This window comes from Saccostrea echinata, unplaced genomic scaffold (assembly GCF_033153115.1).
Source record: "Saccostrea echinata isolate AGI-Se365-2 ecotype Australia unplaced genomic scaffold, CSIRO_AGI_Sech_v1 ptg000020l, whole genome shotgun sequence".
NCBI classification, from domain to species: Eukaryota; Metazoa; Mollusca; class Bivalvia; order Ostreida; family Ostreidae; genus Saccostrea; species Saccostrea echinata.
This window is the reverse complement of record NW_026889769.1, coordinates 4,266,214-4,338,302: the sequence shown is the minus strand read 5'-3', so window position 1 is coordinate 4,338,302 and position 72,089 is coordinate 4,266,214. Positions and strand designations below refer to the sequence as shown.

The 72,089-nt window shown below is 33.1% G+C and overlaps 2 protein-coding genes and 2 long non-coding RNA genes across 7 annotated transcripts in view; 3 read left to right on the top strand and 1 right to left on the bottom strand.

Moving 5' to 3' along the window:
• Positions 1–21,162: 21,162 nt before the first annotated feature.
• On the top strand, positions 21,163–22,960 carry LOC133190092 (uncharacterized). The gene is made up of 3 exons (XR_009721566.1): positions 21,163–21,211; positions 22,706–22,792; positions 22,912–22,960. It is a non-coding gene; the product is annotated as an uncharacterized LOC133190092 (long non-coding RNA).
• A 237-nt stretch (positions 22,961–23,197) lies between these two features.
• LOC133189961 (uncharacterized) lies at positions 23,198–30,558 on the top strand. Of its 2 annotated transcripts, none has more exons than XR_009721540.1 (4): positions 23,198–23,316; positions 25,612–26,056; positions 26,430–26,571; positions 26,895–30,558. It is a non-coding gene; the product is annotated as an uncharacterized LOC133189961 (long non-coding RNA). The 2 variants fall into 2 exon arrangements; XR_009721541.1 differs by lacking the exon at positions 23,198–23,316 and adding an exon at positions 24,082–24,091.
• A 1,181-nt stretch (positions 30,559–31,739) lies between these two features.
• Positions 31,740–59,197, top strand: LOC133189960 (leucine-rich repeat-containing G-protein coupled receptor 5-like). 2 transcript variants are annotated; one of them, XM_061325409.1, is made up of 20 exons: positions 31,740–32,276; positions 41,595–41,666; positions 42,378–42,449; positions 42,932–43,003; positions 44,402–44,545; positions 45,651–45,722; positions 48,926–48,997; positions 49,115–49,183; positions 49,415–49,558; positions 50,251–50,391; positions 50,569–50,634; positions 50,776–50,919; positions 52,178–52,249; positions 52,455–52,641; positions 53,174–53,273; positions 55,412–55,564; positions 56,293–56,526; positions 56,640–56,819; positions 57,084–57,209; positions 57,507–59,197. In XM_061325409.1, the coding sequence occupies exons 1-20, from the start codon at positions 32,101–32,103 to the stop codon at positions 59,036–59,038; spliced, it is 3,828 nt and encodes a 1,275-aa protein (XP_061181393.1). In that variant the 5' UTR covers positions 31,740–32,100; the 3' UTR covers positions 59,039–59,197. The 2 variants fall into 2 exon arrangements, with proteins under 2 accessions (XP_061181393.1, XP_061181392.1); XM_061325408.1 differs by having other exon boundaries at positions 53,162–53,273.
• Positions 59,198–68,247: 9,050 nt separating this feature from the next.
• LOC133189959 (E3 ubiquitin-protein ligase TRIM33-like) overlaps positions 68,248–72,089 on the bottom strand; it is a 15,339-nt gene continuing 11,497 nt past the window's right edge. For both annotated transcript variants that reach the window (XM_061325406.1, XM_061325407.1), the window contains exons 8-9: positions 69,301–69,453; positions 68,248–69,128 (exon numbers count right to left, since the gene is read on the bottom strand). In XM_061325406.1, coding sequence (XP_061181390.1) covers positions 68,913–69,128; positions 69,301–69,453 — 369 coding nt within the window. In that variant the 3' untranslated portion in view covers positions 68,248–68,912. The remainder of the gene's footprint in view (positions 69,129–69,300; positions 69,454–72,089) is intronic.

Below are 72,089 nucleotides of genomic sequence, written 5' to 3'. Positions count from 1 at the left end.
TTTACCGTTAATTCGCATTAGCAATTCTGGAACAACCTACCCAGATATTTACAGCTTACATTTTTGTGTATTTCTTTTATCCGATTTCCAAATTTATAATATATCCAAATTCATATTTTTAAAATTGCCCTTCCATATTATCTTTCTTTAATTTCTTTTTATCATGTATAGTTAAGCTATTTTGAGAGAATAAGACAATGTACGATTTACTGCTTGTCGTAATTAATTAGCGATAATTAATTCGTTCAATTATGTAAATCGCACTTCACCAGAGTTCACCCAATAGACCGGACGCAATTCATAGCGCTCCGGATTTCTTTGTTCACGACTGTTTATTTACTTGAAATTAAACGTGTAACACTGTAAATATTTAGTGTTTGGTAGTTTAGTAGTAGTGCTAGTTGTTTTTGTTTCTCTATTTCCTTTGTTTTTATGACTTCTTAACTTTTTCTTTGTCCTGAGGAAGGGACAGGTCGTCCCGAAAATTTGACAATTATTATTGTTCGTGTCGTTGGTCATTTTTAGTGCTTTGTATATATATATATTTCTTTTTGGCTAAAAAGTTATTTTATGGGGGTCATTTTCTTTTACATAGGGTATGCAGATTTTAAGAATTACTGTATGCTATTTTTTCTACAGGTAAGGGTCATTTTTCGAGATCGAATAATGACTGGGGGTCATTTTTCGACGTGAAAAAATGACCAGGATTCATTTTTTTTTCCGACGTCGAAAAATGTTCCCCGATCAAAATTCTTCGGGAATCATTAATAGTCGTAACACCGAATTAAACAGGATAATATTGACAGAAATTTAAGAAGAAATTCTTCAAAATCATTTGTCAGTGTTTAAGGATATCCGAGTCAGTGTTTAAGGATATCCGATCCTCAGCCACGAAGAATAACGCTTAAATTTATTATTTTATTTCTAAAGTCTCAAAATGAAGCATGAAATTGAGATCTTTTCGCACAACAATTTTCATTTTATGCATCTCAGTATGATTCAAGGTTCTGTGAAGTCTTCGAAACGGTGTTTTAAAAAGTTGACATTTTTACCCCATAAATTTTCTTTAAGCTAGCATTAGTTATCAATGCTTATTAGCAAGATATGAAATTAGACGTGATCTGTGATGTCTAGTAATGATAACACAAGCATTTTATTAACAATTAATTTAATATTAAATAGAAGAACTAAAATACTGTATAAAAAAGATGCAATAGTCTCCAAATGCCTGGATACGTACATTTTTTTTTATCTTAAAATATGTTGATCATATTTCAATTAGAAAATGCATAGCTGGTGTTTTTATTCACATTTCCTGAAAATATATTTGAGATTAACTTTGATGATGAACTTTGAAGAAATACCATGGGTAAATTCACGTTATTCTGTGAAATGAGAGTCATTTTTGTGAGCATTTTCAATGACTTAAAAGCTGATATTATATCGACGATGTTTATCAATTAGCAATAGTTATTTTTAATCTCATGTCGACTCGATATATCCGAGTGAACTTGAAATAAAAGACACCACAGAGTCTGCCACATCTGTTTCATATTTAGATGTTTTACTGACTATAGAAAATATATACGGTAAACGGCCAATTAACAACTAAACTGTATGACAAAGGAGATGACTAGCTTTTCCATCGTCAACTTTCCTCAGTTATGTAGTAATATTCCACTATCACCTGCTTATGGTGTTTATGTCTCCGAACTTATTCGCTACTCAAGAGCTTGCACTGAGTACGATCAATTTTAAAGCGAAGCAGGCTACTCACTGATAAGTTGATGTTACAGGGATTTCAACAGCCTCGTTTAAAATCAGCATTTCGTAAATTTTATGGTCGTTATAAAGACCTTGTTAGCAAATATAGTCTGTCATTGGGTCGTGTTTTGGCTGACTTGTTTCATATCAATTGTTAGGCATTTAATTTGTACTGAATTGACTACGGATAGTTCCGTCTACCTGATCAATACATAGGGCTCACAGCGGGTGTGACCGGTCAACAGGGGATGCTTTTCCTTCCAGGTACCTGATCCAAACTCTGGAATTTCCAGGGGTCTGTGTTTTATGCCCTCTTCACATATTTGTACTGTTAAGGGTTTTTCGAGATTGATCGATTACTGTTCTTTATCTTGACCTTTTACTTGTACATTCTGTTACTGTTATGATATACGTAATGTATTTCATTATTTTATGGAAAAAATGTTTCCCAAGAGATATTTTTTAAAAAAAGTATCAAGTTTTATAAGCTAACAAAATCAATGTAGAAATATGAAAGTCTTTGTCAAAATTTATTCAAAAAATAATTTAAAACTATTTGTGCTTCCTGAACCCTCTTTGCCTGATTATATGATTGTATATTTTTTAAGTACATGTACTTGTCTTTTTTGACATTAACTTGTTTTCTGTGTTTTTATATTTTAGGCGATTGATCAGTGGATATTCAGGTGTGGGATTTGGATGCCTCAGAATAACTGATTAAATTGAAGATATTGTCTGACTAACACACCCCGCTCTATTTAAATTTAAGACTTTATTTTACATTAGGTAAGGGAAAAGCATTTCTTTATTTATCTTGGCTAATTTGTACTAAATATAGCTTTTCTTTTACCACACAATATTACAAGAGTAAGCCATTGTTTTTTTTCGGGACTGGGGGCAAAATTCTCAACAAGCTCATCTTTTGGTGAAAAGAAAACATTAAAATTTTCTTTAAAATCTTTGATCACCTTCTCCACAACAACAAATGTAAAGATGAATTCGATTTCCATATTTAGCTATTCACGCCATGTCGTTTTCAATGCACGAAGGACTTGAAATAAAATTTATCGTAAAAACAACCCAATCCCATTTTACTCATAAACATGACACGTTCTACACTAGATGTGAGAGACAACAGAGCTTAAAATAGAAAGGCGTCCATTATACTGTATAAAATTAAGTGAGCAATATTCTGGGATTTCCATTCCAATACACTTAGCGTTCCAATGATAAAAACTCGTAGTCTGATTTTTTTTTTACAAGGATGTTTTCTTTCTTCGACGCATAATGTGATGTTTCATTCAGTTTTAATTTTCATTCAATTAATTTAGTTTACAAGTGATGCATAATAGCATATTTACAGAAAGCATATTACGCGTATTTCTGTCTATAAATGACAGGAATAGGGACACGCAATATAGTTATGAACATATCACATTTTCTTTAAAATAACTGTTTCAATATGTTTTTCCCAATTTACTTCCTCGTTGCCTCATGAAAAGAAAATTAAACATTTTTATACAAAATATTCTTTTAAATATTAACTATTACACTTTTTTTTCATGAATACATTTCAGGCCTGCAATCCTACATGTAAGTAATTGAAGACTTAAAGCCCAAAGTTCAACGCAAACCTTGTCAATCTACTCAGCTAGATTTTGAACTATTTGTCTTTGAATCTTTCTTATTTATAAAAAATATATAACTAACTACCAAAGTAACGTGTTTTTATTACACATAACATGTTGGTTATACCTTTATGAAAAAATATAAACACTACACAGTAATCAATGTGCTCAAACAGGCAAAGAAACGAAAATCTAGATTCACTACACTAAAAAAAAAGCAAGTAAAAAGATTTTAGAAAACTTGAATAAAATTTAAAAATCATCATTCATTTGCTGACATGTTTCAAGTGCAGTGCAGTAAAAATTACATTTTGAATATGTGTTCTTTTATTAAAGAACGCAAATCTTCTGTCTCATCTGTAAGAAAGATGGGGAAAATTCACCGGATTTTATCGAATAAAACACAATAATAATTAAACATTGAGGAACTCTGCCACTGTATTCATGCTGTATCTGCAAGAGTGATTGTGCGTCTTTTATAACAAGTATGATGGCTCTATTGTATAGAGATGGGACATTCCTTTCTTTGTTCTTTTTTTAACATTAGGCAAGGTAACGAGAGAGAGAGAGAGAGAGAGAGAGAGAGAGAGAGAGAGAGAGAGAGAGAGAATTCTAGAACATTAATGCAAAGTTTCAAGCGCGAAGGATCGAGAAGAGCAACACGCACGCTCCCTTCGTTTGTCCTCGTATTAATTTTTTTTCCGAACACAATCTTGACATTTTTACATATCTTTTTATTTTTATTTAAATGAAACAAGAATTGTTATAGTTATAGAGGACAAATATTCTGAGAGTATCGCATATGCAAAGGTACTGAGTCCCCTGCCGTATTCTAGATACTCTTGAAATTAAGACAGACAAAATACATTAATGTGCATCCTGCCTGGCGGATTGATGAGAGATGGACTGACAGAAGGACAGAGAGTGGTGGATGGACTAACAGACGTACAGTATAATGGATGGATTGACAGATGGACAATGTTCAATAGACAGACAGACGGACGGAGTGGTAGATGGATTGACAAGGGATTGAGTGGTGGATGGACTGACAGAGTGGTGGATGGACTAACAGACGGACAGAGTAATGGATGGATTGATAGATGGACAGTGTTGAATTGACAAACAGACGGACAAAGTGTTGGATGGACTGAGAGACGGACAGAGTAGTGGATTGACTGACAGATGGACATAGTAATGGATGGATTTAAAGACAGACGGAATGTTAGATGGACAGACAGACGGACAGGATGATCGATGAATTTACAGACGGACGGATGGATGGATTGACAGAGGGACAGAAAGCGTACCCAAGTGTAGGTTCCTCCGCCAGGACTATAAACGGCAAACGGCAAATCTAGCTCCTCTTAAAATGAAGGAAAAGAATTAATGGAACAAGGTAATTAATGTATATTGGGTAATACAGTGTACTTGCTCACACAATCAATGAAAGCAAAGCTAAGCAAAGAAAGTGATAAATTTCGAGAGTGAGTTTATATACATGATTATTCCTCAGAAGTGCTGAAAGTCTGTCCTAAGCAAAATCGATGACAGCTAAAATTAGGAAAGCAGTATATTAGAGTAGTCTGGTTAGATAATAAACCTAGTTCGTCAAGACTAAGACAGAACATATTGCTTTTTCTTGATTTTTTTATTACTTAGAAACATAACACCAGTCCATAGAAAGATTTAATGCACAATCACTGAATTAATTAACACATGTGAGGAAATATGATACATAACAGTAAAAGAAAACGAAGAAACAAAAAAAATTAAAATAAAATACAATATATTTAGATAGAAGGAGGAAATTTCAAAAGCTCCGATTTCCAGCAAGTTCAAAAACATTTGGACTCTGTGAGACCGAAGAAATCAGAGAGTGTACGTGTGACAGTTCAACTGTCAAGTTCATGAATTCATACTGACAATATACAGCAGTAATATTAAGAGAATTATCGAGTTGAAATGAAATGTGAAGATAACAAACATTAATCAAACTCAAAAAGTCCATTTAAACAATACAACTTAGGAGGAGAGCAAACACGGACCTCTAAACACATCAGAGGTGGGATTAGGTGTCATGAGGGAGTAAGCACATCCTCTGTCGACCGGTCACACCCTCCGTGTGCTCCTTATCATGAGCGGGCAAACGGAAAATCCGTGACCAATTCAGTAAAAATAATGGCCGTACAATTTGTTTTAAAAACGTCAGTCAACACTCGGCTTAACGATAGATTATATATTATTCTGACAAAGGCCATTGTAACGACCATAAAATTTGTGAAATGTTGACTTTAAATAAAGCTGTTCATATTCTTGTTTCATAAACTTATTTGTCAATAGCTTGCCTCGTTTTAGAAATTGTTCATACGTGGAGCATACTCTTGTGTATGGAATCATCTGAAGACATAAACTCCATATACAGGTGATAATAATTTATAGCTTATCAATTGAGATTATTTTATCTTTAAAGTGCTGCACTTGACCTACATTGAAGACATATCAACATTACTTATGGTTAAATTTCCTGTAAATATAAACACGCCATACAATTCAATAGCACATAGTCGAGGTCGTCATTCCGCAATAAATTTGCATATGTTAACGAAACATGTAGATAGAGTTTTTACTCATGTAATTTTAAACGCCTATCTCCTTTGAAGTAATAGCCTTCTTTATTCTTGTTTTGCACATTTATAATTATAATTACTGGTACTGGTGATAATTATGTAAAATCTAAAATTTGATTCCTTGCAATAAAATGGGTGCAGTATTTCCGGTGTCGTATAGTGAGACTTCCTCCATGGGGAGACTACTCCCGGAATACTGGCTAAATAGTGAGACTTCTCCCGGGGTAGTGACAGTCTCATTATATAACCAGTCAACCGGGGGGAAGTCTCACTATATAGCCAGTCTTCCCCCCTTTCATAGCGAAAATTCCCCCTCAAATATAGTTTCGTTAATTATTTTTTTATGTACTAGCATTTCAGTGTTTGAATAAAAGTTCTCTGTCGTATGAATGAATAATTCAATTATCTTTATAGCGTTTTGGCAGTTTGTTAGCCATAAATGATTTGGGAATTACATGTATTTATTAGTGAGAGAATTGCTTGAAAGAACACGATGTGTTTGTGAAACACTGATGCCCACGTACGGCAACTTATAGCAAAGGTTAAACTTTCTCAAATGCAAATCAAATATGTTGGTACCCAAAGTAAGGTCTTGTCTCGAGGTATAAACCTGTGAAATATGAAAGCCCTAGCAGCAACCATTGAATCGATATGGAAAAGGTTAATTTTTTTTTTCAAAAGTATGTCAAACATCAAGGTCAAGGTCAAATGGTCAAAATTAATGGTGCCCAAGGAAAGGCCTTCTCCCAAGAAATACACAGGTGAAATATGAAAGCCGAAGCACCAATCATTTAAAAGTTATGACCAAGAGAAGATCGAACTCCAAGGTCAGGGTCAAAGGCTAAAAAATTTTAATGTCCAAAGAAAGGTCTTGTAAAAAGGGTTACATATGTGAAATATGAAAGCCCTAGCACCAACCGTTCAAAAGTTATGGCCAAGGTTAAAGTTTTTCAAAAGTAGGTCAAACTCCTAGGTCAAGGTCAAAAGGTCAAATATGGTGGTACCCAAAGAAAGGTCTTGTCACAGGAATACACATATGAAATATGAAAGCCATAGCTTTTACCAATCAAAAGTTATGGGCAAGGTTAAAGTTTTTGCGGGCAAACAAACACAGACAGGGCAAAAACTATATACCCCCGAATCTTCGATACGGGGGGCATAATAAAAATGTACGTATACGTACAACATTGTTACAAGTATAAATTTTTACTAAATTGTATTATTATTGCATTCTCCATGCAGATTAACATAGGTAAACCCCATGTATTTATTTTGATAAGAATCGTTTCGGAAAAATTCAATAATTTGAAACTGATTCTATTATGATATTAATCGCGTTAATATCGGACTTCAAGGGGGTAAATAAAAAAGTACTGTAAATAATTTATATATGACTGTTCCTAATGTAAATATGTATGCATCGTCGATGTAAATAAAATTCAAACCCAACACGGATGGGGGAAGCCTCACTATGGTAATTTAGGGAGGAAGGCTCATTATATAGCCCCCTCCCTCCCCCCCCCCCCCCCACGGGAGAAGTCTCACTACATAGCCAGACTTCAGTGGGGGTCTCACTATGGGGGAAGTCTCACTATATGACATCGGTTTGGGGAAGTCACCAATTTTGACGTCATGTTTGTCCTACGTCATAAGATTACATTGATAACTGTCCATTTTTGGTTAAATTCTATATATATATATATATATATATATATATATATATATATATATATATATATATATATATATATATATATATATATATATATATATATATATATATATATATATATATACGGGATGCACTGATGTAGTTGATTTGGATTCGGATAGAGGGAGAGCACCACTTATGTAGATTAAAAGTAAGTAGGGAAAATTATTCAAATGCCAGTCTTTGCCTCTAAAAATCCCTTACATATTTATTATTACCCACTTACCAATCCCAATATTTCCAGGACAAGGGAGACTTCGTAACTTGACCATCAATATGGTTTGTCTTTATTTAAATTTTGTAACTTTATTCTCGACTTCAGCCTTCTTTTTTTGTTTATTGTCATTTATTAGAAAATAGTTGTAGTTGTACTGACTACACTCCGAAACGTTACAGTACATATTCATAGAATAAAGCTCAAGGTCAAGATCTAGTAAATGAAAAAAAGGTTTTCTGAGAGACTGTAAGCAATATTGATACATTTCCTTTGTCTGAGATGGAGAAAACTCTCATGTTTATACCTGATTTTCTTCATTTTTCATTGAAAAGTCTAAGAGCAGTATAAAAAAATGTTTTTCCGTTGAGTTTCCCTATAAATTATGTACCCATTACACCTTAATTTATTGAGCTATAACTTTAATGGACTATTTAAGGAATTAATTTCTCAAATTTGAGACATCTGTAGGCAATTTTCATTTATTAGATCTTGACCCTTGAGATGGTGATATATTGTATTTCTATCTGGCAAGTACTGTAGGACTGTAATGAGACCAAATATTCCTACTTTAATTTTCGGAGCCATATGATTTACTAGTTCTTACTCCCAACTACATGCATACTCCTGAAAATCAAACCACCCTGCCATATCCTACTTCGTTGCATAAATACCTTATGAAGGTGGAGAATTTGATTTGATTTAGAATACAATATATATATATATATAACTACTATAAGTCCTCGCTCCTTAACCGGCATTTTGTCACTCTATGTTAAATATTTCCTAAAAACTGAGTTTTGCAAATCATATTGTCAGTCAAAACTTGGAAAAATATTGTGCAATTATTTTCTGTGAAGAGTATGAACGGGTGCTATTCTACCAACATTTTTAAGATAAGTGTTACGAATTGTACTCGTTTAATCGAATTCGACATTTAGGGCCTATAGAAATTCGATATAACGAATTGTCAAATTCTCGTTTGAACTAATTTTATTCCTTAAAACAAATTTTTGAATTCGTTCTAACAAATTCAACAAGTTGTTAATAATAGATTGAATTTGTTATATAACGAAATCAAAGGACAAATTAGGTTAAGGTCCCTCTCTGGCCCCTTGTTTAAGATGTATCTCAGAATGATGTAACCGTTCATCATTAAAACATGTTGTCAACCCTGAGTATTGATTCTAGTTTATGAGATACATAAAGGTCTCAGGAAGGTCACGAAATATAATATTGTCCGAATTTTCTATTTTTTGTATAAAAATCAGAGAGATTGGCAAGCTTGTGCTCAATGTTTCCCGAAGTGAAGAAATGTCTCAAATTTGATGCAATTATATCAGAATTGAGGAAATTAGGTAAAATGTCCTATTTTGGCACCGTCTTGTAGACTCCATGTACGCTTTAAATCAAAATTAATGCTGGTTTTAAAACAAACATCATTTAAAGTTCTTAACTGCAAAGTATCACAATTTCACATGCAACTCTGTTTTGTTTTTTTTTCTTATATCAAATAAGGGGCCAACTTCGGTCGTTACATATGTACCATATCTTGTCTTTTGATATAACGAATTCGGTTTGAAAATTTGTTATATCGAATTCAAAAAAAAATTGATAGGTCCTAAATGGGCTTCCGTACAAGGGTATAGAATAAAAAAAATACATGTATGTAACCAGTACAAAAAGTATTAGTGATAATATTTGGAATAAATCAGAAAATTGTTTTGAAAAGAAGCTTTACCAAATAATTCATACTAGTTTTAAATGGAAACGATTGTGATATTAAAGTTTGATAGGAGAATACCATGTATCAGACACAAAATTTTCATAACAGAAAATGTATATCTTTAGGATATTAGACACTATAAAAATATTATCTTACATGTGTTAAATCTTGCAGTAAAATATTTTATCAAAAATCTTGACAAAATTGTACTGCAGGAAGTTCGTTAGACTCTTATTTGAGTGAATGAGAGATGCTAGCTAGTGTCGCCAAGGTTCTGGTTTCAGTATTCAGCTTCCTGGCGTGATAATAATCTTTAGATTTCGTAAATTGAATTGATCAAATTGTTCTGTGAAATCGTGCATTTATTTATAGCTAATTGACTAATTTTTTTTTAATTATTGTGGATCCGTTTAATAACTGCTAACTAAGTAAGTGAATTGTATGAAACATGAATAGTATGTCACACTAAGTTTTACAAATTTCCAACCACTGAAAAGAAAAAAAATCACCAGTATTGATAAATACTTGTTGAATGATAGGATTATCTTCGTACTCCTTGGAAAAAGTTTTATGCATAGTAATGAAATATGGACATATAGAATTATAATCAAGCTCAAAAGCTCAAAAGTCCATTGAAACATTACAAATCGGGAGCAGACCAAAGCATACCTCTAAAATATCAGAGGTGGGATCAGGTGCCATGGAGGGGTAAGCATTCCCTGTCGATCGGTCACACACACCCTCCATGTGCTAATTGTCATGACTGGGCAAATGAAAAAAAAATCGTAGAAAATCCAGTGTTTAAAGAATGGGCTAACAAAGAGTATGAAAAAGTCAGTGATAGATTGTATTTGTTGACTAGGTCATTGTATTGACCATAGAACTTGCAAACTTATGACCTTAAACGAGACTATTTATACTTATTTATCAGTAGCTTGAATCGTTCTAGAAATTGTTCGTACGTGGAACATGCTCTTGAATATCGAATTAACTGGGAGATATAAACCCCATATGCAGGTGATGAGGGTATATTGCTACACAATTAAGGGATGTTGATGATAGAAAAGCTGATCATATCATATCATAAAGTTTTGTTGCTGGGTTAATTAACATCTTTTTGTAGTAAAATATCCAAATAAGAAACAGATGTGGCAGACTCTGTGGTATCTTTTATTTCAAGTTCACTGGGATATATCGAGTCGACATATGAATGGAAGTAACTATGATAGTTGTTAATACTCGTCGATATATCTAAATGTCGAGTTGAAGGCCACAGCAAGTGTCTTCTTTTTATCATGTATAAGTTTTTGAATAAATTCTGCTTGATGTCAATACAAAAAAAGTCTGCTAATAACGAGGTGCACTTGGTACCCATGGGATTTCCGACAGATTGATGGAAGACCTGATTATATATATATATATATATATATATATATATATATATATATATATATATATATATATATATATATATATATATATATATATATATAATCACGGTCTTATAAAACTAATTAGAACACCACAAAGGCGGAACCTTCGGCGGAAATGAATAAGCTTGAGATCAGACAGAACTCACCTAATCAAGACATGACAAACGTGGTCAAGAATACATCGCGCGTTTCCGTAAGTTGACGTATTACTTGGGTAATTTATGGCTTTCTTGAAATAGGTACCGGGGTTATTTGCCGCTCTGAGATGTGTTTATTGTATACTAAACAGGAAAAAAGATCGACATCGGAGTTTAATCAAAAAGATACATTAATTGCGCAGTCGCAGCCAAATTCGACTTTACTAACGAATCTTAAAATGTACATCTAGAACAAAATTAATTTCACGGCTAAAATCATGGCATTAACTCAAAAACACAAGGACATATAAAATAATTTTTTGACCACTTATGTCATTTATCTTATCAAAATGAGATATAACGCCGTAAATATTGACTTTAACAGACAGTAAGTCTCAAACGTTATACTCTATGTTATAAAAAACAAACAAAAAATATACCTTGTACAATTAGGGTAGAAATATATGTCATTTTATTAAATTAGGGAGAATATCTCCAGCTATTTTTTATAACTATTAATACGTTGATGCCAAATAAAATCATAGAATAAACTTAAGTATAAATCTTGATATACTCTTTAATTAAAAATATAGCACATGTGCAAGAAAAATTTTAAATGAAATCATATTTCTTAATCTCTTCAAATACGAATATCAGAAAAAATGTCATGTTCAGCATTCCTTTAAGATTGGGGCATGTAACTTTGGCCCTTGAGATTTGACCTTAGATGAAGTTCACCACAATTAATTCATTTAAATTGCAATAACAACTATTTTCTGATGAATCTATATCGTTTTGTGTTTTGTGACTTAAAAGGTATTGACTGAACCTAAACACTGTGATTATTATATTTTCTGTTTTGAAAAGGACTTGATTTCACCCCAGCCAAGCAGATGTTAAAGTTTAAGCTATGAATTTTTATAGATAAACCGAATGACTAAATCAATGATTTAAAATGGTAGTTAAAGATTTTTGATATAAAATCCCTATATTATATAATAGAGCATGGGCGTAGATGAATTGCTTCCTTTGATGATATAATTATATAATTTTTATCATCAGAGTACAGATTTGTTCTTAAAATATTAACAGAAGTGAAAGGAGAAACTTCAGGAGTACTGTAGAAGAACATATGCGAGAAGTGGTGTTAATCAGAAGTGAATACTAAAAAAAACTCCAAGGAACCTGAAAATTTGAAATCACAAAATTTACCAAAATCAATGGCATCAAAACGTACGACTTTTTAACACTTTATACAACAATTCCCCATGGAAAATTAAAAACCAGACTTTTTAAAATGATAGACAACTGCTTTTTCAATAAAAATGGAAATTGTATACCTTGTCATTGGTCATCTGCAATCTCATTTTGTTTTTAAAAAATCTGATTCTATGTACAAGTTGATATTAAACATGCTTGAGTTTCTCATTGAAAATATCTATATAAGAAGTTTTGGAGACCAGTTTTTCCAACAATATGTTGGAATTCCCATGGGTACTAATTGTGCCCCATTATTTGCAGGCCTATTCTTATGAAGCAGAATTTATTTAAAACAAAAACTTATACATGAAAAGTTTCTGTGGCCTTCAATTTGAAATTCTGATATATATATTATCAATTCCAGTTTCATTCCTATGTTGATTCGATATATCTCATTAAACTCAAATAAGAAGACACCACAGAGTCTGACACAACTGCTTCATATTTGGACGTTTAACTAGATAAAGACATCGACAGAAAAATGACAACTAAACTTAATGATAAACGTGATGACTTCAACTTTTCTATCATCAACATCCCTTATTTATGTAGAAATATACCATTATCACCAGCATATGGAGTTTATATCTCCCAGTTGATTCGATACGCAAGGTCTACGTACGAACAATTTATAAAACGAGACAGTCTATTGAAAATCAGTCGATGATATAAGGATATCAATAATCTTGTTTAAAGTCAACATTTTGCAAATTCTATGGACTATACAATACTGTTTGCAAATACAAGTTGTCGTTGCGTCAAATTTTGACTGACGCCTTTATACAAATTGTTATTCCAATATTTTCACACTGAATTGTCAACAGATTATACCAGATCATGACAAGGAGCACACGGCGATTGTGACCGGTCTACAGGGGATGCTTACTCCTCTATGGCACCTGACCTTCTCTGTTTTCAGAGGTCCACATTGGCTTTTCTCACTATTTGTATCGTTTAAACGGACTTTTGAGAATGATCACTGGACTTTTACTTCACATTTCATTTAGCAAAAAAATCATATCAAAGGATTTTATTGCTATTCATGAATGATATATTATCATGAAATATATGGAGATAACGAACAGTATTCAAGCTCAAAAGTCCATTAAACAATACAAAATAGGAGCAGAGCAAACACGGACCTCCAAAACATCAGAGGTGGGATCAGGTGCCATGGAGGAGTGAGCATCCCCTGCCGACCGGTCACACCCGTCGTGTGCTCCTTGTCATGATCGGGAAATAACGGAAAAATCCGTCGACAATTCAGTGTGTAAATAATGGCCTAACAATTAGTGTGAAAAATGTCAGTCAGCATTTGACTCAATGATAAATTGTATTTGCTGACAAGGTCATTGTATCGACCATAGAACTTACGAAATGATGACTTTAAACGAGATTGCTTATATTCTTGTTTCATCAACTTGTTTGTCAATAATTTACCTCGTTTTAGAAATTGTACATACGTAGAGCATGCTCTTGCGTATCGAATCAACTGAGAGATATAAACCCCGTATGCAGGTGATGAAGGTATATTGCTGCATAAGTAAGGGAAGTTGACGACTGAAAAGTCAAAGTCATCACGTTTATCATAAAGCTTGGTTGTTAGATAACCATTAATGTCTTTTTCAAGAAAAATATCCAAATATGAAACAGATGTGTCAGACTCTGTGGTATCTTTTTTTTTCAAGCTCACTGGGATATATCGAGTCGACATATGAATGTAAGTAACTATTGATAATTGTTAATACTCGTCGATATATCTAAATGTCGAGTTGAAAGCCACAGCAAGTGTTTTCTTCTTTTCACGTACAAGATTTTGGACAAATTCTGCTTCATATGAATACAAGAAAAGGTCTGCTAATAACGGGGCGCAATTGGTTCCCATTGGAATTCCAATAGATTGTTGGAAGACCTGGTCTCCAAAAACCACATAGATATTGTCAATCAGAAACTCAAGCATCTTGTTAATGCCAACTTCAGAGTACTTGTATACGTGTATTTCTTAACAAAATAATTTTGCAAATGACCAATGACAAGGTAAGTAAATTTGCGAGTTCAATTTTTATTGAAAAAGCAGCTGTCAATAATGTTAAAAAGCCTGGACTTTAATTTATTGTGTAGAATGGTTGTGTATAAAGTTGAAAAGTCGTAAGTTTTTCAGCTGTTGATATTGGTAAAATCTTGTGATTTCAAATTTTCGAAAAGTTCCTTGGAATTTTTAAGTATCCACATCGGATTTACACCACTTCTCGAATATATTGTTGCATACCCTTGAAGTTTCTCCTTCACTACTGTTAATATCTTAGTGAGGAATAAAGAAAGAGGCTTGGTTGAACATTTACTGGAATCCGCTATGTATCTTTGTTTGTAAGGATTTTTATGAAGTTTTGGAATCCAATATAGATATGGTAATTCAAATTCATTTTAGTTGTTTGGAATATTAAAAATATTCAAAACTGACATATGGTTGTTGAAGAATTTGTTTTGTATCATTGCAGTATCGTGAATTCATGTGATTCATGAATATATCATTGATGGATACTATTGCTTCTACGTACTCTTCATTATTATCAGTTGTGGATTCTATATCATTAGTGTGAAAAGGGACGATTTTTTCTTTTGAATTGACAACTTTTATTTTCTTGTCCATTTGATGATTATTTTTTAAGGATTTTTGTTTGGAAGCAAATTCATTGCATTGTAAATTCCGAAAAATATGACAATTTAAACTCTTAATTTATTTTCTAATAAGAGGAAGCCAAAAAAGTAAAGATAATATACTGATTCGAATTTGGATGTGAATCTGAAATCTGTCACAAGACTTCTCTGATCTTTAACTCTCATAAAAAGGTGAAGATAACGACGTATTGATGAAGTAAACATAGTAATCCCTGACCAAAATTAGCATAAAAACAATGGCTTAACAATTGGTAAGGAACGTGTAAATCAAAACTGGACCCAAGGATAGATTACATTTGCAAATAAGGTCATTATAACGACCATAAAATTTGCGAAATGCTGACTTCAAACGAAACTGTTGAAAGCCTTACTAAAGCGTTCTGTCGTTTGATTGATTGCATATTATTTGTAGCAATTTTCCTATAAAACTAATAACTGTGAACAGCGTAACAACGTAGCCTAAGTTTGCAAGAAGAAAGTATTGCATCGATTTTCAATTTAAAAATGTTAAAGAAAACCTTTTGCAAATCATAATTTCCAGTGCCTTGAGCAGATAATGTGTCTGAACCAGTGTAAATTTCACCTCTAAAAGTTTAAAAGAGACAATAAAAACATTTTATAACAATAAGCTTGTTGTGACTGTTTCATTTTCAGTGAGTTCGCTTTCACTCTCCTTTTTAAAACATGATTGATTTAATTTTGTGACATTCAAAGAAAATAATTTTTCCATATGTTTATGGCGAAATTAACTAGAGACAAAAATTGCCTATCACACAGTATCCGCCATTCCAAGTTTTTTCGCTGTTTAGCGTCCACCTATTAATCAAAAACCTACCAACCAATTCAATAAAAACACACAAGCCAAAAAAATTAAATACATACTTTATAGTCAAAAAGATTTTTTTTTTATTTCAATATGCTATTTTTTCCTTGTTTTAATATGGAACAAAATAATCACAACATAATTCCATTCCAATATAAAGCATTATATATATATATTTTTTTAATTTCTGTTGATATGTCATTTCCATCACTGAAAGGTTACACGATCCCGTTTTCATCATAATTTAATACTGAACTATTCTCAAAAGCCGTTGTAATTACCTATCAAATTTCATCATGATTCATTAAAACATAAGATACATATATACCGTCAGTGTTATTATCACTAATTTTTTTAAATATACATGTATATTCCAATCTCCGTGGCATAATCTAGCTGACATAGCAGGAATAAGAAACCTATAATAGAGCTTCGATTAATTGAACATTTGTTTTCTCCTTCGGCAAGCTGTGTACATTCTTAATTTATATTTTCCACTGTGGCGCTAGTTAAAATGATCTAATCAATGGCAGATCATGATATATAAGGTCACGTTGAAATCGATTCGTCGCAAACATTTCTGCAGTTTATTTGTAATTGCTGTGATCTTCTTAAAATTTTGCCAAAGAAAGTAAAATGTTCCCTGAAGGTTCGATGATGCAAATCAAAACTTTTCTGTGTTATGTGTAGAATATTACAGAATCAGGGTCTTGGCGTTGGCGCTATAAATCTATAGTTGCATTAAAAACTCGTCAAAAATATCTTTATAAGTGATACCAACAACGTCATAAACAATGAAAAAATAAAAAGTATTCCGAAAAAGTAATCCCTCTGTGCGGTCAAAAAGATGAAATAGTGGAATAAAGCGGTGTGGATGTCACTGTTTGTATCGATGTTATCACGGAACTAACGCCAATTATTGGCAACTGTCTGGATAGGCTACAAGTGCATGTTCTGTGCATTCTGAAATTCCGGGATATATGTGGTACTATTGACAGAGACCGGCAGAAAACGTGCTAAAGACAATTGCTCCTGACAGGCGAGTGAGATAGCCATGGAAAACGATGTATTTTTTCTAGCTGGAAGACAGTTGTTCTGAATTGTTAATATTCTTAAAATCCCTATCGGTTTTTAGAGGTATGTGATGCTAACAGTTCGCTCCTATCGGTTTTCACTATTTGCCGTGACATTTACGTGACTACTACATATATGCAATTGCTTCGTCAAAGAGAATGGAAAAGTTGATCGCGTTGTGCTATGGAACGCCATAGCTGCCTGAAGGTCATTTTCATTTTATATGAGGTGGTATAACCTTTATGTGAAGTGGTTAAGTCATTATATATAGTGGTAAAATCATTATATTCAATGAAAACTTTATTATATGCAGTGGTTTTATCTTTATATACAGTGATAAAATCATTATATACAGTGATAAAATCATTATATTCATTGATGACTTTATTATATGCAGTGGTTTTATCATTATATTCAGTGGCAATGTCATTATATGTAGTGGTTAAATAATGTAATGAAGTGATAGTACCGTTACATTATGCTGTAAAATCATTATATGCAGTGGTTTTTCCATTATATACATTACTGATATCTTTCTGTGATGTGATAAATTCAATATATACAGTACAAACATAATTTGTGTGATAAAGCAATCATTACATTGTATGAAACCCGCTGCATGTGGAGTGCCAAGTTAATTTCATTCAGTGCGACACCTTTACATGAAGTGAAAGATCTATTATGTGCAGTACTAAGATCATTATATTATATAGTAAAATTATTATATATATTCCTAAAATCATACTTTGCAGTGGTAACATCTTTATATGAGGTGGTTAATTAATTATATGATGTTGTTAATTTGTTATATGATGTGGTCAATTCTTTTTATGCATTAGTCGTTTCATGTTATGCAGTGGTAACTTCTTTATCATCATCTAAACTGGTCCTTTTATTTAAAAAAAATGCGCGGAGTTCCAGTTTAAAGAGTGTTTGAAAATAGGAAACCCGGGCCGTGGCAAATTAAAAGCCGGGACTATTCGAGATTTTTCAAATTTTTGATTTAAAATTTTCAGACTCTTTTTTTAGGCTAATGTGTTTTCGCTGTAAAAATTGTATTTAAACACTTGGTATTTTAGATTTTCTTGACGATTTTTGGTTTCAAGTAAAATTGGTAGGCAGTTTCAATTTTCTGATTTAATATTTTATCCATTGTGCTATAAGTACTTAGTATTTTAGATTTTTTTTTGACGATTGTTGATTTCCATGTTGGTAAAATGGGTAGACCGGGTTGGCGATATTTTATGTGTGTGTGGTTTTTTTGTTTTTTTTTTTGTTTTTTGTTTTTTTTTTTTTTTGACATATTTGATAAAAATCTAATAAACTTAAAAATTATTCCGATGTTAAACACTGTATTTTAACTAAAAAAAACTTTTTCTTTTTGATAGTTATTTCTTTATTTGAAAATGCTATTTTTATGCAAAATACACATTTTCATTAAAAAAGGGATTATTAAACCAGATCCGATCATCCGGGAAGAACCTGGTGCAAAACACCATAAATCATTTCTAATTTCATAATATGCAAATGTGCACTGGTACATGTATCTATTTGTTAGTGGATGGAAAGAAACTGGATTACGTTAAATATGTAATTTGTTTAATACTTTTTTCGGGGTGGGGGCCGGGGGTGGGGGTGTTAAATTACTAATATCAACTATTTATAAGACTGTTTCTAAGACTTCAGAAAACCTTAAAAGTTAAATCACATTGAAATGCTTAAAATAAAAATTGCTGCATGAAAACATTTCATTTTCAAGTTTCATCTTTGCCGTCGCCAACGTGGCACGGTGATTAGAGTGTCTGCTCTAAGAGACGCGGAATAAGGAGTCAATCCTTACGTCACGGGTTCGAATCCGACAGTGGGACGTTGAGACCGCTCCTTCGTAAGAGACCGCATAAAGCCATAAACCGAGGTCCCGTTCCACAGTAGGTGTTGGCACGAAAAAAATCCCTCACTGCTCAATGGCCGTAAGTGTCGAGTATAGGACAAAATTTGCAGCTCTCCACTGGCAAATTGTGGCGTCTCCATATGAGTGAAAAATTCTCGAGAGGGACGTTAAACAGCAAACAAACAACCAAATTAAAATCATTTTAGCCTTTTTGAATAAAATGATAAAATTAAGAGTTATCCTTCAAGGCTGAGGATCGGATATCCTAAAACCAAGCAACTTACGCGTGATTAAAGTTTGACACAAGGCTTTGCATTAATAGTCCTATAATTACATGTATATGTGATAATTCTTTAATTAATTCATATTTTATCAAATGGCATGTAGATAATGAATAAGTATTTCGGATTTTTTATGTTTGACTTCCGGGAGATCAAATCCGATTTTAATGAACCATTGGCGTCGGAAGGAAATTGATAGTGGGGTGGCTAATTGAAATAGAAAAAAAAATCAAACCTGAAAAAAAAACTTGACAAGCAAAAAATTGTTCTTTCTCCAAACCCGAAAATCCTATTTCGGGGGTGTGGGTGGATGGGGGGGGGGGGGGATTGGTCGAACATCTTTCAGTACCAAATTCTTTTAAACACTACCAATTACCCTTCTTTCACTACAATGAATCGTGCCTGTAGAAAGTGGGGAGGGGGGGGGGGGAGGCTAGACCTACGCCCGAATTTTCAATGCCTATATTATGTCTACCTTTGTAAAAAAAAAAAAGAGGGGGGCAATAGCCCCCCCCCCCCCCCGGTTCCGACGCCTATGTGAACCGGTTTTTCTTAAACGTGTCATTTCACTCAAAAAATGCCTTTCAAAGAATGAATAATTTTTAACATCAGAATAATTTAAAAGCTTATAAGCTTTCTGTCAAATATGGCAAAAAAAAAAACAAAAAAAAAACAAACAAACAAAGAACAACAAACAAACAAACAAAACACGTAAAATGTCTGCTTGATTGCCTACCCGATTTACCAACCTCACGGGCGGATTCAGAGAGGGCCTATGCCCCCCCCCCCCCTTGTGTCCAAAATATACATAAGATTTAATAATCAATTGTTTTTTGGTTTGGCTGTGGGCTACCTACCCCGACCAAAAACTTGTCGGGCCCCCCTTTTCAAGATTCCTGGATCCACCACTGAACTTGGAAATCAACAATCGCCAAGAAAAACTAAATTACTAAGTATTTTAAAATTAAATGCAATTTTTACAGCGAATACACATTAACCTATAAAAATGAGTCTTAAAATTTCAGCACAGTTGATAAAATCAGGAAGCTGTATAATAGAATCAGAAATTAGAAAAATCTCGAATAGTCCCGGCTTTTAATTTGCCACGGCCCGGGTTTCCTATTTTCAAACACTCTTTAAACTGGAACTCCGCGCATTTTTTTTAAATAAAAGGACCAGTTTAGATGATGATAAAGAAGTTACCACTGCATAACATGAAACGTCTAATGCATATAAAGATTTGAGCACATCATATAACAAATTAACAACATCATAATATGTTGACGGTGCGACCGTTGGAGCGAGCGCAGCATCAATTCTTAAAGATTCTAAAATTTAGGCTTAATTTAAAGTTAATTACCTTGTGTAAATCACTGGTAAATAAGGAAACATTTCCTTTGTAAAGTAAGTTCTTAGAAAGAATAAACAAAGTCGTTGGAAGCCAATGGAAAAACGTTTGGGGACTAAGCTCCAATTTTAAATGCCTATATTACGATGTTTGCTCCCCCCCCCCCCCGAATCTGACGTATATGATTCAACTACTTAAATTTAATTTTGTTGTAGGACCTTTTTAAAAATATTGGCTCATTAAACATGTTAAATAACCACCGATTTTTTTTACCTGTTACGCCAGTCTTTTCAAGCTTTGTCAACAACAATTTGAGACCACATCTTCCTATCTGACCACATACATCATGGACTATATAAGAAAAGAGAAATAAATTTCTTGGTATTTATGTCTCTGATATTGAAATTGACGCCACTGATCGGGCGAATCCAGCAGACTTTAATTTTTAGACTTAAATTACCTGTCGTAGTAGGGAGAGATATCGATCCTAGAGCGAAATAGTCATGGGGCGAAACGGCCTGTCACCGCCGAAGGAAAGCACGCGCTGTCCAGTCCTGAGGAAGACGAAACATCAACATGTGATAGACGCCATGATTTGAAATAACCGTAAGCATGGTAAGCATTGGTTTTACAAAATGAAAGCATGAAAAGAACTTACCTTGTATTTCAGATATGCTGTTAATGACTGGGACAATGCAAATAAATTTTCTGCGGACGAGATCGGGTGATAAGTATAGAGTAACGCTAGTTCGGGGACCTTTAACTATTGTAGTAAAGTGTATGATATATATATATATATATATATATATATATATATATATATATATCTGTGTGTGTGTGTGTGTTTAAAAAAAAACATGATTAAGTTGAATTTAAAGTAACTAGACATTCTACATTTTTTTCGTGAAATAACTACAAAGGCTTGACAAGGTGTAGGATTAATACTAGTATTAATACAAAGATGCTGTACAGTTAGACTGGCATGTCTCCCACCATTCAGCATCAGTAAACTTGTAAAAAAGAAGAAGAAGAAGGATGATGGACAAGGAGAAATGATATGGTGAATCTAAAAATTTTACAGTGGGTAGCACAGTTGAAGTTTTTATCTTTGTCAAAACAAAAATAATAACTGGGGGATGGGGTAGTAACTGGTGTTAGTTTCATGCTTTATGGATCAAGATTTCTTTTGAACAACCCTGACATTATGAACTTCACTCTTGAAAATACATGTGGACCAATTTGAGAGTTTATATTTATTTGCCTTTGAAACCTGAAGGCGAGGAGAATAGGAAATAGACAGTTGTGACACAATCTCTTGATTGAGCTATGCATGAAGTAGAATATTAAAATTCATTGCACAATTATTACCACTTATGGGATGAGGACCCAAGACCTGACACAAAAGGTAACTTTACATGACCAAGCCTTGTTCCATTTCTAGTAAATGTAAAGTTTCATGACATATATGCATGTAACTATCTATCCTCTTTTACCTCAACAGACATTGCATTTTTCCTAATGGGTAAGATTTTAAAAATATAACTGTTATACATTAAGTTTAATTTTAATGAAATTTTGATCAACAGAGCATTATTTATTTTTTAATACATTTTTTATAATGACTGGGTCATTATCTTCCATGCGCAATGATTACTAAGTCATCATTGCTGTAAACAGTACTTTTTGCGGTCATAATTGAGTTTTACCATTGTTTGAGTTACTGTTCATCACCTTCTGTGCTATGACTATAATCACTCTCATCAATGTAGTAATTAGATTTGCAAGACGTTATTTATTAAAACTTTATGACTCCCTTTCAAAATAGTAAAACTGAAAACGAAACACCGAGGTACTATCGATCGTCATGTCTGATGGTCCATTGTCTGTTAATGTATTGTATCTAAACTGCAATAAAATTGGGTAAAAAATGACAAATTTTTAACCATAAATAATAAAAAAAATAGCTTAATCAAGAGATTGTGTTGAGTCTGAAAGACAATTGGATATATTCATTTTCTTTTAAAATCCCAAGTGTCATCTATTTCCTCATCCTCCTCCACCTCTTCCTCCGAAGTTGCACACAGATTATTTTTTTCAATATCATTGTAGATGGTGGAACATATCCTTGAGAACCATTTATCTGAAAGCAAACTGTCTGGATGAACGCCATCATAAAAATGATTGTAAATAAACTTGGTACGTTTTTTCCTGTTTTTACCATTCCTGCCTCTTTTCTTGACTGAAATTTTAGACACATCCTTGTCAAGCCTTATAGTACTAACATTGTTTTGTTCATTTAGTTTACAAATTTCTAGGTTGATTTCCCTAATGTCATGTTCAAGAGAATTTTGCTGGAAGTTGGAGTCGTCAAAAGCATATTGACTTATTTGCAGGTAACCTTTTTTGAATTGAAAATCTTTAAAGTTATGAATTGAAACAGGAGGAATGGTGGCAAATTGAACAGAAGTGTTGGATGATGGGAGGGTTTGAAATGAATTTTGAATGTTTTTGATTATAGATGAAATGCTTTCTGAAGAATGATGATATGAAATTTCAGTTCCATGTTGATGATGATTTTTTTTTGTTAAATTGCAGATTCCAGCCATGAAAACTATGCGGCATGGTGAGGTGTCAGGCATGCTTTTGTGAATTGATATAACTTCGTTCTTTAACCTTTCAATAGTGCCTCCTGGTCTGCATATAACGGATATTTTCCAGTGGTAAGGAAAAGGATTATTTTTCTGTACAAAAGATTGTAATCCTCTACCCCGGGAGTCACTGGCTATAATAATGTTCATTATCTAAAGTAAAAACGGATATTCAGATACCTCTACATAATTACATAATTAAGAAAGAAATGAATGTGTAATAAATTACTCAATGTGTTAAGTAAGTTCAGTAAAATACCTGGCACATATTTTGAGAATACATAAAAATATATGGACTTTTGCATGTATGTAATACAGTGCAAGTCTGAGACATGAAATTGCTTTTTTCATTTGTAACCCTTTACGTAAGATTTAACTGAGGAGGAGTGCACAGTTAGAGACTAGTATGTCTCACACCGTTCTCTTATTTAATTAAAAAATTGGTACCCTGGACCTGTAGACCATAACATTTCACATGCAGAGAGAGATAGAGGCCGTCATTCATTGTTAATAAGTTTAACCTCCAGCAAATGATATGAAAATAAGAGAATTAAAAAATGAACCATACAATTACTAAGACACTTTTTAATGAATTGGAAATCAGACTGTATAAAACATTTCCTTAAAATGTTTTTTTTAAAAATGTCTCAAGGGTATAGTGAATGCTGTCGATGGAAACTAAAAAGCCTTTGGTGTTGATTTTTCAGATAACAGACAGAGGAAAATGTATTTAATGTCATATGGCAGTAAACAAGGAATCTGGCATGGTCCTATGTATATATACACACACACACACACACACACACACACATATATATATATATATATATATATATATAGCAAATAGGTAAGAAATAGAGTTGACATACAAAAAGATACCATTAAGAACTCAATGTACTTCCCTAAAAGAAATGATTTTAGTGGTGAGTCCGAGTAGAAATAAAACGAATGTAGTATGCAGTAAGCAGAAATTTGTGGCCTCCATTTAGATTTTATCCCAGATGGCACATTATTATCATTGCATTAAATAGAAAGAATCTTGGCATGGTATTACACAATCTCTTTATAACCAAGTACAAAAAAACGTGATAACTATAAATTTACATCAAACAGTTAGAGACTGATATGTCCCCCACCATTCTATGTAAATAAAAAGGTAATTTGAACAGATGAAGAGGTCAGTTGGAGAGAGGGGGATTAAATAGATAAGTTTTTAGGTTTCAAGTGTTGACAAGGAGAGCATTATCCCTTTACAGAAACAGAAAAAAAAAATCTGACATGCATTGCACAGAAGTTAAGTTGAACCTTATATATGCTTTTACTAAGGTGAAGAACCATATGATTACCATCGAAAATTACATCAAACAGTTAGAGACTGATGTGTCCCCCACCGTTATATGTAAATAAAAAGGTAATTTGAACAGATGAGGAGATCAAGGGGATTGGGGGGTAAATGGATAAAAAAAATGGACATATTTCAGAAGGTAATGAAGAGAAGCATTATTCCTCTGTAGTGCTTGATGAATGAAGATCATGTATCAATTTTTTCAATTCTGTATCCTCTTTTAAATGCTGAAAATTTACAATTGTTTGTTTGGCAAAAATCTCAATTCTTTTAATCTCCCTTTCTCTGGCTGCTGTAGTTGGTGTGTTGACTTTGTGACATATTCTGTCTGCGTTAGCAAGAAAAGAAGGATGCCAAGCAAAATCGGGGTCAGATTTATTTTTTCCAGTAGATTTAGCACGTGACAAGGCTACAAACAGAGCACCAGGATTTCGAGATTCAAAAGCCCTTGTTCCAGGATGAATTACAATATATCTATTTACCTCCCCCTCCCCAATTGTCATACCTTGGCACCGATGAATTGTTGTTGCCCATCCCAGTCGTAAAGGAATTTGCTTACGTTTACAGAAACGACACCTACAATCTATTTTTCTTTCTACCGCAAATATTGGTATAACTTTAGGTTTAGTGGGTATGAAGGGTGGACCACTGTAATTTGGTACTTCAACCATAACAACATCAGGAAGTGCAGGGGGTTTTCTACCATTTAAATACAGAATATCTTCAACAGTGCCAACTGCACCATTAAAGAGTCCAAATTTTACACACAAATTAACTGAAATCATAACTTTCGAATTTTTGGAAATATATACAGTGTTAAGAAGACCACCAGCATTTTCACTTCCACCAGTCTTAGAATGCTGACCTTTTGATATGGAAATAATTTTTGCTACTGGGAATTTTTTATTTACATCATATAATTTTGTTGCATTATGATTCCATTCTTCATCATGAGTAGGGAAAACAAAGAGTCCTTTTTCTGATATTCGTTCCAATAATCCTTCACCATGTGTTATTTTCAGGTTGTTCCACTGAAACTGCTGCAACCACTGGGCCTGACAAGGAGTTGCCTTGTACTCCCGAAGACACAAAAGGACATCTTTTAGTTCTTTTTCATGCTCTCCTTGACGAATGATTTTCTTTAAAACAACAGCAGTTTTGAATTCTTGCCAAACTAAAACACCATGCATTGAAGCTGGGGATTTACCTTTTGAATAATATACAGGAGCATCTAAGACTGGTGGAAGTTGTACATCGTCTCCAAAAAAAACTACCACAGGAATACCACCCCAGGTCTGGTCAGAAATACCTGTGCCACACCTGCAATGAAAATCCATCCATCCAAGTGTAGTTGATCCTACTAAAGATCGTTCATCAACAAGAATGGCATGAATTCCAGAGCAGTTAGCTTGGAGGTCCTCCCCTAATGAACCATCTGGTGCCTTCATTTCTCCTCCTCTCTGAAGGGTAGGTATTTTTAGAAAACTATGAAGAGTAACTCCTGAAATCAAATTAGCACTATTGCCCGTAGGACACAATACTTGAACTGCTTTATTAGAATTAAAAAATAAACGAATTGCTCTGACAAGACATTTAATTAGAAAAGATTTTCCAGACCCTGCAGAACCAGAAACAACCATTCTAAGTGGCTTGTAATTTTCAGATTTATTTGAGAAGGTTAAAAGTGTTTTCATGACTATATTGAATGCCAATAACTGGTCCTCATTCATACTGTCCAAGTTGACTTGAGGTATTTTTAGACTTTCATTTTCTTCAATAGATTTTGTAAGACTATTCCACCACTCTTCACCAAGGTCATCTGGATAATTTTCTGATGAAGCACTCCAATCATGGTCAGGACCTCCATCATCAAAAGTAAAATTCTGATGTAAATCATCAAAGTTTGGATTTGGACGAAGAACTTCCATCCATTCTGGTTGGACCATGTTGTCATTCGAACAGTCTTCTTCTTGTGAGAAATTGTAAGATTTTTTTTCTTTAGCCTGCTTAACATCTGCTTTAATGAAATTAGGACAATTCTCTGATTCTAAAAAGAGTGCAAACTTTTCTATCCAAGTTGTTTCATTGTCTTTTATGTCTGAAAAACTTCTCCAATTTGGAAAATGTAAAATAAGACTTGTTCTGCAGTAAGCTTCCTCTAAAGGCCAAGAAGCTTGTGTTGGTCCATTTATTACAGGAACTTTTCCATTTTTTGAAATAAATTGATAGAGAGATGAATGATCATTCTCATGTCTAGAAAGATATTTATCAATGATAGTATTTTTTGTTAATGTGTTCATTCCAGATTGCTGGAGTACTCTACAACCTGATAAACTCACATATTGAAAAGAGTGACTAGAACGGAACAGGGGTATTGAGGATAGCTCAAAACAGGCTTCCACAGAAGAAATGTCTCTCTTAACAGTATTCATAAGAAGTTTTGTACAGAGTGATTTTGGTGTTTCACCTGAGGATTCATCAGAATTGTTTACCATGTCAGAAAAAAGATCAGAAAGAGCACCAGTTGGTTCGTTACCTTTGCAGGCATACCCTGTTATATATTTTTCAGTGGCAAGAATTTCTTCAACAGATGGATTAGATGGATCGCTTTTAGAAAGAATTAAAGAAATGTCACCATTGGCTCTCCAGCCTTGTGTATGAAATTTGGAATGTTGCACAAGAACTGGATGATCTCTTTCCATCTCGAGTCGCAGAGATCCATTCCTGTCTTTAACTAAAGCGGGGGAAGATCGCAGCTGTTTTGGAAATTCCATTCTACAATTTTTTTCAGATGCATTGAATTTAGAAGGTTTCAGGCAATAATCTGAACAACGGTGTAAATTAAAACGGTTAGATAAAAGTAAATGATCCTCTAGTAGTGATTCTTGGGAATAACTGACATCCATCAAAAGTTTGAATAGGGGATTATTTTCATCTGGAGGAGGAGGAGCAGTACCCTCTGGTGGAGGCCACAAATTTTTATTTGAGATACCGTTTTCATCCTTACCAGCAGGATGATTAGCTGTGAGACCAAAATTTTCACTAGCCCACTGAGATAGTTTTTCAGCACATTCTTCATCTGAAAGACCAGCTGAGATGGCATTGTGCAAAAGATTATGAGGCTCTCGATCTGATCTCCAGCAAAGACCATGCCAGTGAACCATACCTCTTGACTTAGCAAACTCTTGTCTGTACCAATATGAGTCAACACCAAAGACAGGACCCATTACATTTCTAAAATATGATTGTGTTCTCAGGTCGAAATATTGAGCAACTACATGTGCATGGTCTTGAAGAGTTTTAAAAAGAATATTTTTGTCTGTCAGATCTACTGATGAGCCAGTTGTTTGAGAGACATACATAGATAATAATCTCTTGAGAGGTTTGAAGTGAAACTCTGCACAACTACCTGTAGTAAAAAATGATGGTAGACCCATTCCCTCATTTATTTTATATTGCACTAATGATCTTAATTCTTTTGCCCTCTGTCCCCAGTATTGAGTTGTGCCCCTTAGATTTCCTGCAAAATACAGAATTTTTTCATTCACTGATGTGTCATTATTTTCAACAAGTTTTTTCAGATCACTGATTGTGAAGTGGTTGTCTCCAAGTTTTTGTTTTATTATGTATTTGCTCTTTTCAAGGGCATTTTTGCGCATGATCATATTGTGAACTACAAATTTGAAATACGGATGTTTGGCAAACCTGCCATCATCATACCATAATAAATGTTCAGCCCAGTCAGTCATAGATGTGATAGAAATAGGTCTGTTAATGTATAAGTCACCAGAGCCATAAGGAAAGAGGGCAGGAAAGGCAAGAGTAAAAAAATGCTGAGTAGTAAATTCTGATACAGGAATATTTCCTCTGGTGGGCCAAGGAATAGATATTGTCCCCTGTCTGTTGATAGAAACTTCCCCATTATTTTCCCCAATGATCTCTTGCACAATTTTTTGTACTTGTTCCTTAACACGTATATTTGAATCAGGTAGTTGTGCAGCAGAGTGTGAGGTACCTTCAGAAACACCAATATCAATTTGTTCAGCTGATGGGCCTTTATCATTTTTGTGAGGGGTGTTCTCTTTAAATTGTAGAGTAGTTATATCTGATAACTCTCCATCCTCGGGGAGTTTTTGTAATCTCTCAGAACTTATAATTATGTCTGTATAAGCAGGGTTATTATTTTTGAGCCATTTTAAAGCTTTTTCAATTTTGAAACGACGGACTCTAAATTCTCTGCATGTATCATTTTTGCCTTGTTTTTTAACTTTTATAATTTGAATTTCTTGAGGGAGTCGAGGAAAAATTCTGGCAGGCTCATTTATTTCTTGAGGAAAAGTTACACAATGACCTGAGGAAGCAATGCCACCATGATTTAGCATATGGACATTAATGCAAGGGGAGAGTCTACTGATGAGTTGTTGCTCAATAATTGTAAGATCTTGCAATTCCTGGGGTAATTTTCCTGGGTCCATGTTGTTTGAAGATGAAAATAATTTAATCTTATTTTTGTCAGTTTTACATCGTGTGCAGATGTCGTTTGATGACATTCTTGTTTCAAGTCTTCTTTCTTTACAAATAGTACAAAATTGAAAGCTATATGACATTTGTTGCAGTTCAAAGGCTCTGATGGAGTCCATGGCATTATCATATTTTGTATTGTCACAAAGAGGGGGAGGTGGGGGAAGATCTGACTCATTTAATTTATATTTTTGTATGATGCTTTTAATTTGTTTTTGTAGTTTTGATCGGCGTGATTTGTATTTTACATAAGTTTCATTTTCTGCAGGCATTTCATATTTAATACCATATTTTCTACAAAGTTCCTGAAGCCTTTTCTCATGTTCAGGTGCATGTTTAATTTTTTTTGCTGAAGTGGAATACAAGTATGGTCTGAATTGTCGTTTTCTAGATGGATTAGAATTTTTTTGGACTACTGTTGGGCTCTTTAAATGCAAGTTTTCATGATTTTGACTTGTACATGTAGACTGTGCATATGAATGTTCAAGGAATAGATGTTGCTCTGAGTGGCATAAGCTGCTATTGTAATGTTCGACATTTGCATAATTATGCTCAGAAGGAATATTGTTTACAACACTGTCAAGGTTTTGTTGCTTTGTTTGCTTGCATGTGTCTGTTTCTTGTTGTAAATGGGCTTCAAAATTTTGGACATTTGCATAATTGTGTTCAGAAGGAATGTTATTTTTAATACATCCATGGTTTTGATGGCTGGTTGGTTTGGATGAATTTGTTTCTTGTGCAGATGTTAAATGAGATTGCACAGTTTCAAAATTTTGGAGAGATTTTTTATTTGACTTGCTTGATTGTGTTTCAGATAGAGCAGGTGTCAAGTACTGAAAATGTTGATTTTTTAGTAACAAATTAATTGGTGGATTATCTGTATGAGCAGAAGGTTGAAAGGTTGTGAGCATATGAGATGTCATATTTTTTGCATTTTTACACTCAAGCCAAACATTGATTTGACGTTTAAGTAATAAAGCTGCAACTTCAACTTCACAAGAAGAAGCGTAATCATTCCCAAGAATCATTTGTTGAAAGTATGACAATGAAGAATGCTGTTGGATTTCAAGATTATTTTGAAAATTTTCCCAATTTTTCAGTATGTGATTACAAATTTCTTGCCTGTAAGTACTGGTCATGATTAAATTGTCATGTAATGCAAGACTCAAGCAATGAAAAAAGCAATTTCCGTCCCCAGGAACATTATGCACATGAAATTTTTGGTCAGAGATGACAGTGCCAACTCTTCTAGGATTCTTTGCACTTTGATTCATTCTGATACCTGATTATTTGCCGATACTTGACACTTTACCAATGCTTATGTGAAAATTGTAATGTTTAAATCTTGATTAAACAATATGTTACTCTATACTTATCACCTTTTCTTATTTTTCCCCACTTTTCACAAAGGTTTGTTTACTTGCAGCAGTTTGCAGGAACCAGGCTAGCAGACGATATATTTGTAAAAGAAAACCTCGGTCACTTTCCATAAATAAAAACAGAAATTATCGAGGTGTATTGAATGACAAATAAAATTGAAAATTAAACAAAGGAAGCTCTAGTTAATTTTGTATTTTTTTTTTATTTATTACTTGACAAAATTGAGCGTGTTCATGTGTTGTAAATAATTATTTTCAATAATCCCACGAGTTCTCGTTTGATGTACGAGAACCCCAGTGGAAAGCCTTGATGATGACGTCACAGGTCCATTGCATTTTTGTTCGAGGGTACACAGGTTTATATTGAGAAAGATAACTTTGACATGGGCTTACTCACGTGCAATGTTAATTAACACGGTGAGTTTTTTTTTCTCTTTGTGTGTGCATGATCATTTGTTATTCTCGCGAGAACGTAGCTTTAAGAAGCGATGCATTGTGGGTCAGAATTACTGCGGAAAAAAATTCTGTTGAATGAATGTGCAGTAGTCCGAATTTTCTCTTCGCCCAGGCGTTGTCGTTAGAGCTCGCAGTGACGAGCGGCGCTTCGCGCCGCTCGCTGCGCTCGCTATAATTAATTAACCACCTCATATAAAGATGTTACCACTGCAAAGTATGATTTTAGGAATATATATAATAATTTTACTATATAATATAATGATCTTAGTACTGCACATAATAGATTTTTCACTTCATGTAAAGGTGTCGCACTGAATGAAATTAACTTGGCACTCCACATGCAGCGGGTTTCATACAATGTAATGATTGCTTTATCACACAAATTATGTTTGTACTGTATATATTGAATTTATCACATCACAGAAAGATATCAGTAATGTATATAATGGAAAAACCACTGCATATAATGATTTTACAGCATAATGTAACGGTACTATCACTTCATTACATTATTTAACCACTACATATAATGACATTGCCACTGAATATAATGATAAAACCACTGCATATAATAAAGTCATCAATGAATATAATGATTTTATCACTGTATATAATGATTTTATCTCTGTATATAAAGATAAAACCACTGCATATAATAAAGTTTTCATTGAATATAATGATTTTACCACTATATATAATGACTTAACAACTTCACATAAAGGTTATACCACCTCATATAAAATGAAAATGACCTTCAGGCAGCTATGGCGTTCCATATTGTGCCATTATTCTTTTGTAGATCACCAAGGTGCTGGTAGGATATTATTTGTGACCCCTAACTACTCTAAACTCCCTGTTTTCGTCAACTTCTAAACAGATAAAATGTCCGGCTGTTCTGTATTGGGAATTTTTATCTTTTCCGATGTTCAACACAAGACTTGCAAATCGAGTTCTCTGTATTTGAGGAGCAGATAAAACACAGATAAAGTTTGTGTTATCTCTATGCCGAGTGCAATACTGGGTAAATGTTTGTCTGTACCCGATTAGATCCAGATTTCCCGTTTGTTGTGGTCCTGTCTGTCCCCATTTGCTGCCCAGATTTACCAGATTAAACCACTACATGGAAATAGTACGAACGTAGCTCCTAGATTCACCATGCATCTTTGCATCCTTGAGTTGCTAATTATTTTAACTGTTGTACTGTTGTCTGGAGTCAAAACACAATCGGTCTGTCCCCCACAATGCTTTTGTTCCTACCCGGAAACCGTAGAGTGCTCCGGAAGGAATTTGACCACCATTCCGAATATGATGGCTACTGATATTAAAAAGCTGTAAGTATTTCATTTATATAAATCGCTATTTGGAAAAATAGCAATTATTGATAGAATTAACAAAAAAATGTATAAGTAACATATACTGTAGTTCTAAAACGATACTGACAGAATTATTAATTGTTTACAGATACTTCTGGTGCAATGCATAAATGTTAAAGTAACGAAAACACATTTAAACATCTGCTCGATTTAACTTTTCTTTAGCTCTTTTTTGCAAAGCATTTGTAGAAGGTATGCAGATATGCAATAGCCCTTTACGATGAACTGAATGTAACAATAGGTTTCTCAGAAAAGCAAGTATCCTCTGGGTAACCTCGAACACTCTTTTTAAACAACTTATTTTTATTTGTATGGATGGTTGATACGTTGATCACCTTGCTATTGTTGTCAATGTCTAGTTATACTCAGCCGAATCTCTGCTTATGTCTCTTATAGTCGTAAACCACAAACAGTGCTTATTGTGATAACCTTGCATTCAAAGGTTAACGCAACATTTAGCAAACCAAAAAAAAAATTATGATATATTTCTAAAATATAATAAAACTTCCACTACTTTATGAATATCATGAAGAATATAGAAGCATTCTATGATAGACAAAATCTATTAATATTATGCGGAACAAAAAGTGTAAGTAATATTTTATCATTGTCTTTAAAAATACCTTAAAGGAACATGTAATTCCAAACGTTTAGTTATGTCTTATATTTCTTGAAAATACAATCTTTTAATAATAATGTTTAAAATAAAATTTGAACCTAGAGAAAAGAATTTGAGGCACATTTCCATAATAAAATTAAGTTTAATTTGTCCATTTGCAATTGTGATTTCTTGCAGGGGTTAACGAAGTCTATTGAGCACATATTTATCGGACCTACTATGATGAATGGTTAAACAATTTCCTCTGTTCTCAGACTGAATACTAGTATATTTCTATGTGTACAGTTGAAGTGTAATGCTGAGTGTAATACTTAAACACAATTTTGGTCAATTACACAGTTAGAAAGACTGTAAACAATAACTAACAATTGCAGTATTCAGTGTAAAGTGCATAATTACATCAAGATTATAAGGAATATCGGTGGAGGACACCAATTAACCCCTGGAGCACATTAAAGCCCGTCTGTTTTAACGTCTTAATTGTATCGGAATCGTATTTTTGCGCGCCAAATACCTCCAGTAATTGATTGTGATGAAAGATCATAGATCTGTTTACTTATAGATAGGCCATGTTTCTTGAATTGGGCCTTGTCGATATTTCTGACATGCACTATGCCGATTTATTTATTGATGCTTGGCTGTCAATAACAACAAAAAATACACCAACAGTATTGATCTGTTAGTATAATGACTATACATTTTATTTTATTGATTTATTGAAATTCATATTACAGGATTAAAAAAAAGTATTACGCAGCCTTGTCCAAATTCATTGTTATATCAAAATCCTACAGAAAAAAAAATCATTGTAGATACAGCATCTATTTTTATAAAACAGGAATAAATAAAAAGCTGTCAATAATTGAGCCATTACGGTATAGATCATAGAGAAAGATATAGTGCATAAAAAATCAATATAAAGGAACTTACTGCGAATTTTAGATTACCGTGAATTTTCACCATCGAGATGGAGGATTATGTCAACATTCCATGGCTCATTAATACGTGTTACATCCAGCAGAACCGACATAGCGCTAGTTTCATTGCTCTTTATCTAGTCACAGTGATCGGAAAAATAGGGTATGGTGACAAACGACGCACTGATTACACTCTTTGCTTGAACTGTTTAAGTACGACTTGTCCTTTTTCAGCTATTTTACACTGAGAAAACTCTTTTTGTAAATCATGCTAAATGTCTGATGAAAGTACAAAGAATTTTTTTTTTGATTCCGGGAATCTTTTAGGAATATCTTTCATTGAAGATCAGAAGTACTTTGTGACTTTAAATATACACGTATCAACAGTAATCAAGCGAGAGATTACAATGTTAAATATGCATTTCAATGCCAGACAGCCTAACTTTAGTAGAAGTCAAATTAGTAGATATTTTACAACTTTCATGTGTATAAATACCAAAATGAAAGCCGTACAAAAGTCCATCAACATAACTATACAACATAACCACAGTAACTATACAACATAAAAACATAAACTATACAATATAATAACAGTAACTATACAAAATAAAAAACGTAACTAAACAAGATAACAAAAGTAACTATAAATCACAACCACAGTATAACTAAACAACATAACAAAAGTTACAATGCAACAAAACAACAGTAACTATACAACGTTAAAACAACTGTACAACAAATGAAACTATACAACATGATAACTGAAACTATACAACATAACTGCAGTAACTATGCAGTAACTAACAGTGCAAGATAAAATCCAGAACAATACAGTGTACTATTCTTAACTACACAATCCACGAATTTAAGATGTACATTCCACCACAGTCAATAAACATACAGAGTGCCATCACCGAAAACTTAATCCAATATCTCTATACTTACTAATCCGCCTTCTGCAACTAATAATCCACTTGTTACTTTACAACCAATGATTTGTAACTTTGCCATCAGTCCTCCGTACCTATACAACCCATCGTCAGTAAATCTATACGATCAGTCATATGCGCAATATACAATAAAGTCTCAGTAACTGTACACTCCAACATCGGTAACTTCATATTTACAACTCACTATTATTGACTCCCCCAGTCTGTAACTACTAAGTATAAGTTTCTTCCTTAGTTACTTTGTATTCTATCACAACAGTTACGGTCCACCATCTATGTAATACGTTTGAAAACCAGCAAAAATTTACTATACTCTCCACTCAAAGATATAGTAAGTTGGACAGATTAAATTAAATCTTTCCTAAATTAATTTAAAAGAAAATGTCTTCATTAGTTACTTTGTATTCTATCGCAACACGGTACACCATCTATGTAATACTTTTAAAAACAAGCAACAATTTACTAAACTTTCCATCCTTGCTGGTAGTACAAAGTTCATTGCTAAAATGGAGGATTAATGAAATGTTAGCTTAATATTTTCACAGTGTTTGAACTTATTTGAACTTATGAAAAACATTGGGCTATTTTGTAATGTTTATTGATTTGTATTGCAAAAAAGCTCTTGGGAGTCAGACTGGAATTACGTGAACGACTGCTAAGCTTTTTAAGATTTCCTTAATTTAAGATATTTATAGGTTTCTCTTATATTTCATCTGCTATTATTTGTCAACGATTGTTTTATAACACCATATCACATGACGTCATATCCGGGTGTGTAGAGTAGATTTCCGGGATGAAAGAAATGTTATTAAGGTTACATTGTTCGTAGAAATGTTCATAAAAGCGCAATATCGATGACACGATTCTATTAGAAGGTTTAATATTTAAGATTTCAAATCCCAAACTGGTATTTAGACTATGATATGAACTGGCATAAAAGAGCTGGATCCTGAACAAGTGTGTTTTTTTATGTCACTTAATCATGACTGTATTATATGGGGAATAAAAAAAAGAAGAAAAGAAAAACATATAAAAACATTCGAAAAAAACTAGTACGGAACTAATATGGCATTCATCAGAGATGATTCACTGAAATCCACAGTTAGTGTAGAACTTCATGTCTGTGATATTAATTATTGATACACGATTCAAAGAAAAAAACGTATTTCAAAGAAACAGCTAGCTGCAGTTGAACTTTTACATTTCTGCTTCGCAGATCTTTGCATTATCTGTCCTAATGCAGGAAAACTTCTGATTAACGTAAATTTCTTTCTTTACACGCATTGTCGATCGCAATTTCAACTCTCTCTCTCTCTCTCTCTCTCTCTCTCTCTCTCTATATATATTGAATTAAGGTAGTTTGGTTGTTAATTTTGATAACACTATATTTTGTAATTCCATGAAATATGAAGATAACGAACAATATTCAATCTCGAAAGTCCAATGAAACGATACAAATTTGGAGCAGAGCAAACACGGACCTCAAAAGTTAGAGGTGGGATCAGGTGCCATGGAGGAGTGAGCATCCCCTGCTGACCGGTCACACCCGCCGTGTGGTCCTTGTCATGATCGGGAAACAAAAACCGGAAAAATCCGTAGTCAGTTCAATGTATAAATAATGGCCTAAAAATTATTATGAAAAACATCAGTCAGCATTTGACTCAATGATAGGTTGTATGTGCTGACAAGGTCATTGTATCGACCGAAAAGATTTCAAACGAGACTGTTGATATCCTTGTTTCGTCAACTTGTTTGTCAATAGCTTGCCTCGTTTTAGAAATTGTTCATACGTAGAGCATGCTCTTGCGTATCGAATCAACTGAGAGACATAAACCCCATATGCAAGTGATAAGGGTATAATGCTACATAAGTAAGGGAAGTTGACTTTTGAAAAGTTGAAGTCATCACGTTTATCATAAAGCTTGGTTGTTAGGTTACCATTAACGTCTTTTTCTAGTAAAATATCTAAATATGAAACAGATGTGTCAGAATCTGTGTTATCTTTTATTTCAAGCTCACTGGGATATATCGAGTCGACATATGAATGAAAGTAACTATTGTTAATTGATAATACGTAGTCGATATATCTAAATGTCGAGTTGAAGGCCACAGCAAGTGTTTTCTTCTTCTCGTAGAAGTTTTTGAATAAATTCTGCATACAAAAATAGGTCTGCTAATAAGGGGGCGCAATTGGTACCCATGGGAATTCCAACAGATTGTTGGAAGATCTGATCTCCAAAATCTGATCCCCTGATTTCCATCCTTTTCATTCATAAGTATGAAGACTATGCGTGTCAACGAGACGTAGAACAGTATTTGTTATCGTCAAAATTTTTATTTTTATTTTTGTTTTTGTTTGTTTTTTTTTATATATCGAAAATGTTTCATCAATTAATAAATTATTTTCATCCATATGTCAACTAGATATATCCCAATGAATTCGAAATAAAAGACACAACAGTCTGTCAAATCTATTTCATATATGGATATTTTACTGATTATTGGCGTTAATAACCAGCTAACTAGACTATATGCCAAACGGAATGAATTCATTTTTTTTTCATCGTCAACGTTCCCTATTTTGTAGAAATATTCCACTAACACCTGCATATGGTGTTTATAGTGTATCTCCCAATTGATTGGTAGGCAAGAGCATGTTCTGTGTACCATTAATTTTTAAACTGAGGAAAACTTCTTACAAAATAGTCGATGTTATAGGTTTTACACGTTACATGTAAGAATGGTAAAGGAAGGAAGGCCATTCATTAAAATGGAGGTCTCTGGACGAAAAATTATGTCGCTGAAGACAGAAGACCTTAATAAAAAATAATTTTAATTCTAATGGAGGGCCAACAAGCTTTTGTGAAATTTTTCTATTTTAATCAAGTAAGGAGTGGTGGGAAGGGACTCTACTTGTACTATAAGATGTGTTTTTATTGTAAGGTTGAATGTAGTCTTATCTAGATGTGAACAACACAGAAAATTACACAGAGACAATATATTAACTAACAGTAGAAATCATTTCAATGAAAGTAATCCATGATTTGTTTGCCTTTACATTGGGCTTTAAAGTAGAAATTTTACAGTAGTGGTAGCAATACCGGTCAAAGTCTTTATCTTATTTTATTCGTTATAGAAATTATAAGAAACTACCTCATGGAAAGTGGTTATATTAAAATAAGTAATAATATAGGAATTTATTGTCATTGAAATAATATGTGTCTAGCATTTTGATTTTTTTTTAAATGAAATATATGGAGATAACAGTATTCTAAAAAGGTTTTAATACATAAAAGGAAAAATTAATAAAGATAAAAAAATTTTAAAAAAAAAAAAAAAAAAAAAACTAAAAAAAACTAAAAAAAACTAAAAAAAAAACCAAACCCCCCCCCCCCCCAAAAAAAAAACCAAAAAAAACACACAAAACAAAATAATTATACATTACTATATTCAAAGCTGTTTCAGTTCTAATCATGAAAAAACGTGTCCGAATGACTGACTGAACCGAGAAATTTGTGAGAGAAACTCTCTGTTTAAATATGCAGTGAAAAATAAAACAATAGGATGACACGTTTCAAACATGTTTGTATATAGACACATGTACACTGCAGTATCAAGATAATAGCCTTTTAAACTATTTCTTTTAAATATTTTGATGGAAACGAAAAAAAGATATTGATTTTGTTTTATCTTGGACATGAATAATAAAAGGTCATAAATAAGAGTAGAAATATAAATGGCTTCGACTCTATGCATGCATAACGTTCTTAGACTATTGAGCAATATTGTTCATATAAACAGTGCAATGATATTTCGCCCACTCGGTTTCTTGCGTTAAAACGGCGCTCGTTAACATAGTCGTAAAATTTACATAAAGATAAATATTTTGTTTTATAAAATCTTTTAAAATATTTATACCCAGTGCTAAAATTCTGATGATCAATCGTTTAACAAACCAAACTAAATTATCAGGCACAGCAAATAACATTTTACAACGTTTTCTAAGGAAAGAAAATCTTGCATTAATAATTCAAAATTATTACAAATTTTACCACGACGTAAAATTCATATGAATTTTATTCGTTCATCCTTTCATATTCTTAATAAAACTAATTTACATAAAGAAGATGGGTGAACAAGGCGGGCGAAGTGCCTATAGTGCGACAAACATGAAGTGAAAAATAAAATCTCAATTATATAAAAATTTTCTTTGATATTTCATCTAACGTTAAAGTATATTTTATGCTAAATCTCTACAATTTACAAAAATCTCACAAAGACTGAAATTATTTGCCTACGAAATAGCATACACACACTAAAGAGGACAAAAAGGATCATTTTCTCACACTTTAACAAAATTTTTCGATATGAGTGGGTCTTCGCTCCATTTTTTTGAAAGTTGATCCTAAAAGTTTGCATAAAAATATACATTTTTTGGTTTACAAAAACATGGAGCAAAGACCCACTATACCTTAAAAGTACACTTTTATGACAAAGCATTCGCATCTTTCCGAGAAATACTTGAAGTCCATTAAGTCAAGAGTCATATCACAAATATGATTTAAATGCCACTATTCGTCAGGAGCTGCGTGGCGTAGTGGTTAGCGAGTTAGTCTCGAAACAATATGATACTCCGGATTTTTATTGATAGGGGTTCGAATCCCACGAATACCATTTTATTTTTTTAATAAAAGAATAATTTTTTCCGAGATTTTTTTTTCTCAGAAAAGTTTTGTTAATCATAATTTCATAAATTTCAATAATGAGAACTTTATTTTAAATACTTAATTCACAAATTGAATATGATTTTATTAATATCTGAAGCTATAGGCATTCTGCACGCCTTGTTCACCCATCTTCTTTTATTGCACATAAAATAATAATGTATAATACTTATAAATAGTGATTGTCCGATTAAATACATATATTTTCAAATGACATCCTTATTCTGTTTCAACTGACCAGAGATCAATTCTTGGAATCAGACAGTAACAGCCACACGAATTTGCGAAAGCAAGGATAATATTCAAAAATATTTTGCGTTTTGTTTGTTTGTTTGTTGGTTGGTTGCTTTGTTTTGTTTTGTTTGTTTGTTGCTTTTTAATTTTTTTTCTCAAATGAATCAATTAAATGAAACATTGCCTTATATTAATCATATCAAGTACTAGTATTTAGAAACATTCCACTTTTGTAAAAAGTGAAAAAAAGTGTCCTTAAATGTGTAATGTACTTGTAAAATGTGTGGATATTACCATGTAGACCGTATGTACATGTGTTTTTGTTTTGTTTTTTGTTTTTTTAACTGTAATTTTCATCTTCTAAAATTGGTAAATTTTGAGAAATTAGCTGTTTTATTTTTTTTCTATTGATAGGTATTCTTCCAGCTAAATTTCATTTTTTAATTTGTTACATAGATGCACATTATAGTTATCTGTAGCTGAAGAGAATTTACGTATGACGTTTACATTGTAAACATCAAGCAAGGACTTTCTGAATTTCGTTTCTGATAAAATATTTAATCTTTTGTCACAATTTATCCATTGCACGTGTCCATTTGCGCCTGCGCATGTATTTGTCCAATGAGCATAGATACAAGATCGAGAATCTACAATCTCAAAGTCAACATTTTGCAAATTCTATGGTCAATACAATGACCTTGTTAGCAATACTAGTACATTGTACAATCTTTCGATAGGTCGAACGTTGACTGACGTACTTCATACAAATTGTTAGGTCATTATTTTTATACTAAATACATATATACTACGGATTTCTCCGTTTACACGATGATAACAAACGCACAGGGCGGGTGTGACCGGTCGATAGGGGATGCTTACTCCTCGAAGACGCCTGATCCATACACCTCTGATGTTTTCAGAGCCCCGTTTTTGTTCTGCTCACAATTTGTATTGCTTCATTGGATTTTTGAGCAAGATTACTGTCGTTATCTTCACATTTCAATTAAACTCAGAGAAAACAATCCCAGGAAAATTTTGCAGATAAAATGTGCTTTTCATAACAATGTTTTTAATCGGGTGCTGATTTTTATTTATTTATTTATTTATTTTTTGCTCATTGAAAGCTGAGAGGACAGAAAAAAAATATGAGAAGTGTGACCTTGAGCTAGTGTAGTTTCTAGCATTGCTTACACCTTTACTACGATTATATATTCTAACATAAATTGCAAAAGTTTATCGACTACGAGTCGTCTACGAATTTAAATAGAAACTTCACCTGGTTTCAATTATGCTTAATTTATTGTCATGTAGATTAAAAAAAAATTATACACGTTTCTCTATATTTAGTTCAAGGTAAACCCACACAATTGAACATTTTATAAGATGTCTTCTCTGCAGACTTTTGATTTAGAGATCAATCCTGAAGTCTGAACGTCGCAAAAATAAATGAATAAATAAATAATAAAACGAATAAATAAAAAATATACAAATGAATAAATAAATGGCGGGTGTGTATTTAAAATGTCACGTAAGCGTGATAAGACGTTCCACCTTCTTGTTAACGTTAAAGAATGTGTTAAAACAAGAGTGTCAGCTGTGATTATTGTTTTGAGGTAAATAAATAAAAGAGAAATGTACCCAAACTGTAGGCTTCAAGTTTTAGCAAACGACAGTTTAATCGTATATGAAAAAATGTGTAATTTAAACAATATTTTACTCTGAATAATCACAAAAGGATTGGACAGCAGGCACTACCGATATAAGTCCTCTCCATGACAAAATGTGAAATGTAAAATGCTAACCAAATGATAAGATTTTATTTTATTTTCCAGAGACCTCAGCATGAACAATCTGACATTGCTACCGGATCATGCCTTTTCACGATACAAACACCTAAAAGCCCTGTAAGTAGTGTCGTGTGGTCGGTTTTAATTCAGAAAGTAACACATTCATAATTGGACAACAAGTCAACAAACAATACGAGCAAATGTTACATAAATTTTAACAGAGCAAAGTCATAAAAGCTTTTGTTTAAATTACATCATTTTCGTATAGTAGAATGTTAAGGTACAAACTCCAACCACAAAAAGAAGTAATTTGCACAAACTAGACATTTGGGCTGATGAACATTCCTTAAGGAAGTAAAGATATTTATATTCAAATGTTTCCATCTATTATATTTACATAATAACGCCAAAGATAAGAGATTGAGGAGAAAAAACATTGACAAAATTGATTACAGCCTTGTTTTGCTGCTATGCCTTTATTTCATTGCATTTGAGACTTATGTTTATGCTATGGGACATATATAAGAATGTTCATGCATATCATGCAATATTATGAAAGGAATATAAATTCAAATAGACGAACAAACTGTAATTTGACCGTAAATTATATTTTTTTCCCCAAAATTTCTGTTGTTCTTATTGAACTTGAGTAAAATAATTAACATTTTAACAGAAATGTCAAATTGAACTGAGAAAGTCTTTCACAGAAAACATGTAAATATATTTTAAAATAGATTTTAAATACATTTAAACCACAATTTCTCTATATCCAAGGTAACCATTACAGAATGGAATTTAATTAATAGAATTTTCCGTATTATCTTGCAGACGACTGGCCGGAAATGGAATATCCTCAATATCTGAATCAGCATTTTTTTACTTGCACAATTTGGAGTCCTTGTAAGTTGGAAATATATACTCAATAACGTGTATGTAAAGAGAATAAAAAATTTGCGAATTTGTTACATCTACGTTAAGTTTGAAGTGAAGCACAGACTTATACCTAAGTCAAAATTTCAATTATATGTAAGATGTTTATTACTTGTGAACTGGAACACTTAATTTGCTGACAACAGTAGTTTGATAATGCAATGTTGAATAACATTTTTATTTTTGACTTTATTTATATAAAGATGTCTTGTAGACCTGTTGTTTGAGATAGCCAAGATTTATGGAAATACATGATTTTATTGTCCCTGAAGACGCTGATTTGAACTATGATATGTTGATTTTGGATTTTTTCCCTGACGTTATAAAGATATAATTGACAGAATATTGACAAAATTCACTCATCAAAAGAGGGTTGAATGAAAATTATTGTTTTCTACTTATTATTTTTCAATGCATGTATTTTTTTTATTTACTGTATTTTTTTTAAACAGGTTCCTTATGGGGAATAATTTAACGTCTCTCCGTAGTTCTATTTTTCGGCATCTCTACAGACTAACAGAACTGTAAGTTAGATTAATCATATATGTTACTGATCTGTACACTGACAGAACTGTACGTATACTGTAAACATACTGAAATATGTTTTATATATATATATATATATATATATATATATATATATATATATATATATATATATATATATATATATATGTCGGAAAAAATAGGCAAACGACGCCCGCGTGCGCGAGTGAGACGAGCACCAACGTAAATTTACGAGCTCACAAACCAAAATCGCGCATTCGATTTCCTTCAGTTTTGGGTTGAATGTAACGACTATCATAGCCAACTGTAATAACAGTAGTTTTAGAGTAATGTGATGGTGATTATACAGGTGGCAGGATGAATAGACCCATCTTGGCGTGGCGCTGTTACGCGTCAACGTCATCGTCACGGTTGGTTGAAAACCTTTCTAGGCCCTCTTTGACGAAAGATAAGACGTTCTATGGTGGAAAAATTCACAACAAACTGCACAGAAACCTGTTGTTGCCTTTGTCCTTACTTAAGCAATGCAATAGCCAGACCCCATGGAACTTCCGTCAATAATGCACATCGTCTGTAAATACCGAAAAACGATGTGTATAACTTAAGTGCAGCAAGTGGTACCAGAGATGTGTTGAAAAACATGTCATCAATATGCACGTGTTTTCGGCTTTTTACCACTTTCCCTACGTGACGTCATATATTACACGGTTGAGTAATTCTGAACACTGATTTTAATGCACAGTAACCAAGATATCCCTCTGACCAATTTTCATAATTTTCGGTTATGCAGTAAAAAAAATTCGCATATTATGTTACCCTACGTTTCTTTTTCCTTTCAGTATATTTGCTCTCATAATTTGTATTTTTTAAATAAAAATTTGAAAATGTTCGTTTTCTTCTTTCTTACACTACATTTTATTCTTTACACTGACATAACTTATATATATAGTGAAAACATATGTATACATGATGGATATTTTGAATGGAATGAAATTCAGAATTTAGAAGGAAATCCTACAGCTTGATAACACCCTTAATTGAAAAAAAAATAGTTCAAATAAACACAGACACAAAACATTATTTTTGCAAACAACTGATAATTGAAGCTTATAGGTAATTATGGTTATTTTTTAACAAAATATTCACGATAACAGGTTGTAAAGAATTCTTCAAAGTGCAAAGTGTTTTAATTAAAAAATAAAAGATGAGCAAGGTGTTTATTATAATGTAGAAATTGAAAAAGTGCGGTTTGAGAGAAAGAACAAGAGAACTCTATTCTTTTCTAAAGGTGACAACAAGAGCATAAATTTGTGTACAGTAAAAATACACTGTTAATGTTCATATAATATGTATGGTGTAAGGGAATGCTTTAAAAATCGAATGTTTTTAAGATTTATAATATTTATTTTATCAAGGTTTTTGGATGCCAATAAGATCACAGCCATATCTAGTAGCGCTTTTGACGGTCTATTTGGGTTATTGTTTCTACGATTGGACGCCAATAATCTCACGGAGATTCCACAGGAAGCTCTGGCCAGACTAGAAAGACTTCAAGCGCTGTAAGTTTGACGTCATTTCCTATACAGATAGAAGAGGGATTTTTTTTTAATTTCGTTGCAGAGAGTGGAGACGATATAATGCTAGCTAATATGAAGTCGCATTTTTGCTTTTTAGAGAACAATAACTTACTATTAAGGCGGTGCTTAAACATTTCCTTCTTCCGTTGGTTTGATATGCTATGCATGCAGATTATGGTAAATATCTTGGGTTTAAATGCCTTAAATTGAAGATGGTATCCTTCATTTAAATACAACACAATGGAGAAAAATCGTGTAAAACATCATACATGGTAGAGAGTAGAATACACGAACATTGGCATTAATGGGATAAAATTCCAATTGATGATGTTTCAATCCATGAATAATAGCAATAATATGTTGGGAAAACGCTGTAGTCTAGTTATATGCACGTTAAAAGGAAATGCAAAAAGGTAGTAGAATGTATGTAGACAGTCATAGAAGTCAGGATCTAATTTCTTTTTTTTTCTTTTAGCTTAATAAATAAAAAATATATCTCTCTACTTGTATCTCTCTCTCTCTCATATGATTCAAATCCTCAACAAAAACAAAAACAAATTCTGCGTAGAATCTGAATTGTTGTGAACAAAGGATTGAAGTGACAATAACAGGAATGGCTTCTCGATTTATGACAGGATAATTCATTGTCTAAAGTCTACTAGGTAGAAGAAGGAACACTGTTAAATCACTGATTTTCGGGGGGGGGGGGGGGGATGGGTTAATTTTTGTTGTTTTCGAGTTTTAAATAAACTGAAGCTTTCATGTCCAACACGAAATGTAAAATTTCAGACACACTTCCCCAACCACGAAATCAAATCACCTCCAACCAATAATGTCTCCTCAAACCACAAAAATGTCACCCTCACAAAAACTATACAGTAGTCAAGAAAATTCATTCTCTAAAACATGACAGCTTTTATTAGTGAAAATAAAAAAAGAGTTTGTTAATAATTTGACCTAAATTTTGAATGAAATACATTGAATCATACGCATGTTAAAATTTATATTTAAATCATAGTATCATCTTTAATTAACACAATAGTACGATAACTAATTTAAACTTCACAGTATTTTATTTCTATTTCAGAGATTTGTCTGTCAACAAAATTCAGCAAATTGAAGACTTTGCATTTTCTAACAACACTAACCTAGGGTCATTGTAAGTAATTATCATTTGATTTGATTTGAATGATTCTTTAATCTTTTTGTATCAAATCCAAAATAATCATTTAAATTCGACATATTTTTCTGTCTAGAAAGTATGTCAGTGGATAAAAATCATGATATCTTAATTACGTTATCAAAATGATTATGGTATTATTTTAAAAGATTCCTCCAGAAAGTTTGCTCTAGCAAATCCTACTGGTAATATCAGTTTAACATTCCACAAGTTAGAATTTTCTCACCGAGATGGGCGATAGCAAGTTGTATATAAGCTATCTAATGACAACTAATAGTATCTGATAATTGTTTATCAAGTTATGTTCATTGAAGATTTTATTAATGGGTTTCGGCATATACACAGTGTTTACATTTTTTTTCATCATTCATGCCGCGGGTATTTTCTCTCAAACTGAGATAGCTGCTTAATATGAGTTTGTCTTATGTCATATTGGCTGTTGAACTATAAGCCACAACAAAAATAAAAAAATAAAAAGTGATAAAAAAAAAAATAGATAAATAAAAAAAGCCAACATGTACTTTTGATGATAAAGTTAAATATGGGAATATCAGTAATGTATTTCAAATAAATATCCTTGGAATAAAATGTTCTTATTTTCTCATATATATATATATATATATATATATATATATATATATATATATATATATATATATATATATATATATATATATATATATATATGTATGTATGTATGTATGTATGTATATGTATGTATGTATATTTTTTTGTTGGCTTTTCTGTTTTCAGTATGATACTTAGAAATCACAGACAGAGAGTGTGAAAGTGAAACAATTTCTAGATAAGAACTAATTTTACAACCGATCCTTTAATGATATCAATCACTCATGTCGCGATGAAAACCTAATTCCTTGAAGCAACGGCGCAATTTGAATCCCACATAGTGAGAAAAACTACAATTCTGTATTGTTAAGCGGATCCTCGGCGTTCAATAATGTTTGTTAATCCACTGATATTAACCTTTTTACTGTTGATTTCGTACTCTGCACATTATTTATCCTGATTTTGTCTAAACTAAAAATGAATATACGAATATATATATCAATGATATTTTTAGTGCTTCTAGTGTCTACAGGTAGTGAACTAGATGACATAAAAGTAGAGGAGGAGAAAATTTAAATTATAGTGTCATTTGTCAATTCGTGATATGGTGAATGCAATAATGGATAGAAAGCATTTGTCATTAATCAACGTACGTTGTTCGCAATGTTGCAAATGATCGATTATTTTATAAATCGAAACTAAATGAAACCGAACCCGATATTTGAGGGTTTATCTGTTGCTAATTATCAAATGGTTGTTATCTGCCTTCGTCATAAAAAGACAAAACATTATCTGTTAAATGTCATATCATTAGTTTGAAGAAAGAAAAAATACCAATGATACTAGATGCTGAGTCTCCTGTCTGCCATTCTTGCACTATCAACATTAAAGTGACGAGTCTTGGCAGCTTTTTCCAATTCATCATGGATTTTCATGGAAAGGCTGATAACATTAAAACCAAAGGAAAAAAATGTTTAAAGTCTACTTTTTGACAACAATACATTGCTTATGTTTCATCTGAAATGTATAATTTCTAGCTTTTATTTAGGTTAACACTGGATGGTACAAAGTAGTGCTAACCTTTCATTTACAAAAAAGACCGTTGCCAAGAACTCAATTTTTTTAAAGACATGTTTCAATTTTTCAAAACTTAATGCCATTTGAATAAAAGCTACCACTAGCGATTATTTCCTCAATACTTTTTTGGTCTTGACCTTTTAATGCGTTGCGAACCTCACAGTTCAGAATGACGAAAAATTAAGTGAATAAATGAAGATAACGAACAGTGATCGATCTCAAATAACCTACAGACGATACAAATTTGTGAAGAGGGCATCAAATACGGACTCCTGGAAATTCCAGTGGTAGAATCGGGTACCTAAGAGGAGTAAGCATCCCTTAATATATCACAACCGCCGTGAGCCCTATGTATTGATCAGATAGACGGAGTAATCTCTGTTCAAATTTAATATGAATCAAAGGTATAACAAAGTCATTCAAAACACGACCCAGTGATAAGTTGTATTTGCTACACTGTAACAAGGTCATTATATTGACCATAGAATTTAAGAAATACTGAGTTAAGGGGTGTGTGTGTGTGTGTGTGTGTGTGTGAAATCCGTGTAACATCATCATCATTTTATTTGTCAGTAGCCAGACTCGGTTTAAAAATTGATCATACTCAGAGCATGCTTTTGAGTATCGAATTTGTTGGGAGACATAAACACTAAATGCAGGAGGTAGTGGAATATTGTTTCATAGATAAGGAAAGCTGAAGAAAAGCTGAACTCATTTCGTTTTGATATAGTTTGCTTGTGAGTTAACCCTTATCGTATTTAGTCAATTAAACATCCAGATATAAAACAGATGTGGCAGACTCATTGGGGTTTTTTTATTTCGAGTTCACTGGGATATATCGAGTAGACATATGAATGGAAGTATCTACTGTTAATTGATAAAACCTCGTCGATATACCTAAATGTTGAGGTTACAGCAGATGTTTTCTTCTTCTCATGTAAAAGTTCTTGAATAAGTTCTGCTTTATACGAATATAAAGCAGGTCGCCTAATAAAGGAGCACAATTAGTGCCCATCGAAATTCCAAACAAACTGTTGGAGGACCTGGTCTCCAAAAACTACTTAAATGATGTCAATAAGAACTCTAGCATCTTTTTTATATCAACCTCAGAGTACTTACGTGTAGAATCAGAGTCATTTTGTAAATGACCAATCACAAGATATGAAAATCTCGTAGTTCAATTTTTATTGAAGAAGCAATTTCTGTGAAATCAAAAAGCCTAGTTATTAATTTATCGTGAGGAATGGTTGTATAGCGTGAAGAAAAGTCATACGTTTTGTAACATCATCAACATCATCTTATTTGTCAGTAGCCAGCCTCGGTTTGAAAATTGATCATACAAAGAGCATGCTTTTGAGTATTTAATTAGCTGGGAGACATAAATATCAAATGCGGGTGATAGCGGAATATTACTACATAGGTTATGAAAGTTTATGATGGAAAAGCAAAAGTCATTTCGTTTTGATATACGGTTTGGTTGTAAGTCTCAACATTCCTTAAACTACTGAAACTAACATCTTTTTGTTTATATATCACAGGGCTCTCCATGACAATAGGATATCTTTGATTCGTGACCATGCTTTTGAGGGACTTAATGTACTCACTAGTTTGTAGGTATCTTAATCTGGGATAAAGAACATTTGATATTTTAGTGAGTTTTATAATGACTTACGTCTGAAATGCACTTCATCATTAATACTTACTACATACGTCTTTTATTTGAACAGAGAATTACAACGGAATCGACTGACGCACGTCCCCGCGGGAATCATGACCCTCCCCGACCTCATGGACCTGTGAGTGACTTTCTTGTTATAAATTGTAAACATGATTACCGATCTTTAGATCGAAGTAGCTCATATCACGAAAATTTAATCCACTAGATGAAATGAATGTGACGAACTGTCTAATAATTGTAATTGATGTTAGCATAAAGCTAATTCTATATAGACAGGTAATTACTGTTGAGCCGTGCATGCATCGTGTTATACTCTGAATATGGTAAGACTATCCTCTTTATTTTTCAGAAATCTTGAGAATAATCGAATCCAGTTTATACCAAGTCACGTGTTTCAGCTGAATAAAAACCTAAGAGACATTAAACTCCGCGGCAATCCTATATCATCCTTCGGCCGCAACACTTTCCAGGGACTTCATTATTTGAGGGAATTGTACGAATTGTTCATATAGGAGTTGTGTTAAAAAATTATCAATTAACCATGACTATCATGATAAGTTTTACGAGAACATACATGCAAAACATTATGCCTCAATTAGGGTAACAAGTGTTATAAATTACATGTATATAAGCATTGTCTCGTCAATAAAAAAAAATACATCGGTACTGAATATTGTTCATGAGATGTTCATGCAAAATTGCAAACAGGCTAGTATTATGTTAGCAAGCTATCAATATCAGAAAAACTATTTCTATTAATATATAATCTTTATTTGCTAAATACAATCGTATATTATCTTTCTATGCAAAATATCCATGCATGGTATGAATTAGATTTACAAAAACATTTTAGGTAATTTTTTTTAACTCTGAAAATGAAAGATTCATTTTGTGTTATTACGACGAATAAGACCGACCACATATTCATAAAATGTAATTTTTCGTGTATTTCTGTAATACCATCGATTATTTGTACAGAAGTTAGAAAAAAGCTTCGGAAGTACTGAGGAATATTTGTTACAGAAAAGATAAATTATTTCCAAAATGCTAATAAATCAACACCACTGGTAAAAGCACAAAAAAGAATGACTATTATCATTGCAATCGAAAACAGAAACACAAATAACGTCATTACTGCCTCGCTAATTAAGTGTTGCCTCTACAATAAATCATTTTATCTTTTAGAACAATATCGGAAGCCCGCGACCTGGAACATTTCCCTAACGTCACAGGCTGTATGAGTCTACAGCTTCTAAGACTGGACAGAGCTAGTATTTCTGAAGTACCAGCAGACCTTTGCCGCACACTTCCAGATCTTTTCACGCTGTAATACAGTAGTTCATAATTATCAACATTTTAAGCATGTGATCGTATTTTGAATTATTTTTTTAAGAACTGTAGTATTGCAAAAACTAAATCGTGACATGAAGTGATGTTAGAATTTTCAGAATTCTGAATACTATTTTATGATTATCGTATTTCCTCGGTAATTTTCTATTTCAGAGATTTGCATTCCAATAAATTATCTAGGATTCCAAACTTAGAAAACTGTTACAATCTTAAGCAATTGTGAGTCATTTTTCAGCCATTTACTGAGTGTTGCTACATCCCTAATTTTGCCTTGAAATAATTAACAACCTTTTCCCCCAAAACTAATAAGATTTTTATTGAGCAAATGGTCTGAAACCTGAATACATTTTCTCTTTAAAGAAACCTCGGCAGCAATAAGATAACATCTCTGGAAGGAAGTCCATTTGTGAACGCCACTCGTTTACAAGACCTGACATTATCTCATAACTTCATACCCTATATTGGAAACAGTGCATTCAAAGGCCTGAGGAAACTAGAGTACTTGTAAGCAGAAACTTTTTACATTTTACCCAATAGCTGAATGGATGATTGGTGATTAATCGTTATCACGCCATAACCTGCCGAGTGCCTGATTATACTAATAGAAAGAATTGTCCCGATTTGTATTTTCATTGCTTTTACTAGGAATTGAGGAGCATTTATATTTATATTAGAACCCTAAATTAACAATTAACACTGACTTTAAGTGAAATTTCAGCACCCAATTTTCCCATCTTTGTATCTACTTAAAATTGCAGCGATGTTTAACTCGCGTAAGGCAAATACTAAAGCCAGCTTGTCTGATCGAGATTTGTCCGCTGTCTATCCGTCTGTTCGTCTGACTCTTATTATTCACTTTTTTACATTTTTACAATTCTTTTCTAGAACCACTGGACTACTTTCAACCAAACTATGCAAATAGTATCCTTGGTTAAGGTATGTCACTCGTCAGCTTTTGGGAAAAGTTTGGTCAGAACCTCTAATTTCAAAATTATTAATTACAGTTCAATTTTTAGGACATAATTGAATTAAAGAATTCAAATAATGCGAAATTCAATTCATAAACTACTCTCAAAATTGTAAAGAAACAAGATTTACGGGGGACTATTTATTGTAGTGGAAGAATATTTCTAAGAAGACCAATATCTCTTTACATCACTGGTCCCAACTTTTTCTTTCATTAAGGAAATAACACGATACTTCCAATTGTTGTTCTTGAGAATTAGATTTTTTTTTTTGGAAAAAAGAACAACTAGGCTATGACCTCGTCTGCTCCTCAGTTGACAATGTTTTTCAAGGGGTGAAAATTTGTAATGTTACCCTCAACTGCATGCAATATTTATTTAATCATATTTTGAATGTTAAACTAAAAACATCAAGCAAAAGATTCGATTGAATATGATGAACCGTACACGCATATATTTCATAAATGTGAATTTTTTATATCACCCGATGTCAAGTAGGGTATTGTTGCTAAATAATAATAGTACGCTATAGGTCGTGGTGTCTGTTCTTGACGGCTGGGTCTTTCAGATTCGATGGAAGTATAATAACAAATATACTATTCTTCAGTTCAAATTATTTTGTATATGGTACTAGTTTATTTCTGAGATGGTTTCTTTTTTGTTTATTTCATGGGTTTAATTCTTGACTAAATAAAGATGTTGCCCAGTCTACAGGATGATTTGGTTTACTCTCTTAAATCAAAGTGTACTACACGTAGCTGAATCTGAAAGTGAATCTCATTACTTTCTGTTTCCAGAGATTTACAGTCCAATCGGATAACAGGGATAGAACCACGTGCTTTCAAGCCTCTAGAATCTCTTATTGATTTGTAAGTATTTGTTTATATGTACTTCCATATTTTTCAACTTCTTAAAAAAGTTGAAAAAAATCTTGTCTCCAGAACGATGGTGTTTAGGGATCTAACATGTTTTCAAAAAACAATTTTAATAATTTTAAACTTCAAAATGGAACCAAAGAATGTTTCAAATGGGCATAATGTGTGACAAAAAAGTAATAATCTTAAAATATTCCAGAAACCTAGCAGAGAACACCTTTTCAAGACTTCCTACAGAGGGTTTGAACCGTCTTAAATTTCTGAAGACGTTTCACAACACAAACTTGCAGGAACGCATCGATCCTGAGAACCTCCCTAACATTCAGAACCTTGTTTTATCTTATGCCTATCACTGCTGTAGCTTCATCAACGCCAGAAAGGCCGATGTAAGTGACAGGTGAAGCGAGATCCAAAGGTGGTCATACTCTAAATGAGTATTTGATAAAGAAGGGGTTTAAAGGTGGGGCAAGTAGAGTTTAGGGATTGTGATGGTGGGGAAAATTTGAAAAGAGTATCAGTAGTGCAAACACTCAAGAGGACGTATTGCATAACCTTGTAATTCATCTAAACCTAAATGTTATTTTGTATTCATATTTGTATTGGAATAATAGAAAAATATAATTAAAATCATTATATATTAATATAATAATAGAATTAAAGATAAGTTTTGGCTTTATAATGGAGGAGCCGTATTTATCAAATAGGAATAAAAAAAAATATTGCATTATTGCTTCAAATGTATTTAAATCATATAGATGTACAAAAACATAATTGTCGTTGATGAAAACTAAATTAAAAACTTCAACAAACGTATTAATTTAAAAATATCATAATATTAATGAGGTAATTCATATCATGAAATGTTCATTGATCTTAATGACAGATGTTCATATCAAGTTGATGTAGTTTGATTTCAAGGGTGGATCAAAGGTTACAGTAGACGAAGAAGTGATTTGGTTGCATACTCCAAATAAAACAGATCACAGTTTGTGGGACCACCAGACATTTTTCTCTCTCGGTAATACCAGTATATTCTTTGGGGGAAAACTATACACTAAACCATTCTAAATTAACATTTTTAACAATCTATTGCGTTTAAACGCAATAATTTTGCGTTTAATCGCAATAATCTTTGCGTTTAAACGCAATAATCCTTCCTTTCAAGGATTCATTTTGCATTTAAACACAATGATACTGTAGTTTCAAAATCAGACATCAATAAGCCAAAGCTTATCATTGCTAGGATCCGATACTTCAAATTTTTGCAAAATTTTCCAGTTTTTGAAAATTGTAGTAAAACGACAGCATCCTAACAACCAGAATGTCTTTAATATATTAGAACCCAACACTGAAGCCTTTGGTCAATTGCTTACGTATCACAACTAATTAAGAACGTTTCAGTGGTATTAATAGCACTTGTCAATTTGGTAGTACACATCGATCAATCTGTTTTCATTTGATTTTGATCTCATATGATTCCATCACCTATGTTCTTGTGCTTACTGTATGCAACCATAGAAAAGGTTGTGAATATTCATTTAAGTCTAAATACTTCATCATATTGTACGTAATTCCAACATTTCATCAGTCGTTTCCTGTACCCCTTTATACATGGCTTAAACTTTGTGACCGCAACGTGGGGGATAGTTTTTTTTAACCATTTTTTCTTTTTAGTCTTTTATTCAGAGGATCCATTCTAGAAGTTGTTTCAAAGTAGAAAAAATAACAAAATAGAAAAAGTAATTTGTGATTGTAAGCAACTGACCAAATCTTTATTAAGAATATAGAGATCTAACAAGTTTAAGATATGTCTCGTTCTTAGGTTACCTTTGTTTTTACAACCCGACATTTTTCTTCTCCTCTATAAATTCACATCAGTGGGTTTTCCTTTCAGACAGCGTTTGCTCGGAGGAATCTTATTCCATAAACGAAATATGAAGATAACGAACAGTATTCAATTTCGAAAGTCGAATGAAACGATGCAAATTTGGAGCAGATCAAACACGGACCTCAAAATTTAGAGGTGGAATCAGGTGCCATGGAGGAGTGAGCATCCCCTGCCGACCGGTCACACCCACCGTGTGCTCCTTGTCATGATCGGGAAACAAAAACCGGAAAAATCCGTAGTCAGTTCAATGTATATATAATGGCCCAAAAATTAGTATAAAAAACATCAGTCAGCATTTGACTCAATGATAGGTTGTATCGGCCGAAAAATTTGGGAAAAAGATGACTTCAAACGAGACTGCTGATATCCTTGTTTCGTTAACTTGTTTGTCAATAGCTTGCCTCGTTTTAGAAATTGCTCATACGTAGAGCATGCTCTTGCGTATCGAGTCAACTGAGAGACATAAACCTCATATGCAGGTGATAAGGTTTTATTGCTACATATTACCATTAAGTAAAAAGGATTGATTGATTGTATGCTGTTTTACGTCCCATTCGAGATTTTTTCACTCATACGTCACTACATATAATGAAGGGCTTCAATTTTGACCTTTACTCGGCACTCAGGGCCATTGAGCAGTGAGAGATCTTTATCGTGCCAATGACTGCCGTTAAACGGGACCTCGGTTTTAAGGTCTCATCCGAAGAACCCGCAACTTTCACTTCAAACTGCCGAGCAGAAAGAAATAAAAGATATCTGTAAGCGTGGGTTCATTGCACTCTCTAAGGTTTGATACAAATGGTTGCCTTTAAACAGAAAGATAATTTCGTTTAAACGCAAAATATATTGCATTTAATCGCAAAAGTATTGCGTTTAATCGCAATATTATTGCGTTTAAACGCAAAAATTATTGCGTATAAACGCAAAAAACATTGTGTTTAATCGCAAAATTATTTCGTTTAATCGCAAAAGATTGCGTTTAATCACAATCTTTTGCGATTAATCGCAATGTATATTGCGTTAAAACGCAATATACATTGCGATTTAACGCAATATACATTGCGATTAAACGCAATCTTTTGCGTTTAAATGCAATAAACATTGCGATTAAACGCAACATTTTTTTTCTCTGAACTGACCTCAATGGGCTTCCGTACGATCTTGTACAATGTATTTAATTTTTTTGGTCAATAAATCCATAATAATTATCAGCTGCAAATAAATGTTGGAATACAAAATGCATAACAAAATTCTTTAATTCTTTAAAGAAAATCACACCCTGAACTTCCCTAACTATTTTGAGGATTACGACATACAATTCCCCACATTTGACGGGGACAATAAGATTCCCTCCCTGGAGGCCATTCCGACAGATTCCATGGCACGAGTTCACCCCCCAATCAAGTGCACACCTGTACCAGGTGAGGGAAAACAATCCATGTATATAAAAGTTATTCTTCAATTAAAAATGAATAAGGCCACAGATACGTGTATATGTATTTTATCCTGTTTTAAAGCTACGCTACACATTGACTTCCTACTGCTATATGTTTTCAAAACTTGACCAACAAAGAACAATTAGCTTGAACATTAAACCTTGCGTATTGTGCAGATAAGGAAAAGTGTGTAAATCTTGGAGACGTCAAAAAGAAATAATTTGATATTCCTAATACATTAAAATGCAAAAAATAATACATTTCAAAAATACTCAAGTGCCTGTCTACTAGACTAAGTATACCCTAAGTGCTACATAATGAAAGTTAATTCCAAGTACTTAAAGTGTTAAAGCAAATGATGAAAACATGAGACATCAATGAGAAAGCGATCATCTCAACGGGTCCCCTTTTATTTAATGTACACTGGAAAAGAGGAATTGTAATGGAGACTTTTTATATTCATTTAAGTTTTTATCCTGGTGTAAGGGGGGGGGGACCTGCTACTTATATCCATCCCCCAAAGTTATATACCAAACAACAAAAAATATTTCTACATACGTAGTCTTTTAAATAGAAACAGGGTTTTTTTTCTGAATAAGAAGATAAAGCATAACAAATCTCAGTAAGAAGATAATATAATCGCATTGTGAACTGCAAGATTATTTTTTGCTAGTAACCTATATCATTAACAAGTTTTTCATGTACAATTTCAGGTCCCTTCCTGCCCTGTGATGACCTCTTTGGATGGTGGTCCCTCCGTTGTGGGGTGTGGATTGTTTTCCTCTTAGCTGTTTTGGGAAATGGAATAGTTCTATTTGTCTCAATTACGGCCAGGTCTAAGATGTCCATGGATGTCCCGAGATTTCTTATTTGTAATTTAGCCTGCGCAGACTTCATGATGGGAGCTTATCTTGGAATATTGGCCATTCTTGATGCGTCGACACTTGGTATGACATTTCTCCAATACAATTGAGTTAATTTTCATACAAAAAGCACACTTTATAACGCTCTTGAAAGAAAAAAACTTTGCAATGTTGTTAAAATGATCTTTTCTATTCAGATGAATTTCAGTTTTACGCTATAAAATGGCAGCGGTGTGGCGGTTGTCTTACTGCTGGTTTCCTGGGTATAGTCTCAAGCATGCTGAGTGTCTTCACTCTAACTGTGATCACTGTGGAGAGATTCTATGCCATTTCTAATGCAATGCAGCTGAACAAACGAATACGGCTCAAACAAGCAGGTATTTTTCTTTATTTTCTGATACTGGTAGTTTTATTTCATTCATTGTATATGTAGTCCAATGTCTCATGAAATCGCTTTCAAGTTTTGTGAGTTTCATAAACGTTGTCGTATTACTTTAAGAATTAAAAAAATATATATGTTTTTTGGTTGTTTTTTTTTTTTTTGTATATGTGTATGCATACTTCTCCCCCTAAATTACATATGTTTCTTCTTTTATGAAATACTAGTTTTTTCATAAGAAAAAGTGTGGATTGCTTTCTAGGAATAATAATGACGGTTGGGTGGATTTTCTCGATTACCAATGCCAGTTTGCCTTTTTTTGGAATCAGTGACTATAGGAAATTTGCCATATGCCTTCCATTTGAAACATCAGATAAAGCTTCCTTAGGTAATGTGAAAACAGGACATAAGCATTGCAAAACAAATTCATATTATATTGCTCACGTGTATTTTGTTGTAGTTATCTTTCCTGGTAAAATTCAATTTCGATATTAACGTTTTTTCATGGGTCCTATTGCTCTGATTTAATTGTCACACTTATCATTCTGTAAACTGTTATTTTCCTATTATACTCCAAAAAATTATGTTTTGTCCACTAAATCTTTATGCTCGTCTTTTCCTTTTAAATGATATTTACGTCTAATACTTAATCTAATACTGTTAAGATTTTTTTTAAATTTTGCAGCGTATGTGTGTTTTCTGATGTTTTTCAACGCTGTGTCTTTCATCATCATTGTGATTTGTTATATTAAGATGTATTGTTCCATCATGGGATCCAACGCATGGAATTCCAAAGATTTTCGTATTGCTAAACGAATGGCTATCCTCGTATTCACAGATTTTCTGTGCTGGGCTCCAATTATTTTCTTCTCTATAACTGCCGCCTTCGGAAAGAATCTAATCGGTCTGAATGAGGCAAAAGTGCTGACTATCTTTGTTCTACCTTTAAACAGCTGTGCAAATCCATTTCTTTATGCCATTTTCACAAAACAGTTTAAAAGGGATTGCGTGAAATTGTGTAGAAGAATTGAAGAATCTTCTTTGACTCGCAGTTTTTCAAATCTTAATAGCCGAAGAGTATCCTTTGGTTCGTCTTGGAGACAATCTCAGTTTCAGAGTCCATTCCAAACAGAAAAACGTAGCAGTATTACGAATTCAGTATCTGGTGGCAGCGTTGGAGTGGGAACTGGTCAGCAACAGGAAACTAACAGTGGCTTGTTCGAAAACAACGAAAAATGTAAAGTGGGTGAAATGAGATTTAGTATTGCTGAGAATAATCATCAAAAAGAAACGAGATTACCCGAGCTTGTCAATCCAAATGTTGTAACTTCGTCAGTTGGCGGTACTGGTCAGGATACAGCTATCGTCATTCATCTAAATGACCAGAGTGACCAGATGTTGCAAGTTCATACGAAAGAAAGTGAAAAGTGTCAAATAGATTCGAACAGCAAATCCCATCCAAAACGGCTGCACACTCGTGCGACTCAGATAAGGAGTGCCGCGGATGAGGACGTGTCGTCGGAAGAGGATAATGATGAAACACTGCTTAGGCAAGTTACCGATATGCCAAAACGTTCTTTTATGGATCATTTTAAGAAACGCAAGGTGAAAAATGATTCACTTGGTTTGACTTCTTTATTGATAAAACAGCATGGACGATCTGCACCCAATGTTCAAATGCCCGAAAACAAAGGAACTCTTCTTCTACCGACGACAAGCAGCACTGATAAAACTTCACATATAAATGAATGGAGAAAATCTTCACATTTGAATTACATATGGAGCAATTCGCAGGACATGGAACAAAAGTTTCCATCTTATAAATCTAACAGTTTAGTAGACTTATCCTTCGCCAAAAAGGGATTTGAAGGATCTCCATGCAAGAGGCGAAGTTTATCGTCACATCATGAGGGGTATTTGATGTTGAAGAACAGTAACAGAGATTCTGCATACGAGGATGAAGAGGAAATGATAGAATATAATAACTGCAAAACATTTAAAGTGAGTCACTCCAAACCTGTGACTCCTCAACATACGTCGCATTTACCTTACTCTGACGAAAAGTTCGAACTTCAAAACTGTGAGAAAAGACAAACGATGGGTGACGTCTGTCAATCAAATGCCAGCGAACGCAGTCAGTTACTTTCCGTGTCAAACACTTGTTCCCCGAGACGCGAAGTATGTGATAAAGAAAGTGGTTTTAGTTCCGAGGCTTAGTTTCATTATAAAGAGTATAATATCGTCATTACTCGGTGCTGAAAATTTGTAAGCCGAGTGTTCAATAAATAAGAAAATACAGTAGTTTCAAGTCTTAGTTGCTTACATGGCTAATACAATTAAAAAAGATTTCTTTAAAAACTAAAGTTGCATCAGAATAATTCATATTTTCCGCTTCAAAATATCAAATTCAAATTAAAACTGTTATAAACTAGAGGTACTGTGAGCTCACAAAATACCGCCTCCCATATGTTTGTAATGGCATAGTCCATGTTTGGCTAAGGGAGACCCAAAATAAGTGTCCGATCAAAAATTGAAATAGTTGGTGCACAATGGAACTATGTAATAAAGATTACTGTGAAAGTATCATTAAATTTTATTCAGTGGTATAGGGGGAGTTGCGGATAAGAGATGGGTACCCCTCAATATTATAGAAGGAATGACAGTGTTCTTTGTTATGCTATTTGAAACCCGAAATATGTGTCCGAACAAAAAGTAAAATAGGATGTACACGATGGCACTATGTAATAAATTATGTGAAAGTCTCATTAAAGTTTATTCAGTGGTATGAGGAGTTGCGGATAAGACATGGATACCCCAAAGCATAACGGATGGACTTCATAGTTTTAAATCTTCTCCTCTGCTCCTGGGTATTAAGCAAACAAACTAAATGCATAGTTATAATGAGCATATGTGCCTCTTTCAAAATTGTTAATTTCATGGTCCCTGGGTCAGGGCTTCTGTTGTTAGGGCGGGGCTCTGTTGAATATATAGTGAAAATGCATTAATTCTTTGAAAACCTTCTTCTCTGCTCCTGGGTATTAAACAAAATAAATGCATAATTATGAAGGGTGCCTCTTCAAAAATTGTGAATTTCATGGCCCCTGGGTCAGGGGTTCTGTTGTTAGGGCGGGGCTCTAATGATTATATAGTGAAAATGAATTAATTCTTTAAAAATCTTCTCTGTTCCTGAGTATTCAGCCGATGAAATAAGTATATAGTTATGATGAGGAAGGGTTCCTTTTCCAAAATTGTGAAAGATGTGGCCCCAGGGTCAGGGGTTCCGGGGGGGGGGGGCTCTATTGATTACATGTATCTAGTGAAAATGCATTAATTCTTTGAAAATCTTCTCTGCTCCTGAGTATTAAGCAAACAAACTAAATGCAGTAATATAAATGTAAATTTATAAATATCAATAAATGTCCGTCTTCTCTGCTCCTGGGTATCTAGAAGGAATCGGACTTCAAAATTGTATTATAAGTGTATCTAATGGGAGTTACTCCCCTTTGCTAAATCCTATTAATTAAGAAACCGCTATATATAATTTAATTAACAGGTTTTTTGATTGATTGAGAATACAAGAAAGAATGTTATATATATAGAAACCAATAAAAATGAATGAATGGTTTAAATTAGCAAAGCAAAGTCAGCTCCTTGCCTGTAAAGCAACATAAAAGATTGACATAAAGATTATTTATGTAGCAAAATAGCCAATTGTAAAGAGTATGGGTATACTGTGGTGTATTGATTAACAATTGATGAGTTATTGTCAGGTAAAATTATGGAGACCATAGACTAGTTGGTACATGACTGCTCTAAGTTGTTTTACTTTATCAGTAACCAAATGATCACAGAGAGCCAGGCTGACTAGGGGACATGTTGTAGTTTGTCACAAGAGGCAAATAGCCATGTTATATAACCAAGTGGCTAGTGTTGGTAACTGTATATATTAAATACCTTACACACTAGGCAAGTGTCCATTGTATTTGTATATTTTGCATTCATTATCATCCTCGTAAGACTTAGGCACACCAAGTATGATCCCTAGGAGATTGCTCAGGTCTCACATGTTACAATAAGCAAGGGTATTTTTACCAGATTTTTAGCTCATCTCAACGAAGTTGGGGGAAACTTATGTAATACCTTCGGCATTAGTGTCGGCGTCCCAGGTTAAAGTTTTTGGAGCAGATTTCTTTTCAAGTACTTCTATGCCATACATTAATCAAAGATGCATTGGGGATGCTTCTAGTATGTTTCACTATACCAGTCAAGGTTTCAGATGCTACAATTTCAGCTAAAGAATGATCAGGTTAATGTTTTTGGAGCAGGTTAAAGTTTTTGGAGCAGGTTAAAATTTTGGAAGTTTTTGAAGCAGATCTCATTTACAAGTAACTATAAGCCCTATATTGACCAAACTTGCACAGATGATACATCTGCACCCTGCTGGATTTGCTTCGGATGCTGGATCTGACCTACGTTTTCCGTATGACTGACCAGATTAAAGTTTTTGGAGCAGATCTCATTTTTAAGTAACTGCATGCCCTATGTTGACCAAACTTGCATGGATGATACTGTATTATATCTAAAGATGCATACTACAGGGCTCTGGATGCTGGGTCTGACCTACATTTTCTGGATGAGTGACCAGGTTAAAGTTTTTTTTTTTATAGCAGATCTCATTTTTAAGTATCTATAAGACCTATGTTGATCAACTTGCATGGATGGTACATCTAAGGATGCACACTACTGGACTTGCTTCAGATGCTGGATCTGACCTACATTTTCCAGATGAGTGACCAGGTTAAAGTTTTTGGAGCAGGTCAATTACCAAGAAACTATAAGGGCTATCTGAACCAAACTTGTATGGATGATGCATCATGGGATGAACACTTTTAAACTTGCTTCAGATGCTGGATTTGACTTGCATTTTCTGGATGAGTGACTAGTTTAAAGTTTTAGATAAGTCAATTCCCAAGTAATTGCAAGCCCTATGAGACCAAAATTGCATAAATGTTACACCTGGGGATACACTCTACTAGATTTTTAGTTTAGTATGAGACTTTGCCTTACTTAAAGACAACTTTCGTTGAGGTGAGCCTCTGTAATCTCTGATTACCTATGTTTGGAAATTCTTGGGCTTTCATCTTTGCTTTATCTTTCAGTTAATTTTGCTTTATACTTCTATGGATCCTTTACAGTGGTGTATTATACTCATGAGACCGTTAAGGCCTTTGGGCCTCTTGTTATTCATATATTTAACCATCTGCTTGAATTACTCCAGTATGATTTGCGCATCGTCTTTGCTCGAACTTGAAGATGTAAATCATTACATTATACTTGCAACAGTGGAATATAAGAAGCATGTGCCTATGATCAGAGGATATCTGTTACAACTATGATCCAGAGTGTGTAGGCAATAAAAAAGAAATTCTGTTTAGGAAAAATTGCTTCGTAATGAACATAAGAAGCTGTTAAATGTCAATGCGAAGGCGTGCATCTAATGACGGACAAAAATACAAATTAATCCAGGCCCAGGGAGAAAAAATATATATATGAATTATTTTACTCTGACTCGGTTAAATCAGAAACATGGAAGAATGGATTTGACATAAAGTGTCAACAGAGTATATTGTGTTGATAGGTCAGTGACTGTAAGGCCTAATCAGCTTCTTCTTAAGTGTACAAATTATTGAATTTTATATTTTCTGGAATCTATAATTTTAATAATTTTTGTAAGGAGATAACAGGTAATTATAAGCTTTTCAAACAGTTTTTGTGTTAAATACATAAATATCTTAGCCCCAAAGTAGGCACGAAAAACACAAATTTCACAAATTTGACCGAGGGTTAGGCCTAAAATAAAAAGAAAAATGTTTGTTTGCAGTTGCCTACCGACCCACTGAAAATCACCCAAACTTTTTTCACCTATTTTGTATAACTATTTTTTTTAAGTTTCAAGCTTTCAGGATATTGAAACTGTTTCTTTTCTATTTTTGATTTTTGTTTTTACCAATCAGTGGCTTATAACAAGTGGAGCTTATTCATGATTGGAAAGCCTATTTTTGTTATCTAATAAAAAAAAATCTCAGAACTACAATCTTTTTTTTTCAAAAAAAAAAACAAAAACAAAAACAAAAACAAAAAAAAAACAAACAAAAAAACACCTACCTGCCTACGCTTTCTAAAATTATAGGTCGGCAACTGCAAACAAAGAACTTTTTAAGCTTGGCCCAGTATTTTATGAATTATTTTATATAATTATATGTGAGAGCAAGGTTAAAAGGAAGATCAAAACCACAAAATTCTAGAAATTAAGTTTATGTGCAGTAACCTGGATGTATTTGTGTCAGATAGATAAGCTTAGAGGAAAGTAAGAAAACACGATGTCATATTCTAAAAATTCTAGCACACATAACTGGACTGCACTCCTAACAATACACTTATATAGGAAGTAATGCAAATATAGATCTCCTTGTAGTATTCAGGAAAATGCATTCTAAATGTTGATCAAGACGTTTTGGGGCCAGGTCTTAAGAAATTCAAGATCTAGATCTTCAAACAAGAAGTGTTTGTTAAACTATAATGCTCCCGAAGGATTTACAATTATCTAGAACAGCCTGGGGTAAATGCCATTTAGGGTTGGACATCCTTCTTTACATTTGTCACGGACCATATATCAAGTTTGATAAGTTATTACGAGGGTGGTCACAGCCGCCGAGTATCATAAAGACTTGAGCAAGTCAAATACTTAATTGTCTCACTTCATGATTTTGCAAATGAAGTTTCAAAGAAGGAATACATGTATATGGTTGATTACTAATTTTAATAACAGTGTCACATAGTTAATAGCTCTAAATTGCAACTCTTTCTATAAAGGGGACACTGTGTAGAAATCGACTAGGGTAAAGTGCGTTACCCTAGTCCAAGATGGCGACAGGCAAATACACTTCAAATTTTCTTGAACAAATATTGATGACTTCTATCGTAAATTATTATTTTATCTTGCACCAATTTGTTTCGCAGCATCAGTTTTATATGTTTACTGGGAGACCGTATGAAGCTTTCGCGTAATTAACAAGAAAACGCACCTCAAACTTTTGCTTTAAATAAGGGTATTTAAAGTTAACGAAGTGTTTCCTAACGAGACTAGGTATTTATTCTACAACCTGGTTTTGCACTGTTTTGATTTTTTAACTACATTATACAATTACTGAAGTTGAAAACAACTTTCTAGAAAATATTCACTACTATTGCTTCCACTAAAATAATTAAAACCACACACTTTGCATACAAAATATCATACTCTAATTTTGAACAGCATATTTTCCGTTTTGTATACAGTGTACATTTATCATTTTATCGTTTTATAAATATAGAAATGGTGTAATTGTTTTATTTGTTGTGCCTTTAAATATTGTTGCTTGTATAATATCTTACTCGTGATACAGATGCTGGATTATTGTATGAAGATTTTCTATCACGCAAGCATTTGTACTGCTTCATTGTTCTCAGCTATAATTTCAAAACCGAAATATTAATAGTGGCCTTTCAAAAATCTAGATAATTGGCATTTAAATCGTGGAGCGTATTTAGGGGGTCAAAAATCTCAGAGAAAGGATCAGGTGCCATGGGGAGTAGTCATCCCCTTTCGAGTGGCTACATTCGCCATGTGTCCCTTGGGTAAACGGAAGATGTGTTCATAATTCAGCATGAAAATAATGTTGTGACCTAACAATTTGTCTAAAAGACGTCGGTTCTGTCAACATTCGACCTAACGACATAACGTATTTCCAAATAAGGCCATCGTATTGACCACAGAATTTATGAATGTTGGCTTTAAATGAGATTGTTTATACTCTTTCATCATAAATTTATTCATCAATAGCCCTGCCTCATTTTAGAAATTATCCGTACCTACCACGTGCTCTTGATTATCAAATCAACTGGGAAAGCTGAAGGCTTTCATAAAAAAAAGTGTGCAATTCGTTTTTTTAAGATTCATTTCTCGATGAACAAAATAATTTATAGAGTCAATGCTTATGATTCAGTTTCAGTGACAAACTTGCTACTGTTAATGTACATACTCGTTATTTAGCTGACTCTAAAATTTATGCACGAAATAAGTAAATTTCATGATTCAAGGGGACGGTTCCAAAAGCTCATAGTACACAAGGCGGGTATAATTTTCTTATAAGTTATAAAAGTAAAGAATTGTCCGTTGAAATATTGTCTGTAAAATAATTTCCTAAGTGACCAGTAACTTATGAAAATCTGCACGTGCAATTTTCAAATCGAATGCAACATAACGCTGGCAGAAACTTGCTTTGTTGTCAATAAGCCATCGGTCAATGTCACAAGTCAAGTGGAGTGCCACGGAAAATAAGAAAGAAATGTCTTCAGGTTTAGATAATTTAAATTTCTGGAAATTAACTTGCTTGTCGATACACATTAGTACATGTACAACCTGATTAAAATTGTCAGTTAACACCTCTATAAAGACGAAATACAATGTACAAACAGTCAAAAAGTGAATAAGACTCACATCAAGAGAAAACTTCGTCTAAGGTCCGTTTTAATTAGTCTTTATAAGCTACGCAAGTTTTTTTTTTTCATTTTTTTCTAGTTGCTCTTTCAATTGTACTAAATTCAAAGTAACTTTGTATGGAACGCCAAATTAACATATATTCAAATATTTGTACCTATCTTCAAAAACATGTAATATTATTGTACCTATCTTCAAATCAATTGTACAGGGTCTATCTCAAAATTAATTGAAGATAGGTTTAATTCAATTATACCTTTCTTTAATTCATTTAATTTGGAGATAGGTACAATTGAATTGAAGATAAGTACAAATACCAAGAATTAAAGATAGGTATTGACACGTCTGAATTTTGTGTCTTTTTGAACGTGTTCTATAATTGGGGAATATTTCCTTTATTTTGGGGGAAAACTCGCTTTGTCTGTGTTTGAACTCCTTGGTGTCAGCTCTGCTGACGTAGATTCTAGATCTATCTGTCGTGGCTGTAATTCCAAAGGAAAAATAAGATTATAAAAATTTACAACTTTATTCAACAAGGCGTCGCATGGAAGTGTTAGTCACAAACAACAGTCACCAGTTACAATTAAAATACAAAATGATTTAAGTTTATGAAGATACATCTGGTGACTGTACAGAGGGGTGAACAATATATGTAACAAAAATACCCTCTGAAATTCATTAATTCAAAATAATTTTTAACAATCGAGGAAACTCGAACTTACTGCATTTCGACAATTAAACGTTAATAAATTTACACACATCAAAGGTCGTTAACAAAATAATATTAAAATAAACTCTGCATTACAATCAATTATTAATCTGAACTCATAACATTCTAAAAGGATTAATGAAGAATATTGTAAGTAACAACAAAATTTATTTTTAAATAAAATTTGTGGAAAGACAGTATAATTGATTAAAAGATAAGTGCAATTGAATTGGACCTAGGTATAATTGCTTTATACCTATTTTTAATTCCTTTGTGGAGATGTATTAATTGTACCTATCTCTAAATCAATTAAACCTATCTGTAATTGAATTGAACCTATCTATAATGGAATTAAAGATAGGTTTAATTCATTTGAACCTAGGTTCAATTTAAAGATAGGTGTAATAATTTTTACCCATCTTTAATTCATTTATACACATCTCTAATTCAACTGTACTTATCTTCAATTTATTTGAAGATAGGTTCAATTATTTGAAGATAAGTTCAATTATTTGAAGATAGGTACAAATATTTGAATATATGTTATTTGGCATTCCATAATTTTGTTACTTGTGAAGACAATACGTTAAACACGTCCTTCTTTATAGAGTTATATGGTATCCCTTACAATCACCAAAAAACGACAGCAATTGTATCACTTAATAATAAATTTACTTTAAAATTTTAATTTTTTTCAACTTACATGTAACAAGATTTTTAAAAATAAGAACACATGATAAAAAATATTTTTTCTAAGGATAAATATTTTTTTTTCAGAAATCAGCAATATTTCTTAGAGATTTATCTTCAAATAGGTAAAATTGCTCGATCTTAATCAAAACAGAACATGACCTAGATATTCTTATGATACTGAATTCCGTATACCAAATCTCATTTCAGTATGTGCAACGCAGGTGAGGATCCAGGAATTTTTTCCAGTGGGGGGGGGGGGGGGGCATCCCAGTAAAAAAAAAAACCCAAACATTCTAACCCAAAAAATTTCTTGACAAGCGAAAAAAAGAAGCTAAAATCCATATCTCGTGTGGTGATGATAGGGTCAACGTTTCCTAGGGGGGAAGGGGTCCAAAGTCATTTTTTTGCTTCACTATATACGTTTAGTAACTCTGCAAATTCTCCGGACCCCCCCCCCCCCCCCCTTCTAGATCCGCGCATGCAACCTCTGTGAAGAAAATGAACGGAAACTGCAAATAATTGGAATTTTTCTAAGTCCAAGGGGCCTAACTCTGTCAAAAATTGCTCGATCTTACTCAAAATAGAACTTGATCTAAGATATTCTTATGATACATCTGTATACCAAATTTCATTTCAGTATGTGCTTGCAACCTCTGCAAAGGAAATGAACGGAAACTGCAAATAATTGGAATTTTTGTAAGTCCAAGGGGCATAACTCTGTCAAAAATTGCTCGATCGTACCCAAAACAGAACTTGATCTAGTCCAAGGGGCATAACTCTGTCAAAAATTGCTCGATCGTACCCAAAACAGAACTTGACATAGATATTCTCATGATAAATCTGTATACCGAATTTAATTTCAGCATGTGCAACCTGTGAAGAAAATGAACGGAAACTGCAGAAAAATGGAATTTTTCAAAGTCCATGGGGTACAACAAAAGTTGCTCCATCGTACCCAAAACAAAACTTGACCTAGATATTTTTATGATAAATCTGTACATCAAATTTCATTTCAGTAAGTGCAACCTCTGCGAAGAAAACAATGAACAGAAACTGTTGGTGGACAGACAGACAGCAGCAAAGCAATCTTCATAGGGGGCATAAAAAGTAGTTCAGCCACTGAAGTTCACATTAAATTAATTGGAAAATGAAAAGAACAATCTCTCCGTAGGAATTCATTATTTCAAAGTGATGAAAGTAAGTAAAATTGAATTATAGTTTGATATGCATACTTGCCAACTCCAAATTTTACCTACAACAGTTCGAAAGTTCGAGCAAATTATTAAAATTTTTTCAAGCAGAACAGACAGGACAGCAATAATGCTCCCAGTTTCAGTTTTGGGGACATAAAAACTAGATTCACTCACAAGTATCTGGGGATTTGCACAATGGAACCATTTCTTTTAACACCACAGAGGAAATATAGCATGATGGGAGACATATATTAACTTTAATACTAACAGCACAGCAAAATGAACACTCAAATGACTTTTTAAAATGCTTTATTTATCATCATCATGGGACCAGAATTATGTATGGTAACTCAACACAAAACATACACAGGAAAAGACGGTGAACCCATCACTATACAATTTATCATATGACTGTACACGTAATAATGTGTCCAAAATCAGTAAGTGGTAATATGAGATATTACATGATGTACAACTCTTTTCAAGATCAGTAACTCTGTTGAAATATCAAGGCAACGCACTTGAAATGCAAACTTTGTTACCTGTTTAGCATTGACACACTAACATCATTCCTAATAATAGACAAAATTTACAATCACTTAATGAGTCTATGGTTTTTCAAACAATTGAAAAGTAAAATGACACTCATAAATTAATATGATTATCTATCTACAAATCAGTAAAGTAGAAAAATAGTTGTCTTCATATAATACTTTCCCTGCGGTGAACATTATGTTGATTGGAAAATACCGTTTTTTTCATTGAGTTTTTAAATCTGCAATTTTTTTTATATTATCAACGGGACAAAGTCCATTACTGTTCACATATAAAGGAAATCATAACAATTTTCTCAGAAACATAAAAAATTCAATGACCATATTAAAAGAGTGGCATCAAAAGAACAAAATGTTATCATAATTAAAAACAATGGTAAAAAAAAAACTATGTGCCACAGTATCAGTGAATATGAACGGGAGAGGCATCAGGATCGTCTTCGTATCGCTTTTTCTTCTTCTTCTCTCCTGGTCCCCCATCTGATGCATCACTCACAGGTGTGTCTGTCCTGGTGTCAAGGTCATCCAGAATATCAAAATAACAGGGCAAAAACTTCTGTACAAGACGTTCAAACTCTTCATCTAGCATTTTGCCTTGGTCATATATTGGAGTTCCAACCTTAAGGATATTAAATTACAACTCATTATTGTTTAGTTTTAAAATGGAATTCAAAAAGGCACTAAAAATCCAAAATAAATTATTTTAAAGCTAAAATATATTATAAACCATTTAAAAATGACATCCTTTTTTTTTTAGCATATACACACATATAAATATAATGTATACATACAGAATTGTAAGTAACACAGTTCTTGAAGACCAGTTTACAATCACTTAGGAATTCCTCTACTGTATTATAGTGGTTGAAATTCTGTCTTTGTAGCTTAGATCTTATCTTTGAAAAATCTATTGGTCTGGTTATGATTTTGTAATAGTTTGGCACCTTCAAAGAGAAACATTCATTTACAGTGCAGCAGAATTTTGTTGATACATTCACAAACTTTGGATCTTTTCTTTCTGGAGTAAAAAATTATTTTAAGAAAATTGCATATGACCTGGTTATGTGCAAAGTTACTGAAAACTAGCAATACCAAACAATATTTTTCAACTCTTTTAAATATCTCAAATTTATTTACTCTGCTCTCCCAAACAATTTTAAAACAAGAAGGCCAATTGGATACATTGTGCTCACCCAAGGAACTTTGGCACTGATGTTTTTTAAAAGATTTTTTTTTTATTCTTTTTTGTTTTTACAAAAAATTCTGACCTCACATCAACTCCAACGGGTCATGACATACAGTACCAACCAGACCCAACCTGACACAAAGCAGTCCCAGAGCAGTCCCGGGGACTGCTTTCTGGGACTGCTCTGGGACTGCTAAAGCAGTCCCAGAGCAGTCCCACAGCGGTCCCAGAGCAGTCCCAGCGGTCCCAGAAAGCAGTCCCAGCAGTCCCAGTGGGCGGGGTTAATTAATTTAAAGGGCGGAGCTTACTCAGAAATGAGATTACCAATAAACAATGTAACTATAAAAGGCAGTTGAAATTGATGATCCATTTCTTTCTGAGCAGTATCAATTCTCATGCGACAGTCATTTTTTAACTGTTAAGAAAATCACACTACACGTACATGTATATAGAAACAAATAATAAATATTGAACAAAGAAGACGTTCACACCTATAAATAACATGAATATTTAAACACAGTTTTGTGGTATATTAATTTTTCACCAAAATAAATCAATTTCTAAATTACTGTGATTGATATTGGTTTCCATGTTTATTTGTTTTTTTTTATTTTTTTTTTATAGATAATTAAGCTTGAGTTATTTATTTTCTATCAAAACTAGCTTTAAATAGGCCTTATAATTATATAGCAAGGCCGATTTCCATACTATACTCTGAATGCAGTTTTCTTAAGTACTGGAGCTTTTGAAAAATTCTTTGTGTATTATATTTCAGTCATGATTATTTTCACTGACTTGCCAATTTAATTATCGTTAAATTATCTATGTAACAGAAAACAATAATACTTTTATTATATAAACGTTTGAGTGTACATCTGTAAATCACGCGAATGGAACCCTTATGTTCAAAATTAATTAATCCCGAAATAAATAATTTTATACACATCTATTGAAACGAAGATTTTTTGCAGTACATAGATTGAAATTATTGTCATTGTTGACCAGCATGTTCAGTGATGTGTAACACTGATACCCAAATAACATGCATTCATGCCCGAAGGTGATTGAAACTTCAGGTGTTGACACCATTTTATACATTTGTATTGCTTTTTATTAATCGGCCAGGAAAACACAAACAAAACAAATAAGAAATAAGTCACAATTCCCAATATTTTAAAATGTTTATAAATTTACTCTTTTAATTACTTGTTTATAAATCAAAAACAAATTCATAAATAAATCCCCCAATAATTGTTCACAAATATAATTTGTAAAATGACTGAAGAATGGTAGAATAATTTTATTTCATGGTCATTTAATAAATTATTAGGTTTTATTTGAGGGCGAAAAAAAATAGCAAAGAATGCTCTTTTTTAGCATGCATATGGTTTTAGCTTTTTAAATTTAAAAAAAAATCCAGTGCGGTACGTCCCTCTGAATGTCTTATTTTAATGACAAGTTTGTTTGTTTTTTTTTTGTTTGTTTTTAAATAGTGCTAATGCAAACTTTGAGTACATTCCGTAACTTGACAGCATTAATTAATTAAATAGGCCTCGATATTTTTTTTTCAAACACCTGTATTAAAGTTTTAATTAGCATTAATTAATTAAATAGGCCTAGATATATTTTTTTTCAAATACCTGTATTAAAGTTTAATTCAAAGGATAAAAGTCATCTCCTGACTTCCCTTTTAACTACTTTCATTTTTTAGATTTAATTCTAGACTACAATTGTGTAAATTTACACCCCCTGAAGACATTTAGTAATTACATGTATATCTATCTCTACTTATTAAAAAATCCTTGTTTTTTTTTTATTCTTGATCTTAAACACCTCTCTGCTGAAAGTAAACAAAACAACAACAGGGAGCCTGCAAATTCAGAATACACAAGGGGCGGAGCTATCATGTCACTCAGAACCTTTTTCATGCATGAGTGAACAAAGCAGTCCCAGAAAGCAGTCCCAGGGACTGCTGGGTCTGCTTTCTAGAGCAGTCCCAGAGCAGTCCCACAGCGGTCCCAGAGCAGTCCCGGGGACTGCTTTCTGGGACTGCTTAGGTGTCAAGTTGGGTCTGGTTGGTACTGTACCTTCAGATCACAAACAATTTTGTGCTAAGTATGAACTTCCAGTGAATCTCTATAGCAAATTTAAGGCCTAGACAAGATTGCATGGACAGACAGATGGACAGACAAGGCGATTCCTTAATCAAACAGATGAACAGACAAAGTGATTCCTAAATACCCCCTAAACTTTGTTTGGGAGGTAGGGGTATAATTATGAACAATCTGATTCATGATTTTAGCATCACCCTAACCCTCAAGTCCATTATTTGAGAAAACTTCAATTCACACAATTTGAGAATGTTTGAATATAAATGATTAAATTTGGACCTGC

Excerpts from the sequence above, each read along its gene's own strand:
- LOC133189960 (XM_061325408.1), top strand. The coding sequence starts at position 32,101 with ATGCATCTTTGCATCCTTGAGTTGCTAATTATTTTAACTGTTGTACTG. Across the intron at positions 45,723-48,925 it reads AACACTAACCTAGGGTCATT|GGCTCTCCATGACAATAGGA; the intron begins GTAAGTAATTAT and ends TATATATCACAG. Across the intron at positions 49,559-50,250 it reads CTTCATTATTTGAGGGAATT|AACAATATCGGAAGCCCGCG; the intron begins GTACGAATTGTT and ends TTTATCTTTTAG.